At 35.9% G+C, this 69,398-nt stretch overlaps 3 protein-coding genes across 23 annotated transcripts in view; 2 read left to right on the forward strand and 1 right to left on the reverse strand.

Moving 5' to 3' along the window:
* The window catches only part of LOC125650963 (mannosylglucosyl-3-phosphoglycerate phosphatase-like), a 47,850-nt gene extending 39,292 nt beyond the window's left edge, over positions 1–8,558 (forward strand). For 8 of the 17 annotated variants that reach the window (XM_056153384.1, XM_056153389.1, XM_056153397.1 and 5 more), the window contains one exon: positions 1,016–1,471. In XM_056153384.1, the coding sequence (XP_056009359.1) occupies positions 1,016–1,346 (331 nt within the window). In that variant the 3' untranslated portion in view covers positions 1,347–1,471. The other 9 variants (XR_008799824.1, XR_008799823.1, XM_048879563.2 and 6 more) reach the window with 9 other exon arrangements.
* Positions 8,559–23,713: 15,155 nt separating this feature from the next.
* LOC125650868 (acidic phospholipase A2 Cc1-PLA2-like) lies at positions 23,714–47,881 on the forward strand. 5 transcript variants are annotated; one of them, XM_056153450.1, is made up of 7 exons: positions 23,739–23,935; positions 24,045–24,316; positions 32,127–32,265; positions 37,165–37,232; positions 38,969–39,110; positions 41,043–41,155; positions 47,705–47,881. In XM_056153450.1, the coding sequence occupies exons 4-7, from the start codon at positions 37,178–37,180 to the stop codon at positions 47,851–47,853; spliced, it is 459 nt and encodes a 152-aa protein (XP_056009425.1). In that variant the 5' UTR covers positions 23,739–23,935; positions 24,045–24,316; positions 32,127–32,265; positions 37,165–37,177; the 3' UTR covers positions 47,854–47,881. The 5 variants fall into 5 exon arrangements, with proteins under 5 accessions (XP_048735402.1, XP_048735383.1, XP_056009425.1 ...); XM_056153444.1 differs by lacking the exon at positions 23,739–23,935 and adding an exon at positions 32,608–32,702 and having other exon boundaries at positions 24,178–24,316; XM_048879445.2 differs by lacking the exon at positions 24,045–24,316 and having other exon boundaries at positions 23,714–23,862.
* Positions 47,882–50,780: 2,899 nt separating this feature from the next.
* LOC125664904 (acetylcholine receptor subunit alpha-like) lies at positions 50,781–52,635 on the reverse strand. The gene has a single exon (XM_048897702.2). The coding sequence runs from the start codon at positions 52,436–52,438 to the stop codon at positions 51,203–51,205; it is 1,236 nt and encodes a 411-aa protein (XP_048753659.2). The 5' UTR covers positions 52,439–52,635; the 3' UTR covers positions 50,781–51,202.
* Between the last annotated feature and the right edge of the window lie 16,763 nt (positions 52,636–69,398).

Genomic DNA, 69,398 nt, shown 5'->3' on the forward strand with positions numbered 1-69,398 from the left:
ATAAGACATTTACTTTATTTGAAAATTTAAGATTTTCAGTTCATTTATTTCAAAACAAAATGTGATAGGAGGGGGCTTATGAATTTTAATTATGCATGAGTTGTTATATTAAAATAAAAAGCAGTAAGCACAAAATGTTTGACATGTATGGTTTATGAATGTATATGTACATTAATGTCTAGTTGCATGTACATCATCAGAGCTTAAGGCTAAATTGAGTTTTTCTGATCAAACTTCATTGTCTGTCATCATTGTTGTTGTCAACATCAGAAAATTTTTGATACATGTTTCTCTTTCATAAGAACCATGTTGATACAATTTGTCAAACTGATATGCATCCTTGTGTAAGATAATATTTGTGAATTCTTTGGTTTGTTCATACCTTAACATGACCCCTTTTGCAACATTTGATGGGGTGGAGTGGGGTGGGGGTGGGATGAAGTTTTACATGGGAAAATGAGACTATCAGTGAGTGATGTGACATATGGCTCTCTCGTATATTTTTATGTTGCAAGTTTTTTGCATGATTTTGCAGCTTGAGATCCTGTTTTTGTTACTGATATACATTTCTCCTACTGGTGAAATTAGAGGAAACTTTCTGTCCCCTCCATCTGTTCGTCTGTCTCTGTGTTAATCTACCCCACTTTGTGTTTTGCACTCTTTTGTTATGCTTCATGATTTGAATATTTTGATATGTGTTGCATTTTGCTGAACAGCTATATAACCAACATTTACAAGAATCAAACTCTTATAAAGAAAATTCATTTTCGGCACTTTTCCCCATCATGACTTGAAATACTGACATAAAACTTGTTTGTCTCAGTGGACCCACTTTATTGCAGTTCAGGCCTTAAATTTTCAAGTTGATTTAGTAATTGGTTACTTGTATTGCTTAGCAATCCATACTCTCAAAATGTTTATGTAAGCATCAATGTTCCCTATGTGTTTTGTTTCTGCATGCATTATGTACTAACAAGTGGTTTTGTTTTTGTTTGGACCACTAACCGGAAAACAGGAAGAGAAGACTCGTGCAGACCTTTATTTCTAACCTTAGAAAAAAGAGCATGGCCCGCAAACTGGATGAAGCAGCTAGTATGAACAAACTTGAGCGGCGTCTTAGTCATCAACAGAGTGTTCAGATTCAAGAGGTGGAACAGTGCCACCTAGCGCCTACCCTTGAGGGGCGGATATTTCAACTGGATGATCAGGTGAAGCCCGCATGTGAGAGAATTTCACATACTGAAGGGGATTTTAAGGGATTATGGAATAAAATGGGATTCATTTTTGGATTCTCACTTGTTTCATTAGGTCTTGTATGGTTTATAAAAAAGAAATTAAATAAATAGCAATATTGAACAAAGAATGTTTGGTAAAAATATACTGTATGTATGTAGACTAGGTTGTAACAATTTTTTACAATTACATTTTCACTTTTATCATTAGGTCTTGTATTGTTTATATAAAAAGAAAATATATGTATAGCAATATTGAATAAATAATATTTGATAAAAATAGATCGTTTGTATATAGACTAGGTTGTAACAATTTTTTACAAATACATTTTCACTTTTATCATTAGGTCTGGTATTGTTTATAAAAAGAGAGATTAGATGAATAGCAATATTGAATAAATAATATTTGGTAAAAATATATCGTTTGTATATAGACTAGGTTGTAACAATTTTTTACAAATACATTTTCGCTTTTATCATTAGGTCTTGTATAGTTTATATAAAAAGAATTAGATAAATAGAAATATTGAACAAATGAAATTTTGGAAAAATATATTGTATGTATGTACACTAGGTTGTAACAATTTTTTTTACAAAAAATACCAAATACAGCTGTATGTTCAGATATTTTGCTTTCAAAGTGTATATTGCAGGTCAAGTATGTTATAGAAATATTAGGTGAGTTGAGTGTACCTTTATATGTGTGATGGTTAATGGAGCACAGCTTTAAAACAAGTAAATGTAGCATGTCTCACAGTGGTATAATATAGTAGTATAGTAATTAACTCCTAATTTCTTGATGTCGTCGTTTTAATCTAACACCATTACACAAATTTAAATGCTGGTACTCAATTGATATTAACTGCACAGAACTTTAATTTGAACTCAGTCAATCTTATAGAAAATTAGCACCAACCTTGAACTATTGGTAAAAAAAAAACTTTCATGAAATTGTCAGGATGCTTGAAAAGGGGCATAAGATTTAAGTGTAAAAGGATCGAATTTCATATCGATATAATTAATTTTATATTGATATAATAAATCTCACCTGGCTAACTAACAAGCACTCTAATCCAGCTTTCTTTGTGATGCTTCATAGATGGTAGATACAAAGAATATATGTTATCTATATGATTCAGGATCACACTTGTTTCTTGTTTTATTTTATAAGTGACTGATTTTCATTTGAATTGACAAAGGAGAATATAACTATACCTTGTACAATACTTGTATGTGTATTTTGAAAACAAGACTTAATGAGTGTATTAGTAAAAGCAAGATATGCAAATATTCTGGGATGTTACAAATATGATGGTCTAGGGATGTTACAAATATGATGGTCTTTAAAGATTTATCACCCCTTAAAAATTAAAAATTGCATATTGGTATTACTGTGAATTATGCATGTTTTTAAAAAGGTACAGACTACAGGTTTTTAACTTTTAGTAGAAAAAAATTTAAATGCTGATATTAACATTAATGTTTCCATTAATCCTTTCCTTTTTAATCAGCTGAAGAAAATTCAGCATGACAGGCAAAAGTCATGTCCTTTTTCAATACAATATTTACATCCTAAATGAATTTGAAACTCTCACAATCTTGCTTTCCACAAGTCAAGATTATGGTAGACATAATTTATTTATGGGCACTATTTCTTACTGATAACAAAATACCATGTACTATGGTTGTGTGGTAATTTGCTTGAGGTTAAACTATACTTTGACTGACTATAGATGCAAATTAATGCAGCTTGCCTTATTTTGGATATGTGGGTGCTTACTTCAAGCAAAATTCCTGATTCATTTGAATTGTCATTTTTAGCTCACTTTAGATAAAAATTTAGCGTTTTCCTGATCAAAGTGGCCATTTTCTGTAAACTTTTCAACTTCTTCTCAGGGACAAGACTTGCCATAAAACACCTTTGAATAAAAGGAATTCAAGTTTGTTCAAGTGAAGGGCCATACCCCACTAGTATATTCTCAAGAGCCACGTGGCTACAATTGTAGTGCAGATTCAAATTTCTTCAAATAATGATTCATGTGGCCAGGATGGATTGAATATCATGATGTGCCAAATTAACATAAACTCAAATAATTGAAGATATCATTATTTGAAGATATCATTAAATCAAATATTGCATGCAATAATTCAGTTGATGCTCGCATCAAATCATTTATTACTCACATCAATTCAATTGATGGGCACATCAGTTCAATATTGAATTGTTGCACACATCAATATGGTGGAATTATTGCTCACAAAGATTAAATTAGAGCCCTATATAAATGATTTGATGATCTGGACCTGGTTGTATCAACAACACATTAAATTTAATATCACATTAAATATTGATACAACTGGGGCCTGTTTAATTCGAATGAAGGTATCTTTAATCATTTTACAATGCTTTTGTAAACAGAACTGATGTGCCCATCAATTCTTTTAAAGAGAGCAACAATTCAATTAAAGATATCATTAATTCAGTTGTGGATAAGTTGAACTGAAGATATCTCTAATTAAATGATCTCTCTTTAAAAAAAATATTGCACTCATCAGTTGAATTAATGAAATCATTAGTTTAATTGAAGACAGCAATTATTGTGCACATTAATTGAATTGATGTGGGCATCAATACGCCGGTTTCGAGATACGTCCGAGTTATTTCCCTTTGGAGAACTCTCGTACATAGTAAGGTGCGAAAGAATTTGTTTACACGCGGGAGTGGGACAGATATTCATCACAGCGTAAGTGAATGTACTTAGTAAGTTTCTCATACGCTGTTTGGTCACCCGAATTCGACTGATACACAAACTAAGTAAGTGATAAGTATTTAGGGAGTAATTAAATACATAGAATTCTTATCCTATCACTTTATTTCGCTGGTCATAAGTACCATGTCCAAGATATGTCTTGCAAATAGGACATTGTTTGTATTTTTCCACTTCGGTAAAACATTTCTTTCGATAGTATTTAGTATTTCCGACATTTACATATTTAAAGAGAAGCCGCTTTTAATACATTTCATCGTCTTCCTCGTTGGCTGTATATCCACTCTGTCCCACTTAGGCATTCAAAGTTCCACTAAATGCACCTCCTATACAGAAGAGTTCGTATCTCGAAACTGGCGTATTGAATTATTGCTCTCTTCAGCACACATCAATTCAATATACATGTAAGTTGATATAAGCCAATTGTTGACATAATTGATTCGTTTGAAGAGAGCAACAATTCAGTTATTATACACAATTCAGCAGAATGATATCAATGTTATCAACAATTCAGTTATTGCACACAATTCAGCAGAATGATATCAATGCTATCAACAGTTCAGTTAATGCACACAATGGTTCAGAATTGAAGATATCATTAATTATTTGAAAAGATCTTTAAATGATTTGTTGTGTTCACAAATGAATTGATGATATCTTCAGTTATTTGGATTTAAGTTAATTTGGCACTCCTTAGAATACACATCTTGAAATATCTTCTCAAGAATATCAAGGTACACTTTGTCAATTTAACAATTAGGCTACAATTTGACTAAATACTATTTACATTGTTTAATATATACTGTAGATTAAATTTTGTTTCAAACCATGCCCCCTCCACTCTACAAAGTTATCAAGACAATACAATTTGGCAAAATATACTGATGTAGTTCTAGGTACATGAAGTACAAGTGTGTAGTTTTAATGAATAATGACCCCTGGACTAGAATAGGCCTACAGTAGAGAGAATCCAAAGATCATCAGTAGAAATCTTTTAGAGTCTTCCCAATAGCTCTACAGTTTGTCAAAATGATATTCAAGTATTCTAAGACATGTAGTACAATGTATATGAAGTTGACCATTGCATGTCTTGGCTTCATGTTGGACCACTATTAGTGTACCAAACTTGTTGGTATGGGTCATCTCTGATGAGCAAAGGGACTCAGATGAGCACTGTGACCTATAGACTTCTCATTTGAAAATCCATACTTAACATTTGTTATGTATTTAAATAAACAAGTGTCTAAAGGCTATAAGATATTTTGTGGTAGAAAGATGGAAGTCAGCATCACAAGAAGTTATAAATGACTATGTTTAGAATTTCAACAAAGTGACTGTATAGTTTGCAGTTAGCTGCAGCTCGGGGAGGGGGGCATACAAGAGGGTGGATCTATAGCTCTCTGGTATGTCCCAAGTTTGGTTTTTTATAGAGACCTACAGTTATGCCGCTAGTACTAGACTAAGTATATAATTCATGCTTACTTCAAAGTCACAATGAGAAGAGACTGTAGGTGTCAAGATATATCTATCAGTATAAAATGTGGAGTCTAAATAAAATGTTTGGAGACTTGATTTGATATTCAGATGGACTAACAGTAACATACCCCTGGGTAGTACATATGTATTGTCAATGACATTCAATAACCATCAGATGTATGTTGTAATCCTGTCACATACATGTATATCCTCAATATTCCTTGCTTTCATTAGATTAGGATAACATTCTTAGCTATACCTTATAAAGAGATGTTTCATAAGTGATTTACATTATACAGGTACATATGATGTATAAGAAATATTTACACTCTGGACATTTTCTCACTGTGTTTTAGAAATGTGTACAGATTGATTGACCAGTACATCGAGATTCAAGGTTGTTAAGGTAGCTCACTACATCCAGACTTGTACATTTTATGATGCTATGTTACAAGATGGAAATTCAAATGTTTTGTGAAATTACTTGTATCGATCGATTTGCTTGTATATCTGTGTAGTTCAGTGGATAAGGTATTGTGTCATTGACACACAACTCCTAAGTTATCTGTGTAGTTCAGGGATAAGGTATTGTGTTATTGACACATAACTCCCAAGTTATCTATGTATTTCAGTGGATAAGGTATTGTGTTATTGACACACAACTCCTAAGTTCTCTATGTAGTTCAGTGGATAAGGTATTGTGTTATTGACACACAACTCCTAAGTTCTCTGTGTAGTCCAGTGGAAAAGGTATTGTGTTATTGACACACAACTCCTAAGTTATCTGTGTAGTTCAGTGGATAAGGTATTGTGTTATTGACACACAACTCCTAAGTTATCTGTGTAGTTCAGTGGATAAGGTATTGTGTTATTGACACACAACTCCTAAGTTCTCTATGTAGTTCAGTGGATAAGGTATTGTGTTATTGACACACAACTCCTAAGTTCTCTATGTAGTTCAGTGGATAAGGTATTGTGTTATTGACACACAACTCCTAAGTTCTCTATGTAGTTCAGTGGATAAGGTATTGTGTTATTGACACACAACTCCTAAGTTCTCTATGTAGTTCAGTGGATAAGGTATTGTGTTATTGACACACAACTTCTAAGTTCTCTATGTAGTTCAGTGGATAAGGTATTGTGTTATTGACACACAACTCCCAAGTTATCTGTGTAGTTCAGTGGATAAGGTATTGTGTTATTGACACACAACTCCCAAGTTCAAATCTACTAGTGTCTTTTGTGTTATTCATTGAAATGAATTGAAAATCATGGGTTTTTTGCTTTCTAAAATTGCATATTTTTCGTCTTTTTGACACATGTACTATTTACATATCATATCTTCCATGATTAAATCATTTCATGCTGATTTGTTAAATTATTTCAAGATGTAGTGAGTCACCTTAAATGACTATTGATGTGCAGAACTATCAAATGTAACAAAATATCATAGAAGAATGGCGTACTATGTGACAGCATGTACATGTAGAATTTTGTGCCAAAAATAATGATTTATTAAACAGGAAAATACAATACAATCAACCAATCAAAATGACAAGTTAAATGGCTGCTTACTTTATTAAAGTTTAAGGTCATATGCAAACATCTCTGATACATTGCTAGTAATACTAAGTTTGTGTCTACTAAACTAGTATCACTTCCTCAGATCTTTTGAAACTTAATATTAAAAATCCATTATTCTTTTCAGGCACAAATAGAGCAGGAGGAGGATGAGATCATTATAACCAACATTCCATTGTAAGCAGCTTGTAGCTGATTGGTAATGGTGTAACGTCAGGGTTCATTTATTCTATTTATTTGTTTATTTATTCTATGTTGATAGTTTCTGTGATTTTAGGATAATTTTATTGTTAAAGGCATTGTTTGAAAGTACTGTTACAAGTATGTGTGCTGATAATATAATTGCATGTTATTGTATTTTGCATTATTGTTGGTATGATGGTACATGTAGAATTCACAGGTTTTCTTAAGGTCTACATATTAGCCATATATATCAAAATTTTAATGTCTTTTTGTTAAAATTTAATTCAAACTTTTTTTCCATACTTTTGTTAAAAGTCTATTTTTTCAATTGAACAGAATAGTGTATTGGTTGATTTTACATTATGACCTCTTGTTGATTTAGTGGTTGAAATCAATTATAAACTTTCAAACCTCCTCTGTTGCATTTAGCAATGTATGATAAGAAACTGTTTTTGTCCTTTCTGTCATTCTGTCTGAAACTTTAACCTTGCTAATAACTTTTCAACAGCAAGTGCTAGAGCTTTGATATTTCACATGAGTATTCCTTGTGACAGGACCTTTCCATGGGTACCAACATTTTTGACACCTTGACCTTGAAGTTTGACATACTTTTTGAAAACTTTAACCTTGCTAATAACTTTTGAACAGTAAGTGCTATAGCTTTGATATTTCACATGAGTATTTCTTGTGACAAGACCTTTTCATGGGTACTAAACCTTTTGACCTTGACATTTGACCTACTTTTAAAAAATTTGACATTGGTCATAACTTCTAAATGGTAAATATTTGAGCTTTCATATTGCACATGAGTATTTCTTATGACATGATCTTTCTACTGGTACCAAGATATTTGTTCTTGCGACCTTGGCCATCTTTGGAATTGACCATTATTAGGGGCATTTGTGTTTCACAAACACTTCTTGTTTTTCCGATATTATCATTTACTGTTATCATGTACCAGAAACGATGAGATTTCCTAACAGTAATTATTACCAATCAGTGATGTACAAGGTGGCTGGAACCATCCATCTTGTATTAATTTCTTACATCCGATGAATATTTGTAATACTTCTACATTTGAGGTGTTATTATTATTGTACTTATGATTACTCCTGTCATATGCTTGATAAAACAGCTATTCCTTTAAAATCAAATTATCTGTTCTTGAAATTTTTAATCGAGGAGTTTATTTTCTGACTTTTGAAACAGGAAGTCAGTATACATACAAATTACAGATATACGAGACTTCTGTGTTTCTGCAGTTTTCCATTTTATCTGATGTCTGTTATTAATTTCTAATAAATCTTTTCAAAGTTTTTTATTAGCCTTAAAGATTTGAGTGGGGTTTTTTTTTTTTGGGGGGGGGGTATTTCAGGAAAAACTTTGTCTTTTACATACTGATATACAGAGTGTAAAGTATGTTACTAGACGCGTGTATTTTTGCCGTTAATTATGATTAATAAACCATTTTTGAGTCGGCCCGGGATAGCGAGAATCTCTTGTTATCACCGGCACTGCACTTTTGATTTTGAGTACAAACTTTCGTTGATACATACGCGAGATAATGCAAATAGTTCTTAATCTTTGGTCATTGAAATTTTGGCAAAATATGGGAAATATTGTGCATATCAAAGTGGCTGGTTTAAACAAAGCATTGGTTATTGTGTTCTTGCATTTAATAGTAGTGTTACCTAATTGCAATGATATTTTCTTTATTATTTGGTTTCAAGACAACGTGAACCCGCATGAATTTGTTCAATCTCAACCCAGAGTTATCTTTCCTTACACTCACATTAGCAGTGTTATTCCGGTCCATGGAATTACCGTAAACACCAGTTAATTCCCGAGAACACCAAAAAAGCACCGAAAACAGGTCGCTACAAGGATAAATTCTTAAAGCTGTATGACCCGATGTTCATGTATTATTTTTGTACATAATTACTTTAAAGCAGATTAATTACTTTATAAAGTTATTCACTTTCCCTGAATTACATGCTTGAAAACATCTGCATGTAAAAGAAAACAGTGTGAATATTATTTAGAAAGTAAATATAGTGGGTACATATATAATAGACGTCTATAAATAGACCCACACGCGTCAGGGGAATCCCAACACGATGTATTAACTCATACGCAACTGTCTAGTTTTAAGGCTGAAAGAGCGTAAAACAACGAATTACTAAGAGGTATTTGATATTTTTATTTCTATTAAACTTATGGTATGGTACTGTTATAACAAAATACACAGCTTTACACAGATTAGACCACCGATGATCTGAAAGTTTGAACTAGTCACGTGACTGTCACTTGAAATGGCAGTGACGCGGTTATTTGTAAACATCGATTTAAAATCAAATAATTTGGGTTAAAACAGGTGAAATAATTAATAATATGTCGTACAGCCTCATAACTACATACGTGCGATGATTTAATAGCGTTTTGACGAGATGGAAAAAAATATTGTAATTCGGACCATACAGCTTTAACTTTCAAGCTTTCATACTACACACTCTTCGATTATACGTGCCTGTAATCAATATTTAAGGATGTCAAATCCATCCCCAATTCTTTTTATTTCCAAATTTGTTTTCTTTACATGTAAAATTTTTCGGCTGTTAATGAAGAAAAGACTAATATTAATATAGAAACAAAAATGACTTAAACGATTTGCATTTTATTTGCTTCTATTCATATACGCTATCGATTATCAAAATTTTAATTAATTTCTGTATGAAATCATTTTTAATTTGGATGTATTGAATAATGAAAGCAACATCGAAAGAGAGAGAGAACATCGGTAATTATTGATTATAATATACATGTATGTATATGCAGATACGGGAAGTTTAAAAGGTTCAGAATAAATCTTGAAAGTACAATTTCTTTGTGATTAATTATCCATCCCCTTTCATTCTAATAATTCTTTTTATTTCCCAATTTGTTTTCTTTACATGTTAAATTTTTCGGCTGGTCCGGGTTAGGACTAATGAAGGAGTGCAACCTTCATCCTCTTTCTAAAACGATGTTACGTGCTTAGCTGTCTATCTCCCTCTCAGTTAAAAATAAAATAAATACAAGCTATACTATAACTTCATTGGAATTATTGGATAATTTTTCGATTTAACCTTTATAATATGTTTATGCAAGCGGACTATCTAGGCATTTTTTTTCCATCTTCGCTGGCCAAGAGAATTCGTCCACAAAGGCACCGTTGACCCAAAAACCAATGGCTAGCGGTGATGAGATGAATTTTACCCCCGTAAATATGTTATAAGTAACTGCATGACCAAAACCTAGTACGTTCAACTTTCATTCAGAAGACGGGCAAGTTTGTGAGTCACTGAATAAACGATAGACAATAAATAATATTGTTCATGACCTTTCTTTTATTTGGTAAACTTGTGCTGCACGTGCATTGAAACAATGTACCGACGAGTGGTGGGAATAACCGGTGTTTGTATACAGGATGTCAAGAATTTGGGCGGGCGTTTCATAAAAAGGTGTAAACGTCTGCAGGGAAGTCTGATAAGTAATGTATTTGATCAAATTAGATATGGTTTGCTTTTGATTTATATTTCACATTATGTGGGTATTTGCAGACGAATAGTGGAATCTTATCATGTTTGTGAAATAAAGTGAGAAATTGAATATTGCATCGTTATTCTTACTTTTATTACAAGACACAGAAATACAGAATTGATATGTACAAAGAAGTTGCTATAAATTAATGATCTTATATGTGATGAAAATTATCCATAAATTATATATAAGTAATAACCAATTTAAAAAAAACCCAAAAAAACTCCCAGAGCTTCAATTTGAATTAACCGCCGGGAACAACATTCTGAGTGGCTTACATGGACGCGAATGGCGCCGATAAATGCAGTCTGAAATACAGATACAAAATTAGCCATAGCTCATTCAGTTCTTCAATATGAATGACACTTCGGATATATGTATTTACAGGCATGAACTGTCATATTAGAGGTGTTTTTTGATAATACATTGGTGTTTTTGGTACTTTTTTGGTGGTGTTTTCGGGAATTACCTGGTGTTTACGGTGTTTCCGGCAATTCCACGAACCCGTGTTATTCCACATGTAAATCCATTATTCTAACAGAATTCTGACGAAAACATATCTGAAATGAATTAACGAATTCTATATTTGCTTTGTTTGAATAAGTAAACAACGAATGAGTTCACATTTACATACGAACGAGGTACATTTTTGCGGGAATACTTCATGTAGACAGAATGAGGTAAGAAGAGATCAAGATATTTGAAGCACAGGCACCTGAATTTCTATCAATAAAGCCAAAGATTGAAATCCTACCCCTCTACATACAAATACACATTATTGCGTGTTTTTATACATAGAGGGGGTAGGATTTTTCAATCTTTGGCTTTATTGATAGAAATTCAGGTGCCTGTGTTTGCAGACTTCAAGAGAATAATTTGTATTGATACCTGCTACAAATTGGCTTTTGTCTTTTGCAGTAGGCTTGTGATATTTGACACAAGTACCGATAAATGATCATCTCGTGTAGATGTGTTGGGTAACATGGATAGTGACCTAAGCATGTAAGGCAGCATATGACACATACATAAAGAACATGATCAGCCCAGATGCAACATCGAACCATAAACGATTCTGGAGTTTTATTAAGGGCATGGAATCTGATACCACAGGAGTAGCACCTCTGAAGGATTCTACTGGAATGACCCACTCCGACAGTAGCAGGAAGGCCAACATCCTCAACGAACAGTTTTCCTCGGTCTTGAACAAAGACGAACGAACAGATACCATCCCAGACAAAGGTCACAGCCCATATATGAGGACATGCCGTTCATAACAATTGGACTCGAAGGTGTGAGGAAGTTGCTCTCTAACCTCCAGATCCACAAGACAACTGGTCCCGATGGAGTTGCCTGTAGGTTACTGAAAGAGTTTTCTGATGAGATTGCTTCAATGTTTCAGGTACTCTTCCAGGCATCTCTAAACCAAGCACCTATCCCAGTAGAGTGGAAGACAGCAAATGGGGTACCTATTACAAAAAGGGGAGAAGAATAAAGCGGAAAATTATCGTCCTGTCAGTTTAACATCTGTGACATGCAAGATTCTGGAGCATAATATATGCAGTAACATCATGCGACACTTGGAAGGTAACAACATACTCCATGATGCCCAGCATGGTTTTCGTAAGAGGCATTATTGTGAGAGTCAGATAATACTTACCATCCAGGACTTGGCTTATAACATCGACTCCAAAGGACAAGCTGACGTCATCTTACTAGACTTTTCAAATGCCTTCGACAAAGTTCCTCACAAGCGTCTTCTGTATAAGTTAGACCACTATGGGATTAGACACAGTCATCTGCAATGGATCAAAGAATTCCTTGTAGGCCGGACCTGGACAAGTGTTACTGGAGGGCGTTACATCATCTACAGCCCCAGTACAATCAGGAGCCCCCCCAGGATAGTGTGCTTGGACAATTGCTGTTCCTGTTGTTTATTAATGACCTAGCAGATTGTGTCTCATTATTTGCAGATGACTCTACAGGAATATCAGAAAGGAGGAGGACGCCATCAAGCTTCAAGACCTAGAAGCTCTACAGCAATGGGGTGGTAATTCGTTAATGGCAGAGTTCTTGAAAAGTGTCGGTAATGTCGGATTATCCGATAAAAGTAGTAAATGTCCGACACGAGTTACTTAATTGTCGGTCCTGATGGCCGATATAAGATCGGGATCGAAGTCCGTTTTTTACCGGGAAAAATGGCGGCCATGTAGCTCATAAATTTTCAAACCAATGCTAAATCTGGCAACACATTGAAACGTAAAGGTGAGGAATCAGTTGTGAGGAACTACGAGGAGAAGAGAAACCGATTGTATCTCCGCCTGGCAATCTGGGAGACAATGGCATTTGTTTGCAGCGTTTTTACCAACTGCTTGATGACACAATCTGCTCTAAGTCGAAACTGACGAAAAGACCAACTACACTCGTGCTTAAGTGAGAGAAAAAGTAGTTACAACGATTGCAGAGGAAGATGAGAAAGAAGTTGAGAGGAATATACAGGATAGAGAGAAAAATGGAGGATGAGAGAGAAGTGGAGGGTGAGAGAGAAATAGAGCAAGAAAGTCACTCGGATAGTGAAAGTGAGGAAGATTCATTCAGAGTATAAGGAAGATGAGAAAGGGTATGAAAAGATGATTTATAAACTTATAGCTGAGATGGAGATTGAATACAATTACACATGTAGTTGATTTTAAATAAAATATATGAAAACCTCAAAAGCAATGCATTTTTATCTGGACTGACAAAATTTTGTTTGGGCTGACACTATTTCTAACAGTGTCAGACCAAATGCCTGACACTTCAAAAGAAATTTCAAGAACTCTGTAATGGAGTTCCACCCCTAGAAATGTCAAGTACTGCATGTCACCAACAAAAGGAAGTGTGCAGAATACCCCTACAACATCCATGGACACACCCTTGAAGTGGTTGATTCTGCCAAGTACCTTGGGGTTAATATCCACAAGAGCTTGAAATGGACTCAGCACATCAACCAGATCACCAAGAAAGCAAACGCAACATCAGCTTTTTTGCGGCGTAACATACATCAATGCCCACGTGAGACCAAAGCCCTATGCTGTAAGACATTAGTTCGTTCCTTGCTGGAATATGCAAGTGTTATCTGGGACCCGCATACGGCAGAAAACATCAACAAGATAGAGATGGTATAGAGGAGAGCTGCTAGAATGGTAATGAATGATTTTAGGACAAGCAGCAGTTTCTCTAATATTATCCAACTCAACTGGCCCTTATTACAGGAGCGCAGAGCCCAGGCTAGGTACCGGATTGTGTATCAGCTGACTGACATACCACCTACACTCCATTTCTCCAAGAGGGAACAACATCACCTTCCTTTTGCCGTATGCTAGGACTACAGTTTACCAGAAATCGTATTTTCCAGATGGGATTAGGATTTGGAACTCTTTACCATCTGAGGCTGTCAATACAACATCCTTAGACAGCTTCAAGTGCCAAATCCAGTCCATCAGTATCCGACCATAGACAACCTGGATTTTTAACTTTTAAGTGCACTTGTAAATTTTTATTTTAATCACATAAGACGTCCTTGAACCACACGGTACGAAAATACATGTTAAGTGGTGAAGTACCACACAGGAAGAAGAAGAATGGTCGTATTCCTAACTGTAGCACCACAGGCACTTGTTTCATACATGAGTCCCCACCCCTTAATAATACCACTAAGAGGGGGGACTCATGTATGAAACATTAGTGCCTGTGTGATGCACAGTCTACACCCACCCACGCCCTCCTTTTCCCTCTCTCTCTTACTCTCAGTCATTGACTCGATGAATAATTTCTGTTGTAAATGTATCATAAATTGATAACATAAAGTATATCAATAAGTTTTGTTTTACAAATTAATGTGCAAATTAGTGATTGAATTCTGATTGTGTAATTTATAATACATACATATAGAGGGGGAAAATTACAATTAAATATTAAAATTGCATTTTCAGGGGTCATTTTAAAAACAATTGAATTACGAGAAAGTAGCAGTTGTGGACAGGTCAATGCCATCAAAACTCTAGAATACAGGGCTTCCTCAAGATCTAAAAATGCCTGTAAGTACTGGCTGTTTCTGTTATCAAAACACCTCTTTGGGGTAGTTCCAGACCACAGTCACTCCACCCGAGATCTATTGTTCACGTAGATCGCTACACAATGATCTGAAGTACCGGTAACCCATTAGAGGGTCACGTCCGTTTCGTTTGGAATATTAATGAGTACTATCAGCCAATCAGATTGCGCCATACAGATAATGATGTCCTAGTTAATTCGTAAAAGAGTCACAGTAATCTCTTTCCCAAGAAGTTTATTCCATAAGAATTTATTCGATTCACACAAACAACAAAACGCACGAGATATATATACATGTACAACCAAATTTGGTAAATTGTCAATTACGATTCATATACATGTAATAGTGATGGGTACCATTTGAATAGTTGTCTTTTAGCTCTAAAGATTCTTTAATGAAAGGTGATCAATTCCATAACTCCTATAAGCAATACAAAGTAGAGAGTAGGGCTAACACGGACCCAGGATATACCAGAGGTGGGATGAGGTGCCTAGGAGGAGTAGGCATCTCCAGTCGACCGGTCACACCCGCCGTGAGCCCTATATCTTGATTAGGTAAATTGATATATCCGTAGTCAGAATTATTGTGCCAAGAACGGCCTAACAATCGGTATGAAACACACCAGACAGAATTTGACCCAATGATAGGTTGTATTGGCAAACTAGATTGTTATAACGACCATAGGATTTGCGAAATGCTGACTTTAAACGAGACTGATGAAACCCCTGCACCATCAACTTGTTTGACCCAAGTCGTTAAAACAAGTAGCGGCAATTCCATCGCCAAACGCTCGGCATCAGGAGTGAAAGTCACGGGTCCTCGGAGATGACCTTAAAAACGGATGTCCCATGTCAGTCACAATAGGTAGGCACGCTAAAGAACCCTCACTGCTCGATGACCGTAAGCGGTGAGCAAAGGCCTAGATTTGAAGCCCTTCACCGATTTTAGTGACGTCTCCATATGAGTGAAAAATTCTCGAATGAGACGTTAAACAAGATACAAGCAATCAATCAATCAACTTCTTTGTCAGTGGCCTGCCTCGATTTAAAAACTGATCATACGCAGAACAAGCTCTTGCGTATCGAATCAGATGAGAGATATAATTACCATATGCAGGTGATAATGGAGTATTGCTACATAAATATGGGAAGTTGACGGAGAAGCTGAAATCCCGTTTATCATAAAGTTGAGTTGTTAGTTTGCCGTTAATATCTATTTTCAATAAAATATCTAAGTATGAAGCAGAAGTGGACGACTCTGTGGTGTCTTATTTCGAATTCATAGGGGATATATCGAATCGACATATGAATGAAAAATAGCATACTTGTTAATATAGATAAAACGTCGTCGATATATCTAAATATCAAGTTGAAGGCCACAGCACGTAGAAGTCTTAATAAATTCTGCTTCATATGAATATAAAAACAGGTCAGCTAACAAAAGAGCACAATTCGTGCCCATGGGAATTCCAACAGACTGTTGGAAGACCTGATCACCAAAGACCATGAAGATATTGTCAATGAGGAACTAGCATATTTTTTATTTCAACTTCATAGTACTTGTGCGTGGAATCAGTGTGGTGTTTAACAAAGTAAAGTTTTTGGATGACGGATCACTAGATATGAATATTTCCGTTTTTATTGAAAAAGCAACTGTCTATGGTGTCAAAAATTCTAGTCTTGAATTCATCGTGAAGAATGGTCGTGTAAAGTGTTGAAAAGTCATACGTTTTTATGTTGATTTGAGAAACTTTTTCAATTTCAAATTAACTAAAGGTTCTTTAGAATTTTTTTTAGAATCAACGTTTGATTTACACCACTTCTGGCATATGTAGTCGCACAGTAAATTTGAAGTTTCTCCTTCACAGCTGTTAATATTTTCGTGGGGAGCAAAGATAGGAGGCTTGGTAGCAGTGTATCTTTGTAAGGGTTTTTATGAAGGTCAGGAATCCAGTATAGGTACGTTAACTTATATTCATCCGACTCATTGACTGGGATATTACATGTGTTTAAAATTGAAGCATGGTTTTGAAGAATTTCATCTTTTGAAAGGGCTGTTGGCGTATAAGTACGATTCTTCAATGTGGAATTAATGCCAAGTTCGTTACAGTTGTAATAATGAGCCTTACAAACAAAGACAATGTTGTTACAAGCTTTGTCAGCCGGAACCAAAACATTCCCCATGTAACCTATCTACTTCTTTTATCACTTCTGGTTTACTAAACACAGAAAGATAGATGGTATACACCTTTGTTTTGATGTGTCTAATTTGGGATTTTAGTATTCCTCTCACACTTTTAATCCATTCTGACAATGTACCAAGTTCTTCATATTTAGTCCATCGTCTGGCATAATTTTCGACCGAATTCATAAAAGAGATGAAGTTCATTCTAATTAAAATTAGATCCTATGATCCGCTCATCTACTATCGCTACACATAGGTGTCGCGGTAGATGAGCGGATCGTAGGATCTAATTTTAAGTAGATTGAGATTAAGTTCTGTCGTCAATTGAAAGACCGAGGTTTTCTGTATTTAGGACCTTTTAGAATATTGTAAGTGATTTGAGGTCCTCATTTTCAACTATATCAACATCACCAGTAATGACATTTCCCGCTGGACTACAGTTGAAAGAAGATTGATTGAATATTGTTTTACGTCCCTCTCGAGAATATTTCACTCATATGGAGACGTCACCACTGCCGGTGAAGGGCTGCAAAATGTATGCCTATGCTCGGCGCTTATGGCCATTGAGCAGGGAGGGATCTTTATCGTGCCACACCTGCTGCGACACGGGACCTCGGTTTTTGCGGTCTCATCCGAAGGACCGCCCCATTTAGTCGCCTCTTACGACAAGCAAGGGGGTACTGATGACCTATTCTATCCCGGATCCCCACGTGATTTGAAAGAAGACGAAGAACAAGAACACGTAGGTGGATTAAGTATAAGATGGTCTATATCTAGTCACTGCAAAATTTGTTTATAATTTAAAGAATTGGATGCAATAGTAGAGGTATATTTGTTTGTAAATTTGAGCTTAAGGAACTGGCGGAATGATTTGAAAGGAATATCATCCATGACCCGTGGTGGTTTAAAGAACCTGTGATTGGCAACATCCATAATCATAGAGTTCAGTCTATATTCAGGTTTTGAAAAATCCAAGTATAGATTAGCTTTGGCTTCTTCAAATAACGTATTTTTAAACTCTCAATGAAACAGAGTAAAGTTTTGTGCGAATGTGATGTCGACCTAATTGTCTGTTGACGTAAGGTAAATGTGAATCAAACGTGACATCATTTATACTTGGTCTTCTATATGAACGATGTCCATGACTGCGTATCCGTCTTTGAGTATTTGGAAAGAGTTCCATCATATTCACGTTATTTCTTTGTGGACTAGTCAAATTCCCTACATCATATACATTATCATTGCATCCATATGAAAGTGCAGTACCAAGAGTCTTTTGTACCGACCTAAAACATTTCTGGCACACACCTGCATCGGCACTTTCAACGATGTCGAGGTTTAAAGCGCTGCTCTTTCGTCGGTCAATTTGAATTTGATATCCAAGAATATTTTTTTTATTGTTTCCTCTCCATCGGGATTTTTAACAGGCTGAATAAAACAAAAACCGCAGAGAATGAGATGTAATTTACATAGCATGTTTTGACAGACGAGCAGCCTCCGATCACGGGCACAGGACCCTCCCCCCCTCCCCCCTGGAATTTGCAAAGATTAAAAAAATTACAATATAACGATTTATAAGAAAAATGAGTTGACTGTTATTATATTATAAATATTTCTGAATTAACTTTCTTAGTATTGTAATGTCATTATGAGGTTAGAATCAAATCACAAATGTTATTCGAGTTTCTAAACGAATCTAAACAGGAACGATTTGTTTAATATCCTATTACGAGTGATTGACGTCATAATCTTGTCATTATGCTACTGCATCGTCATAAAGTCATCGGCTTTAGTATACAGACTAGTATTCGTTTATCATTCTAAGTAAATATTAATAGAATTCTCTCGCAGTAATCCGATTATCATTTCCTTCCAATTTTAACACTTGCTTAGTAATAGATGCAAAAGATATCATGGATGAAAGGGATTTTGATCTTTTACATGCCTCTTTACTGAAAGCAGCAGCAAAAGACTGGCAAACCTTGCAGCTCAATGTATCTTTAAGATACGAAAGTTGCAAGAAAGACTACACGTATGATCTGAATGTAATGAGGTCCGATATATTGCCCAGAGATGGTAATCTGGACAAAATTGCCGAGGCGCTTTATCCAGAAGATGGCCCAGTAGATATTTGTCCTGTGAATGTACGGGGATGGCAATTGCTTCTATAGGGCCCTCTCTAAAGCCATTTTTTGGTCATGAAGAGAGACATATCGAACTTCGTGTCATGACCGTATTAGAACTTGTAAAAAATTCGAGAAAGTATGCGTCACAGGCAACTTACGACAAGATGTGTTCTCATCCCACAAGTGTACAATATGTTGTGGAGACGTCAGTATCGGACAGATCACTTGTACCGGGGAATTTTCTCAAGTCGATTCAGAATGAAACTCTAAATTCAATCAAATCAGGGGAATATTGTTCTTTGATTCATTTTTTCGCAGCGGCAAATGCCCTGAATCATCCAATATTATAGGGTTATTGAACTTATATTGGTGAATATTGGCACGAGTTGGCTGTGAAAATGCACGAGCTTGCGAGTGCATTTTGACAGCCAACGAGTGCCAATATGCACCTATATAAGTTCAATAACCCTTTTATTATATAGCTAAAGTATTTCGTTGTTAAATTATATCCCTTTTCACTCAAACTACTCCAAAATAGACGAAAATTCATCAATATTGGCAGTGTGCAATAACAGCATGCATTTCTTAACTGTTCGATATTTAACCCGTCATTAATGCATGAAGCAAACTGATTTTGTAAATGGGGACATCATAATTTATGTACAGTAAAACATAATGCTTAAGTAAATATCAAATACCGGCTCTGTCAGATTCGGAGGATTTTGGTTTGTTTACGTCGTTAAGGTAACGTCAATATTGAACGCTCATACTCGGAATGTTTCGGGCGCATACAATTCACGCAATGCAAAGTTAGCGTTCAATAAATTCTCAGGATATTGAACGCTAACATTCTCTAGATTTTACGCAGATTTTATATTAGACTAGTTATAAGCTATATAATAAATAGCATTTATCCAACAATACAAAATGTTGCTGTAAACAGACATTTTCTTCATCAAGAAATAAAGCCATCTTCAGATGAAAAGGTACGTCATGTGGTCACACACTGAAAATAGTAACCCAAACAATTGGTCACCAAATCATTTTGTGGTTTGTTTCCCAGTTTTACCTACTGAATCCAATGAAATGAAGGAGCCTGCCCATAAAAAGTCAAATAGATGATATCCCGGAAATCACCATGGACTCACAAAATGAAAAGACGGATATTAAATCTGATGACAATGAATTTATTAAGACAACAGAACATGATAAAGATCAATCTGATTAAAACCAGATCCTGAGATCCGCTCACTTAGATCGCTACACTAGGATCTGACGTAACTCCATATAGGGTCACGTCCGCATGACCTTTCGCTTGGAATATTCATGAGAACTATCAGCCAATCAGATTGCGCCATACAGACAATGATGGCTATTTAGGCGGTTCCTGGCAATTCGTAAACAAATTGCTGTAATCTCTCTCCCACGAAGTTTATTCCACACTGTAAAGTTGTATATTCTCGCATAACGAATTTTAAACTTTCGCAATAATGCCTAATCTATTCCGTTCATTCAAACAACAAAACGTACGATATGAAATATACCCAAATTAAATTAATTGTGAATTCAGATTTATGTATGAATAGGGACGGGTACGAATTGAATAGTTTTCAAGATGGTTTACTTAAATAACGCGAGGAATATAACGCCAGTCGACGTAAACGGTGCATTGTGACGTCGCATCTAGCTGCGATATGTTTTCTTTCAAACCAAACAATCGCAGCCATTTTCCTTGAATTGTGAACTCCATCGGGATTTTTTAGCGTTTGAATGAAAGAAAACCCGCAGAGAATAGAGACGTTGTTTAAATCGCATGTTTTAACAGGTGTGCAGTCGCCTGTCAAACGCGCAGCCATTTTTTTTTTTTTTTTTTTTTTTTTTGCATCTCTAACGTAAATAATGACGCAAAGGTTCATGGGAGAAAAATTATCGTTGGTATAAATCGACAAGGTCAATTTGATTGGCTTAACGAAAGGTCATGCGGACGTGACCACGATTCGGATTTTTTTGATCTTGGTAAAATTGTAACAGGTGCAATAAAGTTGAACACAATGTCCTCAGCTGAAAAAATAAATTATATTCAGAATCAACCCTTGCCAGACGATGTCGCCAAGTTAAAAACAGGTCGTGTTCAAACAACGAATACGGGTGAACTCAAAAAGACTTTATCGTTTCAATCTTCTTGGATGAATCGGTTTTCATGGTTGACCTTCAGCAAACTGTTAAATGGCGGTCTGTGTAAGTTTTGTGTCATGTTCCCTCAGTCAGATGTCCAACATCAAAATACATTTGTTACGCAACCTTTTACTGTGTATAAGAACATCTGCCCTTTTAAAGCATCAAAATTCAGAACACCACAAGAGTGCCAAATCTGTTTATCACACAACCAAGATGACGTCCGAAGTGCCATCTTCGTCTCTTCCATATAAACTCAATCAGCAAGATCAGGCACAGTATCAGCACAACATAAAGTTGCTTGAGAAAATAGTAGATGCGATCATTTTTTGTGGGAAACAAAATATTCCTCTCCGAGGACACAGAGATGATACCACAAGTAAAGGTAATTTCCTTGCAATATTACAGCTGTTGGCAAAGCATGATGAGCAGCTCTGGTCTCATCTACAAAAAGCAAAAAAGAATGCCTTATATACCAGCAAAACCATTTAGAATAAGGTTATCCAACTCATTGGAAATCAAATCACAGGTAAAATTTTGAAGGGTTTACAAGGGAGGGTTTTTTATTCCATCATAGCCGATGAGGTAACTGACAAGTATGCTAACAAAGAAGTTTTAGTCTTGTGTCTCAGATTTCTAGATACTAGAGAACACCCTGCCATCATTAAGGAGGAATTTCTTAACTTTGCAAATATAGGCTGAACTACTGGGGAAGCAATTGCTGATAAACTTATTGAAATCCTCCGCTTGCTTGCACAATTTCGATTGAGAACATGCGAGGGCAAGCATACGATGGTGCAGCAGCAATGGCATCGGAAAAACGGGGGTGTCAGGGACGAATCAAGTCTCTAAACCAATTAGCTTTGTACACACACTGTAGGAGTCATGTATTGAATCTGAGCATCGCTTCAGCTTGCAAATTACCCCTTGTGAGGAATATGATAGATGTCCTTAATTCAGTGTTTATTTTCTTTGACAGTTCCCCTAAACGACAAGTGTTTCTTGAGTATTATAGAAAATGATGGGTCTGTATATTTTTCCAGAAAGAAACTAGTTGGACTCTGTAAGACTAGGTGGGTTAAGCGTCATATCTGCTTTGATGTGTTCTACACTATGTACAAGTTCACCATCAAATGTCTGCAGCACATTCTCAATCAAAACCTTGATGAAAGTACCAGTGAAAACTGGTCTTGGGATAGACAAACTAAATTGACCACACAGGGGCTTAATTTTGGCTTCGATGACGTCCTTCTCTGTATTGATAACATTTGTGTTTGTAAGGTATGTCCTATATACAATAAAGCCTTTGACTCTCAAACTTCAGAAAAGAGATATTGACATTTTTACTGCAAGTAAGTTAATTGAGGAACACGTGGATAGGATCAAAGAAATTCGTAGAACGGTAGATACCGAATTGGAGTCTTGCTTTGAAGATGCAAAACAAATTGCAGACGACCTTGATATAGTGATTTAAAAAAAACCCAAGGGTTTGCTCCAAGCAGCAACACAGAGAAAATGTCTCCACAAGGAATCCAAGAGATTATTATAGATCTGTCGTGGCCATTTCATTTCTGGACTTTTCCCTCAGTGAATTAAATACGAGGTTTCAGAAAGAAGATCTGGCGGCATATTCGATATACTCTTTGTTGCCTGTCAATGTGACAAATATTTCACACGAGGAATTGTCCAAGCTTGCCTCAGAACTAATATTTTGGGGGAGCGACCTGCCTTGTCTTTCTGTAAAGGACTTGGAGAAAGAACTCAGAGATTGGAGACGTTATTGTGTTAACATGAGCAAAGAAACTTCAGACAAGCTCTGCAATCTGCTCAATCTTTTCAACTTTGTAGATGGGGACGTTTTTCCGAACGTGAAAATTCTTCTTCACATTGGATGTGTTTTACCTATCACAACATGTGAGGCCGAAATATCCTTTTCTGGACTAAGACGCATCAAGAGTTATATCCGCAGTACTATGCAAGAGGACAGATTGACTGGATTTGCACTAATGCATCTTCACCATTCATTAGAAATTGACCAAAAGGAAATTGTACAATCATTTATCAAGCAAGGAAAACGAAGATTATTTCAGTCAAGTCTCTTTCGCTAAATAACACTTCCTACCAGAAAACATCAATACACGACAAAAAGGTCGCCCGCGTGGTGCAGTGGTCGTATAGAGCGTTTCCTTCGAGAGGTGGAAAATAAAGGGTTGAACATTATATCACGGGTTCGATTTTGTGAAAAGGTTCGAACCCCCACTCCCCCCCCCCCTGGAAAAAATTTCTGGATCCGCGCCTGAAATATATTCATGAACTATATAGAGCCTCTCTCTGGATCTGAATGGCTACCAAAACCAAAAGATTCGTGAACGGAAAGCAAACCCATTGATTTTACTTAAAAGTTTCACCACTGGAGTAAAACCGACCACAGTAGTTGATTGCGGAGAAAAACTATGTCATTTGAGGTAGGGTAGGTACTACCGAACTCAGTAACCGTGGCTAGCAACGATGTTTACAATTATGAGGAGAAAAACAAAGGTAATCTCTATATATGGTATCGGTAACATTATTAAATTCAATTTGTGACCTTAACTATTGGCATTTTCAACCAGTAATCTACATATATCTTTACCTCCTTAATCTTTAGCAAACATGAGGCAAAAATGTAGAGTAGACTATACCATGTGTCCCGTGGGAATCCGGGTTAGAATAGATCCTCAGTACCCCTTGCTTGTAGGAAGAGGCGACTAAATGGGGCGGTCCTTCAGATGAGACTGCAAAAACCGAGGCCCGTGTCACAGCAGGTGTGGCACGATAAAGATTCGTTCCTGCCCAAACTTGTTTGACTCAAAGGCCAGTGGCGGATTTAGGGGGGCGCAGCCGGCGCCCCCCCCCCTCCTTAAAATTTTCAAATTTAAGGTAAATCGTGGTATCTTGTTTAGAAAAATGTACTAACCGATAAAAGAAGCAATAATTTCATCCACTCCCGGAGAAATAAATATCAAAATCTTTTGTTTTCTTGAAATACTGTATTGGGAGAACTTAATTTTTTCTAAAAACCCTTAAAATTTGCGTCATTTTTATTAATTTCACCTTATAAAAAATGATAGAAAATAGTACAAATGACTAAATAGGAGATATATTTCAAGCTCTATAAAACCTGTAAAATCCAGGAGCTTCCGGGGGCTTCGGCCCCTGGGCCCCCACCAGGGCTTCGCCCTGGACCCACTGGGGGCCTCAAGGCGGCCCCCAGACCCCCTGCCTCATAAAGTGGCGCCCCCCGTAACCACAATTTCTGGATCCGCCCCTGAACGCCATAAACACTGAGCATAGGAATAAATTTTGCAGCCCTTCACCGGCAATGGTGATGTCTTTTGAATATTAGTGGGATGTTAAACAATATACAATTCATCAATCAGCTACACCTACAGTGTTCAATTACTGACTATTACCTTTTCAACATGAAATCAGTAGGTATTAGCTGTTATCTCTAGCAAGTATAACCAATATCTGACATTGCGCAGTTATATTCTTAAAGCTCAGTGGTAGAGCGTTCGCTTCGTAATCGGGAGGTCGCGAGTTCAAGCCCCACTCGTGCCATGGCCACGTCAAACCTAAGACGCTAAAATAAGTAGTGATTGCTCCTTTTCCAAACACTCGGCATTAAAGGTGAGAATCATGGGTCTTTCGGACATGACCTTGAAAACGGAGTTGTGTTGCGAAAGGAGCTGGCACGATAAAGAACTCTCACTGCAAGCGCTCAGCATAGGCCTAAATTTGTGGTACTTCAACTGCAACTGCATCTTCGCTAGCCAAGGATTTACGATCCGCTCCGCTTCTCTTGTAGAGAAAAATACTAAATAACTATCTTTGTACGTGTAAAATCCTAAATTAGAATCATTCTTCAATCAGAAAATCATATTATCACGATTTAAACAGGTACTTTTAATATCATACATTTTGTCACACACCGGCAACACTTTACTGAATATTCGTTTTTTACACCGGTGGTAAGATTTATCTGTTTTAGAAAAGAGCAGTGTAAGTAGGATCAACTTTACAGAAGTCATATCCAAGTCAAGTTTACTCAAAATTACTATAGTATACAAACAATGATACTTTTATTCATGGCTCACAGTATATCGACAAACAATTCTTATATATATATTTGTGTGTAAATATTTTCAAGATGAATAAAGAAACTCTTTTAACAGTTATCATGGAACTGTAATTACATGTCATTTATTGTATTCGAATTTCTAGGGAGAACGCTTGCGTAATTTTCACATTCGAGTTTTGTGCGACTCTGATTGATAGTATTCTTTACAAGTTCAACTTTACTGGGGTTTTGCTTCCAAATGAAAGGTGAAGATAACGAGCAGTGATCAATCTCATAACTCCTATAAAAAATACAAAATAGAGAGTTGGGCAAACATGGACCCCTGGATATACCAGGTGCCTAGGAGGAGCAAGCATCCCCTGTCGACCGGTCACACCCTCCGTGAGTCCTATATCTTGACCTGATTTAATTAGATTGTCGTTTGCTCACAAACATAGATGACGTAATGAGGCATCGACGGAGACAATCGGATCACGCGCTCGTCCTTTTCCGTAACCGGTAATTTGCTGAGTAGTTACGATTGCGACGGGGAGTTTGGACTCTGCCGAAGTTTGCCGAATACGTAATGCTTAGTAACGCTGACGTAATAGCCTATAAAATCTCACGTTACACCGAGTACAAATAACGTTATTTTCAACTGCATGGGCGGATCTAGAGATGAGGGAGCGAATGATTAAAGGTAAATTATGTGCATTTTGAACAACTAATTTTTTACTTGGTATCGTGGTCTGACCTTTTTTTCCAATTTTGCTCAATTTAAATAGAAGAATTAAAATATTTTAAACGACCAATTCTCTACATCATAGTGTATCATGACCCAGGTTCTACCAAGAGGTTAGTCTGAAATACCTGACGTTTTCCTGGCTTTTTTATGATTTTGATATTTACCGAATTCCATGAGTGCAAGCACGCCTTTGTCATGCGCAGATAAAACCTATAATGTACTAATAGCAATTTCTTATCAAAAACTTGACTAAACGCATCGTCGGTTATCCACGGGTGCTTCTAATCGATTCTCTCCATCATCATTAAGGGAGCGTGTGTGTACTCTAAACCGTGGTTTGCAACAATGCACTAAACGAGACATTACCCTTTTAATCTTTCTTTCTGATGTCATAATCAATGACGAAAACCAATGAAATTTCATATTACCCCGAGCGCAAAATAGTCGCACTTTCCCCAGACTCTCGCTCTCAAGACTTTGCACGTATCCCACTCTCCTCAGTGTTGACAACCTGATCCTCCATCAGCGAAACAACAGTGACCACTGTGCATGAAACGTCTTGGAATTCGTCGACAAGAGTTGGTATGAGAGAATAAACAATTGTCTTCCCGTATCCTGTTGGTAATACGGCCAGTACGTCTTTGTTGTATACAACGATGTCTTTTAGTATCGACAGCTGAAGAGTTTTCAGTTGAAAATTCAAGTTTCGCCTTTGTAAACATACGTTCACAGCTTCTCCAAACTTCTGTTCCTCCATTTTCTTCGGTAAGCCTCGATTTGAAATCACAAAAATTAAATAGCAATCGTATCAGACTCTCGCTCGTGCAAAGTCTCGAAAGCGAGAGTATGGGCAAATCGAGAGTATGGGCAAAGCGAGACTAAATTTAAAATTGAGCTACGCCATGATGATGAGGTAGATAATTATCCTATAAACCCGAGAGGAAGTTAGTTAACTTTAACTGACAGTTAACTTGCCATTAACTTGAACATTTTTATAGCATTAACTTGAAGTTCAATGTCAGTTAAACTTTAAAACTAACTTTTGTCCAACGAGATCCGTCCTCTTGTATATTTATATTCATATATTCCTTTGAACGTTAAGACATCCCCATACAGTATCGGTCCCAAACCCCATCCTATTCTTAAAGGGACGATTTTGATAAACGATTGTTCTTGCGTATGGATGCATAGGTTCCCTCACAAAGTTTTGGCAAAGAAAAAAAGGAGAGAGATTATTGCAACACGTTAGCAGTGATCTATGAAAACTAAAAATTGAGTTAAAGCTGTATGACCCGATGTTCATGTATTATTTTTGTACATAATTACTTTAAAGCAGATTAATTACTTTATAAAGTTATTAACTTTCCCATAATTACATGTTTCAAAACATCTGCACGTAAAAGAAAACAGTGAGAATATTATTTAGAAAGTAAATATAGTGTGGTACATCTATAAATCATCCGGAAAACCTCGGGCCTTTCACCCCAAACAGGGTGTTTTCGGTGAAAGGCCGGAGGTGTTCCAGATGACGCATACGAAGGGCCGTGAGAGCGGAGCTCTCCCTATAGGTAATACGTATATACATATTTAAAAGGAAAGTATAGAAAACTAATGAAAAATTAAACTATACCTATGGAACTTGAAAAATTTGGTCCCAATGGCGTCGATTCGAATACTAGCGCGTGGACATGTATTTCTCCATTTTGAATCTCGTGTACCCAAGTTAACGTCATTCTGAGATGTTAGATGGAATCCGTAAAAGCATATAATTCCAATGTTATTTAATACAATTGTTTTGATTGGACAAAAATAAAGCTGAACAAGAGTTTATATAGCTATGACGTCACAGCCTACTGCACTACGTTACGCGGTGAAGTATGAAGCGCGAACTCGAGGACTTACGTACTAAGGCTAGAGTTTATACATCAATAAATCCGAAAACGCGATGTATTCATACACGCCTGAAAACAAATAACATAATGCGGGGAAACTATTCAAATTCTTGCAATTGTTAATAAAGTGAATCAATTGGAATTATAAGAATCAAACACTTTTATTCAGTTTGCGAGTAAAATGTCTGGAGTTTACACATCGATAAATTCTTCAAAAAGAATGTTTAATCCTATAGTAAATCTTATTTTTTTAATCATATAATCACTCCTCGATTTAAAACGCGATTGTACAATGCAACGTCTCCCTATCAAAGGTATTTGTTAAACACCGACGCTGAATATGACGTCACAATGCACTGTTTACATCAGTTGCATAGCGTTTCCCGCATTCAATAAATAGGCAGATCAAAAATGTCTAAAGTTAGAATACTTTGATTGAGCTCTCGCCTCTGTCCTCACACGTTAGGTGCTAATATTTCGGGATAGTTTTTGTCCTGTTATGGATCTAGATACTAATGCCAACATTGTTTACTTCGCTCAAACACGGTCAAATAATTTTGGTTAAACAGGTGGAATAATGTATGATATGTCATACAGCCTCATAATTACATACGTGCGATTTTACAAGACGGGGAAAAAAATGTTGTAATTTGGACCATACAGCTTTAAAGATATATGTACCGTATTAAACAGTATTTTTTAATGTTAAAAACCAGACCAAAATTTTGTCAGTATGATAAACTATGAAAAATAATACAATTAATCTGACAATTTTGGCAAATTATACTCAATGTAAGGGGAAAACGATGCTTTTCTAATGCATATTTATGAAGGGATGGCGTTTAAGGTGGAAGTACGCGAGAAAAATAGTTTGGAAGATATGTGTTCATATATTATGATCGGTGATATGACATTTTTAAAAACGGTTTCTATGCGAGATTTGTGAATTCCATTAAAATAGATAAACTCTGAAGTTAAATATTTTATCAAAAATACGTCCGAAATACCCAAGGAATTGAACATTTAAAAATTCAAGAAGGAGGTACCGGAAGTCCTGTCCACAAGCACCTGTGGGCAGCACCCGTGACGTAGAACTGACTTTCATCCATATCTATACTCTTATTGCTTATTTGCCATTTAAATACCTGTAGGATTTTCCAGTACTAAGGGCAAACCTAGCTAATGCATTTTATGTAGTCTAAACGTAATTTTTGAAATCGTGAAAATTAAATTGTCCTATTTTTTTATCTGAGTATCAGTTGCAATGTACATGTATAGGCCTACATACGGTTACATGCTACAGATCTATGGAGCGCCAAATTAACATAAACTCAAATAATTGAAGATATCTTCAATTATTTGAAGATATCATCAATTCAATTATTGATCTCTTTAATTGAATTAATGCGCGCATTAAATCATTATTGCTCTCATCAAATGAATTAATGCGCACTTCAATTCAATTATTGCTCTCATCAATTGAATTAATGAGAACAATAATTGATTATTGCTCTCTTCAATTCAATTGATGCGCGCATTGATCAATTGAATTAATGAGAGCAATAATAGATTTGATGCTCGCATTAATTCAATTATTGCTCTCTTCAATTCAATTGATGAGAGCATAAATTTCGTAGAAATATTGCTCGCAATAATTAATTTAGAGCTCGTTATAAATAATTTGATGATCTCTTTAATTCAATTGAAGATATCTTTAATTATTTACAATGCTTTTGTATGAGGAATTAATGCGCGCATCATTTCTTTCATCGTCGGAAACCCACGGTTGATTACGCTTCGTTCCTCTCTCCGTCACCCGTGGGTCCATTCATTCCTACTCGCTCGTTCTCATGAATAATTAATGAGGCAATTTGATTGGGCGCTCATCGTATACCCTGGGTGAATTTGTCTAATCAACAAGACGCTTTCAGCCCAGTTTCGGTGTGATAGCAAAGTTAAGTTGATGCTACCTTTAAAAACAAAAGAGTTCCGTTACTATAACGATTACTTTGATTGGACGGTATTTTTGAATATTTATTCATGAGAACGAGCGAGTAGGAATGAATGGACCCACGGGTGATGGAGAGAGGAACGAAACGTAATCAACCGTGGGTTTCCGACGATGCATTTCTTTTAAAGAGAGCAACAATTCAATAAAGAGATCATCAATTCAATTGTGGATATGTTGAATTGAAGATATCTTTAATTATATAGTTGCTCTCTCTAAAAGAATTATTGCTCTCTTTAAATGAAATAAAGATATCATTAATTCAATTGAAGAGAGCAATAATTGAATTAATGCGCGCATTAAATCAATCATTGCTCTCATCAAATTAAGTAATGCGCGCATCAATTCAATTATTGCTCTCATCAATTGATTTAATGCGCGCATTATATCAATTATTGCTCTCTTCAATTGAATTGTAGCGCGCATCAATTCAATTGTTGATATAATTAATTCATTTGAAGAGATCATTAATTCAATTAAAGCGCGCATCAATTCAGCTGAAGAATTAATGCTATCATCAATTCAATTAAAGCTCGAAATAATTCAGAATTGAAGATATCATTAATTTTTTGAAGAGATCTTTAATTGAATTGTTGCACGCATCAAATGAATTGATGATATCTTCAAATAATTGAAGATATCTTCAATTATTTAAGTGTATATTAATTTGGCGCTCCATACAGATTTCCAGTTAATTTTACCCAAGTTTACTCAACCCAAGCTAACTCGATGTGACTGTATCGGATGCATAGTGATTCGGAAGATTTCTACCACGGTTAATTGCAAAGATCAAAGGAATGCCGATATACCTTCATATGTAACAACTGATTATGAGAAAATTGATGTACATATCTCACTTGCACTTCGTGTTTTGCTAGTACAACAAACTGATAATTCAATTTTATAACCATGAAAATTAATCAGTATTTGTTACAAAACTTATAATGTAATATAAATAAATCGTCTGCATTCGCAGATCGATACACATGTAAACAAACATGGCGATCCAGAGACAAGCTAACCCTCTTGAACCACGTGCGTGTAATTTTCTTATACTGTATATTCAAAGCAGTTGATATATATTCCGTCAACATCAAACTGAATACCTTTTTCGTGAGCAAAAACATGAAGATCTAGTCCGTTTCGGAAAATGTCGTGACGTAACGAAGTGACCTAATTCGTAGATGTATAGGTAAACGATCGGCTGTATAATTTCTGAGCCGTAGCATAATAGAAATAAAGTTCCGCCACTGCAGCCGTATTCAAGAATACATAAAATAAATGTCTTGTATATTTTTAGAAGATGTTCAAGACTTAAAGTAATTCCACCCGCCTGTGGTGTCGTAAGATATTACAAAATCAATGATTTATTTAGATTTATGCATGATATTACCATAAATTTTGTTGAAGTCTTTTTGAATTCTTATTGTAAAAAATCTTGTTAAACATCAAATATTTCAAAAGTCTAAGTTATATATAGATAATCAATAATATGTTTCAAGATATTGAATCCAAGGGCAATAACTCTGTTTTCATTGAATCCTTTATCAAGTTCATTATGCGATAGATTTTCCTTATTTTTTACAAAAATTTTAAATAGTTTTGTAAAGAATCAGTTTCATAAAATTATCATGAATACTATTATATCATTGTAACCAGTTTTTGTAAAATTTTAACGATACTGTTGAAGAAAAATTGCAATTTTCTGACGTCGATATATGATTTTGTTTTTGTATCTCGCGCATCTTTTAAGTGTGATGACCTATAAGTTTTGTTTATAATTTATTAGTTTTAACTCTGATAAATTGAAATATATACACATTTTAAACTTTTATCAGATGATAATGCGAGTATGGAGTTACCTCGAAGTATATCTTATAGTCTCCTTGATGCTCCAATATGTTTAAGATCCGATTTACATACATTACATGTTGTCGATGTGTGAGGACCAACCAGCAATATTATGTAGACCATTCATTTTACAGGAACTTCCGCCATGTAACCAACATGACATTAAGTTGTGATCAACATACCCTGAGGATGTATTCACACTTATCTAGCCGCGTATTCTAAGGGTTATATACACAAGGATATAACAGGATTGCTATATAATTAAAGATAAAGGTAAGTCAAACAATTTTCATTTAAAAATTTCTTTCTTTTTATTCATGACAAGAAATTTCAACCGAAATAACAGTTATTAAAAATCGTTGACCGCAATTAAGAGATGAGCGACGACTACTATTAGTCAGAATGTAATGTAACTTTCTATTGAAGCCAAAGAGTTTACACGTTATTCAGACCGAACGGGATTTCTTGGGATGGTCAAGGTTTTTGTTATTCAGCTAAAAACACTCAAATTAACATATTCTGACCCTATACCGGCTTGTTTGGTCAGGGGTTTTTTAAATTTTTATTTTTGATTTTATGTATTTATTTGTTTTTGCACACCAAAACTTTCCACAGCCTTGACGAAAAAATGCGCAATGGCAAAAATGACAAATTTCCACCCCTTGCGCTTGACCCCTAAGGAAGGACATCATAACACATTGGAATGAATCGTAAGAGGAAGTTGTATTCTATCGCTTGTTAAAATTTCAAAGTTCTGCACCTACTCTATCCACAGGCACCTGAAGTATGGATAGAATATAGAACGTATTTCATTTTTCTAATCAAGGGCTCTCAAGGGGCAGCATGAAAATATATACAAATACTGTATTTATAATTTATGCATATATAAAGTAAAGAAGGATGTGATATTACCCCCACCCACCCCCCTTTATGCCCCCCTTTGAAAAAGAGGGGGCATATTGTTTTGCAACTGTCGGTCTGTCGGTCGGTCTGTAGACCACATGTTGTCCGCTCAATATCTTAAGAACCATTCACTTGATGATAATGATATTTCATATGTGAGTTGGTTATGAGTGGAAGATGACCCCTATTGTTTTTCAGGTCAAAAGGTCAAAGGTCAAGGTTCAATCTACTCTGGACATAGGAATATAATGTCCGCTCAATATCTCGAGAACCCTTTGCTTGAAAGACATAAAACTTGGCACACTGGTACATCCTAAGGAGTAGATGACCCCTATTGATTTTGAGGTCATATGGTCAAAGGTCAAGGGTCAAACTGGGCATAGGAATATACTGACCATTCAATGTCTAGAGAACCCTTTGCTTGACAGACATCAAACTTGGTACACCAGTACATCTTCAGAAGAAAATGACCCCTATTGATTTTGAGGTCACATGGTCAAAGGTCAAGGGTCAAACTGGACATAGGAATATACTGTCCGTTCAATATATTGAGAACCCTTTTCTTGACAGACATCAAACTTGTTACACTGGTACGTCTTTAGGAGAAGATGACCCCTATTGATTTTGAGGTCACATGGTCAAAGGTCAAGGGTCACACTAGACATAGGAATATATTGTCTGTTCAATATATTGAGAACCCTTTTCTTGACAGACATCAAACTTGTTACACTGGTACGTCTTTAGGAGAAGTTGACCCCTATTGATTTTGAGGTCACATGGTCAAAGGTCAAGGGTCAAACTGGACATAGGAATATACTATCCGTTCAATATCTTGAGAACCCTTTGCTTGACAGACATCAAACTTGGTACACTAGTACGTCTTCAGGAGAAGATGACCCCTATTGATTTTGAGGTAACATGGTCAGAGATCAAGGGTCAAACTGGACATAGGAATATAATGTCTGCTCAATATCTTGAGAACCCTTTTCTTGACAGACATCAAACTTAGTACACTGGTAGATCTGCAGGAGAAAATGACTCTTATTGATTTTGAGGTCACATGGTCAAAGGTCAAGGGTCAAACTAGACGTGGGAATATACTGTCTGCTCAGTATCTTGAGAACCCTCTTCTTGACAGACATCGGAATATACTGTCTGCTCAGTATCTTGAGAACCCTCTTCTTGACAGACATAAAATTTGGTACACTGATACGTCTTCAGGAACAGATGACCCCTAATGATTTTGAGGTCACATGAGCAAAGGTCAAGGGTCAAACTGGACATAGAAATATACTGTCCATTCAATATCTTGAGAACCCTTTGCTTGACAGACATCAAACTTGGTACACTGGTACATCTTCAAGAGAGGATGATCCCTATTGATTTTGAGGTCACATGTTTAAAGGTCAAGGGTCAACCTGGACATAGGAATATACTGTCTGCTCAATATCTTCAGAACCCTTTGCTTGACAGACATCAAACTTTAAATAGTACACTGGTGTATATTCAGGAGAAGATGACTCCTATTGATTTTGAGGTCACATGGTCAAAGGTCAAGCGTCAAACTGGACATAGTAATATGCTGTCCACTCAATATCTTGATAACCCTTTTACTTGACAGACATCAAACTTAGTACATTGGTACATCTTCAGGAGAGGATGACCCATATTGATTTTGAGGTCAAAAGTCAATAGTTGAACTGGACATAGTAATATATTGTCTCCTATATTTTAAGAATTATTTGCTTGATTGACACATACCAAACTTGGTACACTGGTACAGCATAAGGAGTAGATGACCCCTATTGAATTTTAGGTCACATGGTCAATTCACTCTTGACATAGGAAGATATTGTTTGCTCAATATTTTGAATTGATGATAATACTATCAATTAAATGAGGTGTGTGTATAACCCTTTTCAATTTTGCACCATGGGGGGCATATGTGTTTTACAAACATCTCTTGTTTGTGTGTGTGTCTATCTCATCTCTCATTCGATTCATGTAATCATTTCATGCTTTTTGAAGCTTTAAAGATGGGCCTTCTACCGGTATAATAAGATACAGTGTTTTACATAAATCGAAAGAGGGATGAGTAAGTAATGTAGCTTCCCCGGAAGATACACATGGTTGGCTCTTTAAAGTATCATGCAAATTCAATAAAATATGAAGCAGAAATTGAAAACGCCTCTCTCATTAAAAAAAATAAATGAAAATCTCAATTCGGTAATTCACGTTCTTGTCTGCTTTAAGGTTCTAAGCGACGTTTTTCAATGATATAAAATATTTCGTGACAAATCGGATACAATTCATTTGTATCCTATCTTGTTTCTATGGGGAAAAAAAAGAACTTCAGGCATATCACTAAGTCTGATTTAGAGTTAGCATATAGTTACTGGTTGTAGGAAATAAGAATGTAAATCAAACTCATTATTATATTATAAAAGGTTGTATTCATGGACATTACTAAGTTATTGTAGCAAAGAAAAGGAGAACGATCATTGGATCAATCGGAAATCGAACCCAGGACCCTTGCATTACTACATGTAGTTATGTGATCAAACAAACGAGTTAACCAGGCCAATATACAAATAAAAGTACAATAATATTACTGCAATATAAGATTTAAACCTATTTGGGAAATCATACAAGAACTCTTCATTTTGAGGAGATGCAGCACTTTTTAAGTGGTGGGAACATTGGTTGCGAACCAATTTCAGAGCAAATGATGGATTTACCTATACCTCATAGGGGCTAAACTCAAAATGATGGAAATTCCAAAAATTAAAAAGCACTTTAGTTTTGGCAATAGACGAGAAAATGTTATTCTCTGTCAGTTACGGAATAAAGCTAGTAATTTGAATGCTCATTTATTGAAAAATTATTTGACTGATGATCCACGCTGTTTGCATTGTGGCTATGAATTTGAAGGAAATGTGCATTATTTCCTTGAATGTTCAAAATATAATCATCAAAGAGATATTCTTCTGCAGCAATTTCATGACATTAGTGTTCCTTTTCAATTGAACTATATTCTATATGATAGTTCTGAGTATTCATATAACTTGAATTGCAAAATTATTTCTTATGTTCATAACTACATTTAATCTTCTAAGCGCTGTTGACAAGTTAATTTTTGCGCTTTCTTTTATTTATTTTTTTTAGTTTTTTGTTGTTTTTTTTTTTTTTTTTTTTTTTTTTTTTTTTTTTACAAATGATTTATTTTCTTTTTTCTTCTAACGGGCTGGATTGATCTATTTTAGTATTGATCTTTATTATATGTATATATGTATGTGTGTGACTGTAGGTGGAGGGTTATATAAGTATGTGTGTATGTGTAGAACATGTTGATCTATAAAAATAAATTCATAGCAAAATTCAACAAAACTCTTATTAACTATTTTCATGTAAACCTCATTACAATATTGTTAAATCTTCAAAAAATCCTTTTTATCAATCATACCTTTGTACTTGACCTTTGTATTTGGGAGAGGGCCTACATAGGCTCTGCCTGTTGCCCAATCCTGTTGAGTTTCTCAATAAAATGTGTTTAAAGTAAATAGAGGCTAAGCTCGTTTGGGCCCGAACTCTATGATACCATAAATATATTATGTATTCATGGTATCACAGAGTTCGGACCCAAACGGGCTTAGTCCCTGTGCTATACCTCAAAACAAGTTATCAAAGAACAATTTACACAATGACAACTTAAAATTTCCACGCATTTCTCACAGGCGCTCGACGTTTTAGATATCTATAATAAAACAAATCGTCTTCCTATCAGCAATATAATATTCTGTTTATAGGAAGACGATTTTACACGTATAAACCAATATATAACATTTACATTGAACGAATGATACAAATACACAGGTACAGGGATATAATTTTGACCTCGTTGGCTTTTCATATTCATTCGGCAAGCATAAGATGTGAAAGTCACGAGTCTTTCGAATATGACCTTAAAACGGAGGTTCCTTGTCACTGTAAGCGTTGTCACGACAAAGAACCAGCACAAAAAAAACTTTTACTGCTACGGCCACACGCATCATCATGCATGTATAGGTCAAAATTTGTGGCACTTCACCTAACCCTGGTAACATCTCTACATGAGTGAAATATTCTCGAAAGGATGTAAAACAACTTCATTACAAAGGAAAAGTAATCTAAATTCTCGCCTATTTGGCTCTCGTGAGATTTTGAGTGATCAAAAGTTTACCCAGAAGCCGGAATGGATATTATGAACTAAGTTCCCTTTTTTATTGACAGAATATGATATGAGATGAAACGTAGGCGAATTTTGATCGTCCTCTTGACATTGATTGTATCCACTGCAGGTAAGTATTCATTTTCTATTCAGCTTTCATATTTGTAGCCTAATATTGTTCATATGGATTTCAAAAATACGTCATCTTTAAAAATATATTTTTAAAGAACCTTTTTAATAGAAGTGAAAGAAAGATTGCGTCTCTACATTGGAGAGCGTGCACTTTATATCAAATGAACTAAAAGTGACATCGTCTCAAGCCACGGAGTTCTCGCTCCCTCAGAGATGATTGTACGATTTGCTCACGGTTTGCGACAATGTAAAGAACAACTATATATTATTTTATTCCATCTATCTAGATAGCTTGTAATGTTTTATGTAATTCTTACTTAACCTTTTCTAGTCATTAGTTTATGTTCACCTTGTTCAAATTAATTATTTGGTGCCTTTATCCCCCCGTCATTTATTTTCAATGAATGACATTAGTTCAACTTAACTATAGTGTTATGTATCTTTCTACATTTATACAAGCTCGAACTTAGCTTTAAGTGTGTTAAAGGCATAATAGTTGTTTCATTATGGATTCATTGACCAACATTGGCCCGATCTACAAATGGAATTCTCCAACGTCAGGCCTCGGCCTCCAACCTTCTAAACCTTGACTCAAATTTCAGCCTTAAACTCGAGATTTCTGACTCATCTGGGATTCTGCTAGAATGGTGTGTCGCCAACCTTATTCTGAGAAACCTCATATAGCCCATGCAATTCACTACAAAAGTTTCGATTTGTATCATACGCATTGACCTTGGTTTTATGTATGAAACTCAACTAAATTATAATAGTTTATGTCAGAATCCATTCACTAAACCTTATACCTTACTGTTTAATCAATAGAATAAACATTAAAGGACTGAACTCTGAAAAGTATGCCGGTGTAGAGCGTCGCAGTTCATACCCTTATATATCTTCAACATCGAAGTACATGTATTTACATTCTAATTTCATTTCTGTCGAATTTCCCAGCCGTCAACATAGACATACTATTTTTATCTGTATTCATATGCTCATTATTTATAACTCCAAAATATGCCAGCTACTACTGAAATACTAATAAGGCGCGGGTCTAATGTGGTGTGCTGGTGTAAACATAATGACATCCCCTGGTGTCCTCAGGAGAAAATATTTAAGAAATAGATTTAATTTTTGAAAATACATGAGGGTATGAACTGCGACACTTCATGCCGGCATACTAGTACTACTCTATGAAAAGTATGCCGGTGTAGAGCGTTGCGGTTCATACCCTCATATATTTTCAACATTGAAAGACCGTCGCGGTGGTCTAGAGGTAGAGTTCGCCCCGCATGTGGAAGTTCGGGGTTCGAATCCCGGCCGCAACAGACCTAAGTCATTAAAACAGGTAGTGACAGTTCCATCGTCAAACGCTCGAAATCAGGTCATAGGCGCCTGGGTCAAGGATATTGCACTGTAACCTATATGTAAACAATGGAGGAAATTCGAACCACGAATAAATATTTCTCTTCAATCTATGCACAGGCGCTAAGCCCGTTTTGGGTCCGAACTCTGTGATAACATAAATGTAGATTTATATTTATTCTATATCTATGGTATCACAAAAGTTCGGGCCCAAAACGGGCTTAGCCCCTGTGAATCTATGGTGTCTCTTTAAACATTTTTTATGTTTCAGGAAGCTTAACTACATGTACATGTATCATTACCACAGAACACTAATTTATCCACGTTTTAAAAATGTCTTAACCCACTGATTCATATTATAATCTTCTACAGGTGCTGGACGACGGAAGCGAGACTTGAACCAGTTCAGTAGGATGATCTACATGACCACTGGTCGGGATCCATTTGACTTTAGTGAATATGGAAACTGGTGCGGTCTGGGAGGAAACGGAAGTGTGGTGGACGCAATTGATGAGTAAGATTCAGCTGTAATAGTTAATCGCTGTCAACAGACAAGTTGATACAACACATTCAATTAATTGTCTGAACAATTTCAAGTTAATTGAAGGTACATATGGAATCCAATTGTAAATCTTTAAGAGTTTTGTGAATTGATGCACAGCTATTTCACAGTTTATAACTAATCAAGATATATCTTTATATGGAATCCAATTGCTGCCAATGGTACGATGGTAAGGCAAAGGTATGAAAAGAGCAATGGTTAACATAAATATGATAGTTTATTTATCTTACTGGACTTGATTGATTGATCGATTGTGTATTGTTTAACGTCCCACTCGCGATTTTTTCACTCACATGGAGACGTTACCATTGCTGGTGAAGGGTTTCAAAATTTAGGCCTGTGCTTGTCGTTTACGGTCTTTGAGCAGGGAGGGATCTTTATCGTGCCACACCTACTGTGACACAGGGCCTCGGTTTTTGAGGTCTCATCCGAAGGACCGCCCCATTTAGTCGCCTCTTACGACAAGCAAGGGGTACTGGGGACTTATTCTAAACCGGATCCCTACGGGATAACTGGACTTGAAATTTCTTCTTAAGGTAGCTCATTACACTAAATTTTTAATTAATGGCTCGTTTAAACACCTCTTATGAAGTATGATTTCAACATTGAAAAAGTGATTCAAGGTCTCAAGTATTTTATATGAATTGTTTTGTGATTGTGTGATGAGCGGACATTATCTTAGGTCAATAGGAGTAACCTACTCCTTATCTAGAACCAGTCAACCAAGTTTGATGTCTTTCATGCAAAGGGAGCAGACAACATCTTACGATATCAAGTTTGACCCTTGCCCTCAAAATCAAAAGGGGTCATCTATTTCTTATGAGAAGTCAGTGTACTAATTTTCATGTCTGTCAAGCAAATGATTCTCAAGATATTGAGCGGATAATATTTTATTATATCCAGTTTGACTGTTGACCTGAAAAGCAAAAGGTGTCATCTACTATAGGGCAACCACTGTACATTATGTCCTTGTGATCTCAAAATCGATAGGGGGCCATTTACTCTACTCCTTAGACAGAACCAGTGTAGGAGTTCAATGTCAGTCAAGCAAAGCGTTCTCAAGATATTGAGCGGACATTGTCTATGTCCAGTTTGACCCTTGACCTGAAAAGCAATAGGAGTCATCTACTATAGGGGCAACCACTGTACCAAGTTTGGTAACTGTCAAGCGAAGGACTCTTTAGATATTGAGGGGGGGGGGGGCATACATATAAATACACATTTAAGAAATAAATGTCTAGGTTGTATTGTATTATGAAGAATACAAAAACAATGGATGCATGGGTTGATAATACAAATTACCGGGTAGCCCCATGCTTCTATTCACTGATTACATGAATACTTATACAAATATTTTCATTGTTTCATACCCCCAGAATACAAACAACCTATTCAGGTATTTCTCAGCTTGTGGTAAATATAGACATTCACAGACGTTAAGTTTTTTTATATCAAGAATGTGCTTTAGATGTCCTAAAGGTCATATTATAGCAATGTCATCATCACATCAGGTTAGAAAAAGTGAAACATCGCCCTTCAACAAGAAGTGACTGCTGATGGTGTACACTTTTGATTGTATGTGGAGACGTTCTCCTTCCTTTTTGTATATCACCTCATGAATTACTTCAATAATATCGCATAATGCCTGTATGCACGCTAGATGTTACCAATTTGTTTTAAACAATATCCCCTGCTTTTGTACATTTAACTAATCTCAAATATTTGAAAATCACTATTATCAGAAGAGATTTGGATGAGTAAATTATTGGCAGGTGCGAATACCTTCTTTTTTCAAATGGTAGTACAGATACACTGTATAAGCCAAAGTGCACTTAGTCAGAGACTTTTAAAGGTGACACTGCGATGTTGATTTATTTCATATAGATGCTGTTTCCATCATGATAACTGCTATGACGGGATTATCGCTAACCCTCTGTGTGAGAGTGTGTACATTATGAAATACAACTCTGGAATCAGCAATCGGACAATCGAATGTTGTAAGTGCCGCTCCTTGTAATAATATATGAATGGGATTACTCAAGTTTGATAAGCTAATGAATACAAACAATGTAGAAATGTTAAAATCATTGTCAAATCTTATTAAGAAAAATTTCAACCTGTCTGCTCTTCCTGAACTCGTTTACAACTGATTGTCTGTTTACGTTTTTTCTTTATATACTTGTCTATTTTGACTCTTATGCTACGTTCCCACTTTCACGATTCGCGGCACGATTGAAATTGTGGTCTTAATCGTGGAATAATCGTGGTGATCGTATCAAATCTTCCCAAATCTTGGCGTCAGTCACAATCGCATTGATCGTAGAAAATGTTTTGACTGTCAAAATTTTTTCAACGATCAACACGATCAAATTCCAGTCGTTATAATCGCATCAGATCGTAACAAGCGCAACATATCGCATTTTATCGTGCTCCCAAATCGTTATGTTCTCGGTAAATCTTTGTTGCGATGTCCCACGATCTGTCACTATGGTTATAATATAAGCATACAGTAGTGCTGCAAATACCACGTTGTCATCAGCCTCAACTTTCGCCATTTTCAGGGTTTTATTGTTCACTTTCTAGATGTTAAAAAAATGAAGTAAATGGTCAATGGGGCTGTATATATATGTGTATACAACGTGGAAAATATTGATTAATTTTCATTGATATATACCCGTACCTCAAACAGTGTTCATCTTCGATCCTGATCGTGAAAGACATCGCAATCACAATCGTATCCTATCGCAACATAGCGCATCGGTTCGTGATTAACGCATCGTACGTATACGAACGTATCTGCATGTACAAGATCGTCCCAAAACGGGAACCCGGATATTGATGATCGTATGAGATCGAGGTCCAATCGTGAACTAGATCGGGACAATCTTATCAGAACATATGTGATCGTTATCTGAACGGTGCTCAGATCGTGTCACCTGAAATTTATCTATCGTGACCTCTCCGTATCAAAGCGCAACAATTCGCATGAGAACGTATTAAGGAGATACTCGACATCGTCATAATGGCTGACTTCCTTTTAAACATGGATGAAAATACAAATATCAGTAATATTTGTCTATTCATTTCAAATTCTACTGCCTAGTCGAGTAGCCCAGTAGGTTAGCACACCGTCTGCTGAACTGTAGATCGCATGTTAGAGTCCAGCAGAGGTTTTTAAAAAATTTCAGATTGCTTTCTACTAAAAATGCATTTTTTGACTAAATAAAATAATTTTGAAGGTTTTCAATTTCAAAATATTGTTGTACATATCTTCCACTTTTCATCCATCAAATTTCTTTGGTGTAACATACATCCTTAACTCGCATCACCTCGTATCAAAACCTGAAATTCCAGAAAACTTCCGCGATCTGTTACGAATGGTCAATCGTGGCGTTCGTTACGGATCGCACGACAATGGGAACCAGGCATTAAGACCCTGTCACATTGTCACAATTTAGAGCTACGATTACCCACGGATTCAAAAATCGCAGCAATCCGGGGTTCATCTGGAGGTAGTCGTAGGATATCTTCCTAATCTCTGTATCGTAGGATATCTTCCTAATCTCTGTATCGCCAAACGCGGTGATCATTTTGTGGCATGTTCAAAACAATCGTGGCCAAAGTACGATTTGTAAATATTTCATCGCACAACACTAGAACTGCACTCGTGCACATATTCGTTGTAAATCTTCGACATTCGTGTGACTATCACGGAACTTCGTTGTATTCGAATGTCCTACGAGTTACATGTACCTCGAATGTCCTAGGAATTACTGCAAGTGTTCTTCAAATCAATAGCAATGTTAACGATTTTCCATCATATACCGGTATCATACGAAAAAGTGCAATTGATGCCGAATGCAGTACGAGTACTGTGCGATTGAATTGAGAGATAGTACGAGAAAGGCATGCACGAGCTGACTATTAAAGAGGTTATATGATGATAACCTAGTCAAAATCAAAATGGCACAAAAGATTATTACAACACAGAAAATAGACAGTCTCATAGGTAACATCAATACAGACATGAAAAAATCTTTAATCATACACATAGTCATTATATCATTTTGCCATTGAACCGCCCCTATGGTTAAATTGTGACTTCAGGTATAGCCTCTCTCTTTTAGCTGATTTAGTTGCTCGATTGCATCCAACAATATTGTTTCAGATCTGTAAGGTTAGCATAATGTCTATATATTCATGTCCTCCTGATAAAAATGAATTGGAATTCACTATCTAGTCAACTTATGAAAACAGCAACATGCTAGCACAATAAAGGAAATCGTCTTTGGTTCTTGGTGCAAGGGACTTAAAAGACATTTCCATCTGTTGGCGAGTATTCCAAAAGCTTGTTTTACAAATTACAACAACCCTTCTTGTTCTACTGAGTCTGTAGTTGAAAATACACTCCTCATTGGTTTAGTTCCTTCTTGAGTACGATTTTATTCTGATAGGGAAGTGCCCATACTGATGAAAGACGTTACATGATATATGTTATATTAACACTCTGTGACTCTTTTGGACCCAACCTAGAGTCAGAACCATGGAGTTGCGAAATTCACAATTTTGGTACATCTCTATCTGCTTTTTCTAAATATGCATTTAGTTTTTATACAATATCACCAAAATTGAAGGATAAAGATAATAATCACTATGATCATTTTGGCCTCTCCGTGGTACCAAAACTCTTACCCCTGAGATTATGAAATTCACAATTTTGGTAAACGGTTACCTGCTCCCTCAAAATGTCTATTTAGTTTCAATTTAGTATCAATAGCATTAAAGATGTTATCTAAATGTTTTACACATAAACACTTTATACTAAGTTTGGTCCCACCGTATTGGCTGAAATTTTGCAAACGCGGCGTAAACCCCCAAGCAGAACCTTTACCCCGGGGATCATGAAATTTACAATTTGGTAGAGGCCTTCCTCTCTACAGGTCATGACTATGCATTTCATTTTTCTTACACGTGCGGTTGTAGAGAAGAAGATTTTTGAAAATTAGCTAAGTTTTGGCAGATTTTACCCCGTCCCAAAGGCCCCCGGAGTGCCAATCTCTACCCAGAGTTATCGTTCCCGCTACGCTCCACTAATACCTCTGTCAATGTCTAAAAAAGTAGTCCAGAAATCAGAGACACGTGACCTTTGTCACCAATCTCTACCCAGAGTTATCGTTCCCGCTACGCTCCACTAATGATGCTTTTACCATACCCCACAGGAAGGTTTACAAGCAGATCACCTTTTATGTTTCTCTATGTGGGTCAAAGCTGCAATTTGTTTTTCTTTGAGAACCAAACCCTGTTGATATTTGTCGGCGATTATTTTTAATTTTTCCGCGTCCTCCATATTTGTTGACTTTAGTAATGCAATATTCCGCCGAGATATAATCCCTTGTAAAATACGGTGAAACAAATATATCTTTTTTAAATTTTCACATATAAATTATTTTGTAAGTTTTAAAGCTTAAAAATAAAACTGATAATTGATTTATTCATGATTCATTATGTAAATGTGAGTTTTGCCAAGAATCTTGGCATTTAGACGTTGACAGAGGTGTTGTAGCGCAGCGTAATACGCCCTCTGGTGAGAGATTGCCGGAGTGCAGGGTCTCTTAAATTTAAAATCTATGTACCCCTTGCTCCAAAGATGCTTCATACCAATTTGAATTGAATTAGAATGGTTCGGTAATTATCAAGAAGAAGTTAAAAAAAATAATTGTTAACATACGACCAACACAAACCAATAGCAAATGAGTCACTCAGGTGACCTACACCTGAGTGACTCATTTAATAAAGTGAACCAATATGCCTCCCACAGTTTCTAAACTGTGAGAGGAGTTATAAGGACAAACCATGTCCTTTATCTAATATAATATTTCCTCAAAATGGACAAAGTTCAACAACTTGTAATTTTTTTAAAGAGACACTACAGCTCATTTTGTGCAAAAATCATGAAATGACAATTTCTCCCAGCGCTTCTCAAATTTTGTTGCGTAGTTGAATGTATGAACTTTGCGAAAACAACACTTATCTTAATTAAAAATTATCGTTTTAACATAAAAATTAATACTCTTTGATGGCCTATGCAAAAATTATAGAATCTCTTCCTTTTGGTCTTCAGACGCATGCGCATAGACGGTAAACAGTGCAGCATGTCGTCCAGTGAGACAAAGTGTAGTGGATAGATCCAACATTTTGACAAATTGTATTAGAAAAGAGGTAAACATAGAATGAGATAAAACTCATACGTTAGGATCAGTATCAAAATTGAAGAAAATCGAAATCCTTGCCACATGCACATTTTCTATACTCATGCAAATACTCTATAAAATAAGAAGCTCCTAAAAGGAGCAATGATGTTCTACACAATGAACCACAGGCACTGGACGTTTTGAATATCTATAATAAAAACATTGTCTTCCTATAAACAAGCTATTCACAAAGTATATCACGCCGCCATCTTTTTTTTTTTACCAGCTGCAACGCTTGCGATTTTCGGCATAAAGCTCGATATATTATGATAATAAGACCCCTACCGTTTAGGAGCAACTCTGTCAAGGTCTTCCCTCTCGCATCGTGAACTGAAAATAAAGTCCATTTATCGGCTATAATCAACCGTTAAACATCGTCTACAGCTTCTCAAATGCGAAAAATGCAAATGAGAATGTCCATCCTGATGTACCCTCTGACGCTTGTGTGTAGGAAAATGGGGTGGCTCTGAATGCAGGGTAGTGTGCAGCCCTGTAAACATTAAAATTTGGGCACAATTGTGTGGTTTTGGGATAGGTTGGCACGGGAAGTTTAGTAAATCTAACGCTATGCCAGAACAACATTGGAAATCCCCATGACCCCACCCATCCCCTTTTTTTTGCTTCGACTCCAATCCACCACGTTTTGTCACCCATTGTGACAACACTGAAAATTCACAGACATTTGGCTGTATAAATGTCACTGTGAACGTTTGAGAGTATGCCCACGTGTACGCGTGTGTGGTTGTTAATTCGGTATTGTGAACTTTTCTTATTACGCATGCCATTTACTTTCAATTAATTTTGATAACAACGGATGCATGAATAAGTGAAGTTATCATGTTTAACGTTGAAAAAAATAAAAGTATATACGAATAGAATAGTGTTCAAGACCCATTACCTCGCTATCTAACATATTTACTGTTAATTATGATATTTACTATTTTTAATTTTATCGACCAATGAAAAAAGGGCTATCCCGCCTTATGTCAACTTCCTGAGAAACAGTAGACGATGTTTGACGGTTGATTATAGCCGATAAATGGGCTTTATTTTCAGTTCACCATAACGATGCGAGAGAGGCAAGACATTGACAGAGTTGCTTCTGAAGGCAATTTTTTTTAATTATAGATATTTAAAACGTCGGGTGCCTGTGACAATGAACTTATAGCCTCCTCTGCTTTCCTTTTGCAATATTGTCTGGTATAATCACTTGCGAATTTTAGTGAAAAGTCCATGTTCTGTTTTATTGTAAAAATGTTTTGAACACTTTGCTTCAATTGCTATACCGTGGTATTCAAGGGCCAAATCTTTATCAAAAAGAAGAAAAATATGCAGTCGTTCTTAGTTCAGACAAAACAGGTCTTCGTTCGGACGAATTGAGCTTTTTTTTTTTCGGACCATGCTTTATATGGTAACTGTATCTACTTGTACATTTGTCTTTCTTCGGACAAAACGGTTCTTTAAATATTCAAACGAAGAAGTTTTGTAAAAAGAAACAACATTGAATAAAAACAAAGGTTCTTCATTCTGACAAACCAATTCGTCCAAATGAAATCATAAACGTTCAAACAATTGAGTGGGTATGATTTTGCAATTAGTAAAGTTAATTGAAACGGAAACTAATTCGCCCGAACGAAGTATTGATTCTTACATACGAAGGTTCATTCGTCTGAATAAAATACTAATTCGCCTGAACAAAGAAGTAATTCGCCCGTACGAAGTACTGATTCTTGCGAAGATTTATTTTTTTTTTACTTAAAGGTAACTCCACCCTCATATTACTGATCAATATTGATGGTTCAAAGTAGAAAATCTGTCAGACATACATAAACAGAAATACAAGTAAACATAAGAAAATCGCACATTTTCATAATACAGCATAATAAAAATACTTATAAACTAGTTAATATAACAAAATTTTGATTTCAACAGCTTCAAAACAAACCTGCTACTTTATATATATATATATGTATATATATATATATATATATATATATATATATATATATATATATATATATATATATATATATAAATTCATTGAATAATAGACATACAATATGGAAAAATACCAGAATAGCAGCTGTTGCCCTCGACAGCATTCAAAAATATTTATTGAAAATATAAACTTTTTCAGTATCAAATAGTTTTACCAAATTATTGTTCATACCCAATGAATAGAATTCCTCTAAAATATATATTGCTATCATGCACAAGATTATGTTGAAAAATCCTATGACATCACATGGGGGTGGAGCTACCTTAATTTACAGCGATATATTTTTGTATTTACAGACGACGAAAGTCCTTGTGAAAAAGCGCTGTGCAACTGTGACAGAACAGCGTCTTTCTGTTTCCAGAGCAACCGAGCAGCTTACAATGCGTCACACAAAGGAGTGTTTGCGAAGCTCATGTCAAAAGTAACACAAACATTTTACAATTAACATTAAACTGTGTTTAAAACCTAATAAATGAGGTGTTTTAATTCATTTATATCACATTTGATTTAGGGCATAGTTAGCTTCATAGTGCTATTGCTATCTGCACTTTTGAAAAATCATTCTGATCTTACCGAATTTTTTTCCATAAAAGATATTTATACAATGTATTTCATTGGACGGTTTAACAACCGTTTTTGAATACCGGTAAACGATGAAGACGTGGAAATTACTTCCATTGATTATTTTGCAATTATACAGCATTTTAAAACTACTTTTAAACTGTCAATCTAATGATTCGTGGGTTGTGAGAGGTACGTGGGAAAAGATTTGAAAATTACAATAAATCTGATTGGGTGTACTTTAGAAATAGAACCAGCGATTACACAAAACTTAAGTGAAAACAAGGAGTGATTTGTTTAAATTTCTAGCGCTTACATGTAATAGGGGTAGTCAGAGCTGGCCAACATGTCTGTTAAAGTCCTCTATTAATAGGTCAGAAAATACTTTAATGTGAACAAATGGGGTTTGATAGTTTGACCTGAATTCAATATTTGAATTTGTTGGAATCAAAACTACAAGTATTTACGGGGCAGAATACAATATTTACAAACAAAGATAGCGTGGGGGAAAATATCAACGAAAACTTACATAATGAACGATTTAGGGGATTTGCCAGATTTAGGGATAACACAGAATAACTGATTATTTTCCTCAAAACTTCGAGATACACAAATGAAGACGTCACCATCGCCGATGAAGGGCTTACGACCTTTGAGCAGGAAGGGATCTTTATCGTGCCACACCTGCTTTGACCTCGGTTTTTGTGGTCTCATCCGAAGGACCGCCCCATTTAGACGCCTCCCCACGGAATGAAAGTAGATGTGAAAAATACAATCATCATTTATGTACCATGAATTTTGTTCATCCTCGGAAGAGGGTTCAGTTGTATATATATTTACCTTTGCCTTTGATACAAATTGCAATGATAGCCATCTTCTCACGAACGCGTTGCAGTTGTAGTTGTAAACAGTGCGCGTATAAATATTGGGATTCGGGTCGTAGGAATCCAAAGATGGAACAGATTAGAGAGTATCCACAGGGTAGTAAGGTGGTGATGATGTTGTATTAATACAGTTCGTCTATAACAGTTTGGAATTCTGACAGAAATGTTCTTGAATAACTTCAATTCACAATGCATATGCATTAAAAATCGTTCAGAACCAGGCACGTACCACGAGTCTGGGGTGAGTGGGTTTATGACAAGGATATTTGTCTTTTAATTTTATATGTATATTTTCCTTTTCTGGCCGCTTGCCCCCCCCCCCCCCCCCCCCCCCCCCCCCCCCCAGTTTTATGACAGAAGTAATATGAAAGTGAAATGTAAGATTGCACCGAAGAATTACGGGAAGCATCGTCTCCTGCAACAGCCCTAATCGATTCAGCAATTAGGGAATACATGGTCTTCTTGAAGGTTTCAATCAATCCCACAAAAAAGCGATACGCAATGTAACATTTCGAATTTCAATGATTTGGTAAATAATTCTGTGGATGTTTAAAATCCCTTGTTCCTGAGAGAAAGAGAGATCGACTATAACATTCTCCAATAACTATGTCTTGATCCAGGACTTGTATCCTGAATACATTTCAATGTACCTACTTGTAAAATATCAACATTTTCACATATCACGGTACATGTAGATCATCATGTACTATTTCATCTTGTTATTTTTATGACCCCCTTTGAAAAAGAGGGGGCATATTGTTTTGCAACTGTCGGTCGGTCGGTCTGTAGACCACATGTTGTCCGCTCAATATCGTGAGAACCATTCACTTGATGATAATGATATTTCATATGTGGGTTGGTTATGAGTGGAATATGACCCCTATTGTTTTTCAGGTCAAAAGGTCAAGGGTCAATCTACTCTGGACATAGGAATATAATGTCCGCTCAATATCTCGAGAACCCTTTGCTTGAAAGACATCAAACTTGGCACACTTGTACATCCTAAGGAGTAGATGACCCCTATTGATTTTGAGGTCATATGGTCAAAGGTCAAACTGGGCATAGGAATATACTGACCATTCAATGTCTAGAGAACCCTTTGCTTGACAGACATCAAACTTGGTACACCAATATATATTCAGAAGAATATGACCCTTATTGATTTTGAGGTCACATGGTAAAAGGTCAAGGGTCAAACTGGACATAGGAATATACTGTCCGTTCAATATCTTGAGAACCCTTTGCTTGGCAGACATCAAACTTGGTACACTAGTACGTCTTCAGGAGAAGATGACCCCTATTGATTTTTAGGTCAAAGATCAAGGGTCAAACTGGACACAGGAATATAATGTCTGCTCAATATCTTGAGAACCCTTTTCTTGACAGACATCAAACTTAGTACACTGGTAGATCTGCAGGAGAAAATGACTCTTATTGATTTTGAGGTCACATGGTCAAAGGTCAAGGGTCAAACTAGACGTGGGAATATACTGTCTGCTCAGTATCTTGAGAACCCTCTTCTTGAAAGACATCAAACTTGGTACACTGATACGTCTTCAGGAGAAGATGACCCCTAATGGTTTTGAGGTCACATGAGCAAGGGTCAAACTGGATATAGGAATATACTGTCCGTTCAATATCTTGAGAACCCTTTGCTTGACAGACATCAAACTTAGTACACTGGTACATCTTCAGGAGAAGATGATCCGTATTGATTTTGAGGTCACATGAATAAAGGTCACGTACCAAACTTGGTACACTGGTACAGCATAAGGAGTAGATGACCCCTATTGAATTTTAGGTCACAAAGTCAATTCACTCTTGACATAGGAAGATATTGTCTACTCAATATTTTGAATTGATGATAATACTATCAATTAAATGAGGTGTGTGTATAACCCTTTTCAATTTTGCACCATGGGGGGCATATGTGTTTACAAACATCTCTTGTTTATTATTTCATTTTTATACAAAATAAAGTCTACATCAGTCACCTGTGGGACGGCGACATTAATGATGTGGGGAAAAGATGGGACGATGCAAAGAATGAAAAAGAAGGAAACTGCACGAACACAAGTGCTAAAAACAGCACGTGTACAGACTTACGAGAACTTACACCTACCCAAAAGCAGACGTAGATTAAAGCCAAGATTTATACTAGACTAAATCTCCGCCTTTTTTTGAAACGCAAGTTGGTCCGATTTTCAGATTTAATCCATGATTTAGTCCGGACTGAACGTGCGACTGGTCGTACGAGTACGCCTTTTTTGAGAAACGGGTCCCAGATAACGAAAGTAAGATAATTGTTGTGTAAAAACAATACCCCCAAATGCATAAGATATACATTGTTTATGAAGAGTACGTGCCAACATACAGGAAGAAAATGGCGCCAATGGTGACAACACTGGCCAGACTGCTTATGAAGCAGATTCTGTCCAAACACGATGCTATTTTCGTCCACGTTACGGAGGAAATCTCAGGTTGTTCTTTCGAGTTCTTTGTAATTTCGAGATCGTTCTCAGAATTAGAATTTTCTATGCTTCTGGAACGTTTTTTGCAGGAAAGGCAAGACAAAAAGTTGTAAAATCTCTTATACGTTGCTGATATTTCTTCCTCTTCGTTTCGATGATGCACACGAAGAATGAAGATTGTCTCCACACAAATTAGAGATGATATCACCAAATAAGTAGCGAGAACATACCCTATTGCTGGCATAGGCTTGGATACTTGCGGTAGATTGTCCGACACTATGGTTAGGAATACCGCCAGCGCCAGGAGACAGGTTATAGAGTATCCCACGCGTTCGCCACTGTCTGCCGGTAAAATAAAGACCAGGGTGTTTAACAACAACATCACGAATATCGGGATAAAAAGATTAACAACGAAGAATAGCGGCCGTCTCTCCAGTTTTAGGCTAAACACTACGACTGAATTTGATGCTAGAGTTTCAAACTTGGTTTCAGTGGAGGTCAAAATCCAGGCTCCATTTTCAGTGAAGTAAGTTAAATCGACAATGGCTTTTCTTGGATACATTAAAATTTCATTTGTGCTATAGCCCCAGGTCATGATTTTCATGTTGCAGGATTGCTTGTCGAAAGGAAAATATCTAGAGTCAAAGTCACACGTTGTTTGATACCTATCACCAATGTCCCAGTATGCACTGCCGTCAGCGTAGTATGTGATTTTTGACCCTTTGGAACCTAGAATACCCACATTTGTCACCATAGGATTAAGAAAAGTCATCGATGGCTTCCAAACAAGAGATTCATCAATTTTAACCGAAGAAGTCCCTCCATAGGAACCCGGATTCCATCGTATAACTTCGTCATTCCACGCAATGTTAAAACTCCCGACAGTGACCAGCTCACCGGTGACTTCGTCTACGTTGGCGATTGTGAGCAGAAAGAAGTCGATGGTGACGTTCATGGCGGTGCTCTGATCAGTAACGGGTCTAGCATCCGTATTATAGCCTGTCAGAACCGTGGAATGAACATTTTTGTATTCCGTCAAAGTTCCGCCATCGGCTGATCGCAGATGTGATGTTGAAATGATCAGAAACACAAATTTTGCGATTTCGACTATCATCTTAGCACTCGTCTAAATTCTTTTAAACCATTTCCATCAAATGGACTCTTCTACAAAGCAGGATTTATGATTTTCTCTAAAACAAAGATATGATCAGTCATTGTCCGATCTGTTTTCCTTGACAGACAATGACGAACAATGTTTTTAGTGTTTGCTTTTCATGACTGATTCGCCTTGTTAACTCTGAAAAGGGTAAGGCAAAAATAATTAATAGACATTTAAACGAAGTACCTCTGAAATTGTTTATATATACAGCATTACATGTATGTGCAAGAATAATTTCAAGATAATCTATCACTAGACACAGTATTGGAAACTCTGTTACATTACGTAGACACGATAGAGTAATTATAAGCTTTATCCGGATATATACATTCAACGCTGTGCATTTCTAAATTCTGTCATATATGTGAACCAAAGTCATGTTTTAAGGTAACTCCATACTCGCAGTTTTATCTGCTACAAGTTTAAAAAGTGTATTTATTTCCATTTATTAGAGTCAAAACTGATACATTATCAAATATAATATATAGGTTATGGCACTTTTTAAGATGTGAGACATACATAAACAGAATCATGTTTATCACCGTCAGAAAATTGCAATTTTCCTTAACCAGTGTTATCAAAATTTCATAAAAATTGGTTGTGACGATAAAATAGCATTCATAACAATTTCATGAAAAACTTTCTACACAAAAATATAGAAAATGTCTGTAAAAAATAAAGGAAATATATCGCATAATAGACTTGATAAAGAAATCAATAAAGACAGAGTTATTGCCCCTGGATTCAATATTTTGCATAAATCTAAATAAATCATTGATTTTGCAAAATATGATGACATCACAGGAGGGTGGAATTACGTTGAGCGCTTGACTTCCTTTTAAATCATGGATGAAAATATAGATATCAGGTAAACGGAGAGCGACCGACCGTGGGTTTCCGACGATGTGTGAAGAGTGGATTTTAAGTTAAAATCTACCTATGACGTCATTCTTTTGTTTGAACACTCCATTATTTTTCAGGAATGGAGTGTTCGGAAAGTAGGTCAACCTTTATACAAGTAGATATAAATGCATGCAACAAAAGAATGAAAAACGTAAGATATGATTAAAATGCACAAAGTTTAGTAGCAAGGGGCCCAGCAAAGGTGGATTTTAAGTGGGTCAATGTACTCGTATCACTCCATTCCTTAAAAGCAAACATTAACCCTTACGTATTGTATCGTGATGTTGTGTAAGGTTATTGTCCACAACACAAAACAATCAAAGTACTCAAAGTACTTGGAAGCGCTAGGCTTGGTCTGATTGATGTATTCCGCCACACTCAACAATTTTTCAGTTCTCTGGTGACGCCCAGTTTTTATTGGTGGAAAGAGAGAACCCAGATACAATGTACCTGTGAAGAGACCACCGACCTTCCGAAAGTAAACTGGGAAAGTTTTTCACTTACCGGCGCCGGCGGGATTCAAACCCGCGCCGACAGAGGTGAGAGACCGTGTGATTTTGAGCGCGATGCTCTAACCACTCGGCCACGGAGGCCCCTAAGGCATGGTCTGAAAGTAAATGCATGTATAAGTTGATTAATTTGAAAATAATCAGTTATAATATATATATATATATATATATATATATATATATATATATATATATATAATATTATGCACATATTTGGATCTAAAGAATACAATCTACAGATTACGGCAGTCAATGGCAAAAAAACCTCTATTTTTATACAATGTATTTGCAGCAGTTAGCATGATTTGCTTCCATTTTGTATAAGAAATATTTTCAAAGCTTGTACCTTGAACACAACCGATTAAAGATAAAAATTGCCATTCATGATCTATTCAAACAAAGCATACTCTACACTGAGTATTTGTAGAATATTTTCAAGCATAGTTTCTCTGTCTTCCAAAAGGTTAAAACAGTTTAGCATAAGATGCATATTAAGATTATGCGTATTCCTATTACATAATGGACACAGTCTGATTAAAATCAGACCCCATACTCATTATCATATCGTTGGGATAATGAGTATGGGGTCTGATTTTAAGCAGACTGATAATGGACACAATTTACGAACAATTTTCATTGAAGACACTTGTACTAAAAAGTTAATCAATAATCTATTAGGCCTCAGCTTTGTGTGTAGTTTCCTGAAAAAGTACATTTCACGGAAAGAGAAGCAAGCCATTGTCTATTGTACGATCTCTCTCTCTCTCTCTCTCTCTCTCACACACACACACACACACACACACGTTCATTTTAGCTTACAAATTCCCACAAACAGCTTTTTACATGTACCGTCCCATCATATATCTTCTAACGCCTAATTAATCAAATGTACAAATTCTTCTTTAAAAACCCTTTACTTTTCATTCAAAGCTGACATGATTTCATAAATACGTACATATATCTCATCTTATCCGCTGTATTTCTTTCAGATAAACTATTTTACTCTAACCGTTTATACCCAAATGTGATTGTCACACCCGATCGAGTGATTTTTTAGCTGACCTCGACCACTGCACATCCCTGAAAGGAATAAGAAATAAATAAAATAACGTTATAAAACATTGATGGGTGTGACAGGTCGACAGGGGATGCTTACTCATCATAGGCACCTGATCCCAACTCTTGTCTGTCCAGGGTTCCGTGTTTACCCAACTCTGTTTTGTATTCCTTTTAAGAGATCGATCAATATTCGTTATGTTCACCTATGCATTGTTAAAAAAAACCCAACTACATATCGAATATAGGGGCGGATCCAAGAATTCTTTAAATGGGGTTATATTTTCAATTTTGGTTTTCAAATGGGGGTCCCACCCTCAAAAAGCGTTATTTTTACCTTTTTAGTGTAATTTTCTGACAGGGGGTGTGTGTGTGTGTGTGTGTCTCGCCCCCTTTCAAATCTGAATCTTTGACTAGAATATTAGTGAAACATTCTGAAAGTTTAGATAATTAAGACACAAGTATGAAAAAAAAGTGTTACAGGTCGGTATTACCGAAATGTTATACTAAAACTCTCAAGAAATATGACCATAAACGACGCCCTGTGTCAGGATTTAGTCATGTTCATCTACTTCATGATACTTCATGTTCCATCACATACACCTGAGCTTGTGAAGCAATTTTTGAAGTCGTCGAAGGTTACCGTCTTGCCACATCCACCATACTCTCCAGATCTAGCCCCATGCGACTTTCTTATCTGGTCGTCGTTACAAGTCCCGACAAGCCCTTGATTCAGCCATCAGTCAGTGCCTCAGAGGTCTACCTAAATCAGCGTACCGTGACGCATTTCAGAAATGGATTCAGAAATTGAAATTATGTATTTCAAATCGCGGAGAATACCTTGAAGAGATGTAATGTTCATTTAACTATTTGACAATACACATTACATATCGAATATCCCTCGTACGTCCATTTGCTGTAATTCTGAACTCATGATACACAAAAAGAACCACCACACTACGCCTATCTCACACATAAATCACTGTTACTGCAGTAACAAGTTTGTTTATCCTACGTGAAATATTTCATGAACGAATTAGCTATGACTCTGCGACTCTTCTGGTGGCAGAGGACAGTTTTTTTGGTTTTTCAACATGTGGGAAGGGGGTATACATCTAAGTCAGGTTATGACAGGTTAATGAAAAATCATACAACCCTGTTTTCTCAATATTTGTATTTCATATTAGTGTAGTTATTAAATTAGGGCCCTAAATTAAATGTCATCCATACATGCAGGTGTTGCTGCACAAAACATGCCCTGAGCAGGTGCCCCCTTCTTGCTCTGATTTTCTGTCATTTGGGCTAAATCCGCACCACCCCCATACCACCACAGTACCAAGCGAGGGGATATAGACGCTGTGCACAATCAAGAACCCTGTCTGACCTTCTTGAAAATCTACCTGTTATATGGGGCCATCCACCTTCCCTCTGAGCTACCTACCTTTTCCTGGACCCTCTAGGTTTTAGTCTGAATTTCTTCAGCTGCTGACCACGTGTCTTAGTTTCGCATTTGCACCCATCTATATACTAGGCATCATGGTGACACCTACATGTTGCATATCATTTTTTTCACTAAGCACTCAGCTACACTTGAAATGTATCCTAAAATTATTCTACACATTTTTACACATGTAATATCACTTCAAATATGGGGTATCTCCATTTTTTAAGAAACTTGACCGGGCCTATAGTGCGAAACTGTCCCCTGCTACCTCTGTTTTGAGAGGTAAATTTGCGAGAAATACATTGAGCAGGTGTTTTGGTGTGTTCACGACTGTACGTGCGAATATGGGCGCAAGGAGGTATGTGTATTATTTACATGTGAAATTGTTAACTACTAGTATTTGTAAATTTGATATGAACCGTTTTTGATACAAATTAAGGCAAACGTTTGCGAGATTATATGTGCGTGACTGTATGCATTGCGTAAACACAACAGATGAATAAACTTCGTAATATTCCCTAGTTTGAGCTCCACCTATTTTTTAAATACTGGAACACATCAGAATACTACCCGTCATAATCACAAATGCCCATTTCTGTCATTGAAACTTACGAACATGTATCCATATATTATATCAAAGTCATGAACAAAGCTGCTTCCTGGAAAAAAATGCTGCTTTTCATTTAACCGAATAGATTATATTTTAAAAAATCCATGGACCAATTTTACGTGCTTTTCATGGTTCATAAATTTTGAATCCACAAAGGACTACACAAAACTATGAAATTTACTTATTAAGATTTATATTTCTCAGATTCATTAACTTTCCTTGGTATAAACTTATGCCAATTTATTATAGGATTAAACGTTCTTTTTGAAGAATTTATCGATGTGTAAACTCCGGACATTTTGCTCACAAACTGAATAAAAGTGCGAAGCACTTTTATGTTAAGTTTGTGAGTAAAATGTCCGGAGTTTACACATCGATAAATTCTTCAAAAAGAACGTTTGATTCTTATAATTCCAATTCATTCACTTTACTAACAATTCCAAAAATTTGAATAGTTTCCCCGCACTATGTTATTTGTTTTCAGGTGTGTATGAATACATCGCGTTTTCGGATTTATTGATGTGTAAACTTTTGTTCAGCTTTATTTTCGTCCAATCAAAACAATTGTAATGAATAACATTGAGAAGGTCACGTGACGTCGCTCAGGTTGGACGTGTTCAACAAAGCCTCGTCGATCTGATCAAAATTGTGCATTGCAGTTGGATTTAGACATCTTATTTCGAGATATTCATTTCCTACAAGACTGTAAGTGTGCTGTTTCACCCTGTAGGGTTTTTTTTTGTGTGTGTGTTTGATTTGACACTTTATGTGCATTCGCTCCTTGTATTTGTAGACATGAAAACAGTTCAGTCCCTGGTCACGTATAGTGAGTACGGTCAACTTTACCGTACATAGCGAGCGTTTTGATGTGTTCAACAAAGTAGACGTTGCTATTTTGTCTTCTGTTTTAAAAAAACCTCTCCAACATGACAACCAACAATGAAATGATAAAACCTGTGTACTTTCGTAATTCTGACATTACAAACGATGGAAAACCGGTATCTGACTATGAGTTGCTACAATCCATACTTCGGTGTACTGACGAAATAAAATGTTTACAAAAGGATAGAGGACTTTGGAGAATCTACATCAACACACAAGTCAGTAGAAACAAGCTTTTATCTGAGGGTTTTGAATTCCGCAGTCTTTGTGTCAATGTCTATGATACCAATCCTTTCTCCTCTGGCGCCAAGACTCCATCTGATGAAGTAATTCGCATCACTGTGAAAGGCGTACCATTATCAGTAGATGATCAGGAGATTATCAAAATGTTAGAACAACATAAAGTCAACCTGACAAGCCCTATAAAATATGAAAACATCAGGCATCCTGTCACCAGAAAAATGACTAGCGTTATGAACGGAAACAGGTTTGTATATGCAAAACCTTTCAAAGACGGCACATACCTACCTAGACAGAACACATGTGCAGGTATTAGATGCCAGATATACCACAGAGGACAACCCTCAAACAAACGAGAGCCTAAGTGCACCAATTGCTGGGGAAAGCATTGGCTGTTTCAATGTTCCGAAAACAGAAGGTGTAAAATATGCCTGCAAGAAGACCATGAGCCAGGTTATCAACTATGCAGCGAATACGTGGATGACCAAGAGGAAGTGGTTTCATTCTCAGGAGCAAATAATCCTCTTTCTAACTTCTACCCTTGTTCAATATATGTCTTCGGCATTGCGCATTCATCTTCTGAACATGCATTTCAATACGTCAAAGCGCTGCGCTGTGGCGACATTGAAAACGCTCAACTCATACGTGATTCCCCAACAGCTCTGAATGCCAAAAAATAGGAAAAGGTATCCAAACAAATGATGATTTCCACGAAAAACAAATCGAAATACTGGAAGAAATTGTAAATGCAAAATATGATCAAGTTGATGATTTTCGATCCATCCTAGAAAGTTATGATACAGACACAATTTTTGCAGAGAGCACATATGATGAATTCTGGGGTACTGGACTTGACAGAGAAGGAACTGATCACACCAACCATCTAAAGTGGCCAGGAAAAAACCAGATGGGCAACATTTTTATAAATATCAACAAAGCAAAAAAACAATCGCATCACTCTCGATCTCAATCGGTTACCAGAACCCCCCAGTCAACGACACAGATGAACATCACAAAAATGTTAACCAGTGTCCATAATCCAGAAAAGAAAACAAACAATAAAAAACCTCAAAGCCAGGCTTCTCGCTCTCCTCCGACTCATCGGACATCACGTAATTCTGCAAGAAATGCCAGACAAAATTGCGATTCAAGACAGCAAAGTCGCGATGGACAAAGCAGACAAAGCCGACGAGACCTCCACTCCAACGACAAAGGGTAAAGTGTACATTACAGGTATAATTATCCCAGATAATTTTGAACCGGATCGTCTAAAGGACTATGTTTTGTATTTACGGAATGATCATTATTTTTTTCTTGTCTTCATGTGAAAAATTTGAATATTTTTTACAGTATATAACAATGAAAGATTCAAGAAATTCTATTATAATGCATGAACTTATTTGATATCATATCAGTAAATGTCCGAGGTATAAACTCGGACGAAGAAAGAATAAAACTTTATGATTGGTTAAGAGACACTAAAGTTGATATTGCATTTCTACAAGAAACCCATTACATAGAAAAAAATGAAACGAAATATAATGCAAGATGGTTTGGAAAATCTTATCACTGTTTCAGCGAATCACAATTTAGTAAAGGAGTATCTATACTATTTAAAAAAGATTTGAATATTGATATACTAGAAAAACATATAACGATAGACGGAAGAAGATTATATTTAAAGGTGAAAATAGATGATGATATTTTTTCTTTGTTAAACATTTATGCACCAAACAACCCCAAAGAGAGATGTATTTTTTTCTCAAAATTGCATAATTTCCTGGATAAGAAAATATCAGAAGAGAGTGTTATAATATGTGGAGATTTCAATTGTAAAATAGAGAATACACAGGATCCAAGTTCTAGAAAACTAAACAAAATACTAACCTCATTAGATATGTTTGATTCATGGAACAGTAAGCACCCGGACTTAAACGGCTATACATGGTGCAATTCAAACGACATTCCTTGTAGCAGAATAGATTATGTGTTTATAAGTAAAAATTTCATATATGATTTAGAAAACATTATCATACGTAAAATTCCAGGTAATGTAGCTAAAAAGAGAATATCGGATCACAGAGTACTAAAACTACTATTTAAAACAAATCATAACGAAAGAGGAATAGGATACTGGAAATTGAATAACTCTCATCTAAAAGATTTAGAATATAAAATGGGAATTAAAAACCTGATTACTGAAATAAAAAATGGTGACTCAGAACCACAAGATAAATGGGAATTATTCAAATTAAAAGCTCGGGACTTTTCTATTCAATTTGCTAAACAAAAAGGAAAAAATGTAAATGAAAGAATTAGAAATTTAGAAAAAGAAATAAATGATATTGAGGAATCAGACTATCAAAATATTGATATGAATAGAAAAAGAAATATCGAGGCAGAGTTGGACAGTCTATATAACAAGAAATGCCAAGGTGCTTTTATACGATCAAGATCCAAATGGATAACTGAAGGTGAGAAATGTACGAGTTATTTCTTATCTTTAGAAAAAAGTAGACAAAAACAAAGTGTTATAAAAGATTTAAAAATTGATAACAAAGATATTTCAAAAACTAGCGACATAATGTATGCCATGTGCAATTTCTATGAAAACTTATATTCTTCCCAAAACATATCGGATGACGAAATTGATGACTACTTACAATCTGTTGAACTAGAAAATGAAATGAGTGATAATGACATACAATTATGTGAAGAATTTCCATCACTTGAAGAATGCACAGAAGCTGTTAATAATTTAAAACTAAATAAATCTCCTGGTTTAGATGGCTTAACAAATGAATTTTACCAGTGCTTCTGGAAGTATATCAAAGATTTATTCTATGACACACTAAAACATATCTACAAAAATAATCAACTAAGCTATGCACAGAGATTAGCTGTAATTTCTCTAATCTTTAAAAAAGGAGATACAAAAGATTTGAAAAACTATAGACCAATAAGTTTAACAAACACTGATTATAAAATTATAGCATTTATATTTGCAAAAAGACTTCAAAAGGTGTTAGATAATCTGATAAATAAAAACCAGTCCGCATATATCAAAGGTCGATATATTGGAGAGAATGCTAGACTAATTCTAGACATTTTAGAATACTGCGAAGAATCAGCTGATGAAGGAATTTTGCTATTTGTAGATTTTGAAAAAGCTTTTGACTCTGTCGAATGGAATTTCATGTTCAAAACATTAACAAAATTCAAATTTAAAGAAAATTTTCTAAAATGGATTAAAATATTGTATACAAACCCAATATTTAGGTTAAAAAATAATGGTTGGATATCTAAAACCTGCAACATGAAACGAGGGATACGACAGGGATGTCCAATTTCTGCGATATTATACCTATTTGTAGCTGAAATCCTGGTTCTGAAACTAAAACAGAATAAACAAATATTTGGAATAAAAACCTCTCACTTTGGTGAGGAAATAAAACATGCTCACCATGCAGATGATCTCACTTTATTTTTAAAAAATATTAATTCAATGAAAGAAGCTTTGAAAGAATTGAAAATATTCTGTAAAAATGCAGGATCTAAAGTGAATATTAATAAAACAGAATGCATATTAACTGGTACTTTAAAAGACACAACAAATGAAATGTTTGGTATAAAAGTAAACACTGAGTCTTTAAAATGTTTAGGAATATACTTAGGAAATAATAAGAAAGAATGTTACCGCAAAAACTGGATAGATAAATGTGAAAACATGGAAAAACTCTTTGAAACATGGAAAAAAAGAAAATTAACAATCTTTGGAAAGAACGAAATCATAAATACTTTAGGTACTAGCAAATTTATTTACATAGCATCTGTATTACCAATTCCAGGAACTGATATTTTAAAACGAATAAACAAAAGCATTTTTAACTTTCTTTGGAGTAAAAAAGACAGAATAAAAAGAAAAACCATAATAGGTCCAGTAAATGAAGGAGGAATAGGTGTTATTGATATAATCCTTAAATTTCAAGCACTTAAAGCTGCATGGGTATCAAGACTTATCAAAAATGATAATCAAAATACTATTAAAAAGCATATAGAAAACATACTCAGAAGTCAAAATACAGATATTGAATATGTCATTAAAATGAATTCTATAGATATTAGAGATTTTAATACATTTGGCAATCTGCCAATGTTTTACAAAGAAGTATTCATATACTTTAATAAATGCAAAAATTAAAACCGTTAAGTACAATGAACATATCAGAAATACTCCAAGAGCCCATATGGTATAACAGATATTTTACGTACATGGGAAGACCGATATTCTTCACGAATTGGGTGAAAAGCGGGATAAAATACGTGAAAGACCTATTTATAGAGAATGAATTCAAAACAATCAATGATATAAAAAGTACATTAAGTTGTAAAGCTAACTATATATGTGAATATAAGGTTGTTAAATCAGTCTTCAAAAATCTAATTGAAAAACTAAAAAATCAGGCAAAGTTTGTTAACATAAAAAATAAAAGAACATTCTTATTTCATAAAAACGAGTATCATATTTTAGAAAATATAAAATGTAAAATCTTTTATGAAATTTTATTAAAAAGTAAATTTATATATCCCCTGTATCAAAAAAAATTCCAAACTGAATATGAAATAAACCAAGAAGATTGGAAACAGATATATATTCAAAAAATCAAATTTTCATTAGACAAAAATATTGCAGAATTTAATTATAAACTATTAAATAATACACTTTGCTGCAAGCAAATGCTGAGCAAGTGGAAGAAAGAGCAAAATGGAAATTGTTTTTTATGTGATATGACTGAAAATATTGAACACCTGATTTTCAAATGTAAAAATGTACAAAACATTTGGAAAATTGTAAGTCTCACCACAAAAGTTAACATCAGATGGAAAGATATATTGATTGGATTTCATCATGAAAATAACAGAAAGGTACAATTGTTAAACAATATCATATCTTTTGTTGCTCTCAAAATATATAAATATAAGATGTTCTGTAGACTAGAAAATGTGGATGAACAGGAATACAATATTCAGAACCATATCAAACAAAAAGTTTTATTTTGGTATAAAATTTTGAAATACTGTAAATGTAATCTAAATATGGATGTGATAGAAAAACTAGGTAATGTTTTGTGACATGTATGTATATGTGTGTATGTATATGTGTGTGTATATGTGTGTATGTATATGTGTACATACTGTCATCACATTGTATATTTTTATAATACACACTATGAACTTATTCATAGTAACAAGGTTTATTTTTTTGTGTGATTGAAATCAATATTATAAATGTATTTAATAAACCGCTACTTCCGGGAGTAACCTGTCTCCCAGCTAGGCTGCCTAAGGGTCATCTATGGACTCTTTAAGTTGGCGTGTGTGGACCTTTAAGGCAGCATGAGCGGTATATTAACTCTTCAGTTTATTTATATAACATTATTTTTATGAATCAAATCTTAAATCATTTCATCTATAGTGATGTTCTTTTTTCTTTAAAAAAAATGTATAATATTTTGTTTTGTTTGTCCAAACAAATATCATAATTGATACACATAATAATTTTTTAAATATACATTATAATACGCTAGACAGATAAATATACTTAAGCTTGTACATTATAAAATAGAATTTATAGAATGTGCCCTGCGTGGCACAGTAGGAAATGTCTTGTTAAATTTTGAGGGAGCTTAGCCAGGGCCCCATCCCTGACAGCTGCCCTATAGTGCACTTTATTATTACTATCATTATTGTTATAGAATAGGTTCTGGGAAATAAAATATATATATATTTTAAAAAAAAAGTAATGAATAACATTGGAATTATTAAATAATATCATTACATGTTTTTCATAATGGTGGGAATCTTTATGCAGTGTAGATAAACTTTTAGTTTCCTAACGTTATTATTCTTTCTAGCACAATACCATTTAAAAGTCACTAAGGATGTCGTAATTGAGAATAATCCTACGATCCTAAGTCAACTTTGATTTACATGGATAAGTTTAACTTTTATCTTACGATCATCCCAAAATTTTCTTAGGAACGTTCTAAGGATGATTCTTAGGAAATGAGAGTTTTAAAGGTAAAACCCCTGTTTAAAAGATTTCTATACTTACCTGCCCGAATAATTTTTAGAACGAGTTATCTTCCCTTAACCCACTCTTCAATACCCAACATCAGTTCATGGGAGGGTAAATATAAAATACACCCCTTAAGTGGGGAGGTGGTTAGGGAATATGCAGGTAAGTATAGATATCTTATAAACAGGGGTTTTACCTTAAAAAACCCTCAGTTTATTTCAGTATCTATACTTACCTGCATCGAACATTTTGCAACAAACAGAATTTATAACCATAGGAGGAGGGATTAGAGTAAATTAAAAAATCTTCTCACCCTTACTGTTTCTTTTTCTTTGCCCACTTCATTGTCTTCAAAATAGAAGACCTGGCAAAGTTTTCCTCTCCCCAAGATACATCTTTCAAATAAAATGAGGTGAATGTATTCTCAGAGGCCCAATGAGCTGCTTGAAGAATCTCTTTCACTGAGGCTCCGTTAAACAGGGTCCAAGATGATGCCAAGCGTCTGGTATCGTAAGCTCTAACTTCCTTCAAGTTCAGTTCAGGTGAATTTTCATAGGCATGCTTAATGAGAGAAATAATCCATCTAGAAATAGAGCCATTAGCTACAGGCCTATGTAAATTCTTGCATCATTTTGATTTCTAAAATCCTTTGTACTCTTTCTGTACATCTTTAGACATCTGCATGGACAGGGACACAGCAACAGATTATCTGGCTCTGTTGCGAACCCGTCAAATCTAGGAATGAATATGGGATTCCATAATTTACCAAATCGCTGAGTCTTGGCTAAAAACAGTATATTAGGAAGAAGTCGAATTCCTGGAGTTTCTTCTCTAAAATTTGATTCCTTGACTGACAAAGCATGTATTTCACTCACGCGAGCTGCAGATTTTGAAGCCACCTGAAATACATTTTTCCAACTCGTATATTTGATATTTATGGACTAAATGGGCTCTAAAGGGTGTTTAGTCAGAACCCATAACACATTTCGCAAATCCCAATTAGGTAACAATGGCTTAACTGAAGGATTAGAATTGAAAATCCCTTTAATCAAGTCAGTCAAGTTTTCAGAACTAACTGTACTCTTGCTCCCGCCCCTGTGAACTGTGGCAATAGATGCCCTATAACCAGAGATGGTGGATGCTCAGCATCCTTTTGTCTCGTGCAAATATATCAGAAAAATTGCTATGTCCTCTATAGGGGCAGACTGTGGACTGACACATTGTTCACTACACAAGCTTCTGTATATCCGAAGTCTAGCCTCATAGACTCTTTTGGTTGATGCTCTTCTGCTCTTATCCATGTAGCTTTGAGCTTTTGAAGAAAATTTTCTCTTAGTCGGCTTATGCTGGATATATTCCAAGCTACTAGCTAGTCTGAGACTTCCTGGGTCTGGATGAACAGCTTGACCTCTTTTCTCACTCTCTATCCAGATTTCCGTGCGCTCCTCGCATTACACCTCTGTCAACGGCTTTTTACAGAAATCTTGTAAAAGTTTCTATTATCCAACATTTATGTTTCGAACTAAATGTTTAGTCATATTATATGTTTTTGGTGCAATTAAATTGATGTTTACTGTAAATTGTTTAAAATCGCCATTTTCTGATCATTAATTTGGAACTACTTCGTAATATCCGCAGTCTAGAAACCGAGAATGATTGCATATCGTAATGGCAGCTTGCACTATATGCTTCCTAGGAGGCTGAGAAAGTTCTAGATTGATATAAGGGCTGCCGGGGTAATAATGTACATTGGTTATTGTAAAGCGCTTTGAGCAGCATACGCTGGAAAAGGCGCTATATAAAACCAACCATTATTATTATTAATATGTGTATGAATGTAGGATATACACGTGGAGGAGATTCAAATGTAAACATGGAATCAAAAGTAAGAAAGTCTGTAAAAATACGATAAAACTTGTCAAATAAGAGTCAAACAGCTATGGTAAATTTGTACTTATTAAAGTGCCAGTGGGCTATGAAAAGAGTCTGATGTATCACCTGTTGCCAGAACTTTTAAAGGGAAAGGAAACCGAGAATGATTGTTTATATCATGTGATTATATTGTCACGTGATTCCAAGCGTTGACAGAGGTGTATGTGAAGCTTGTGTATTGTGCCCTCTGGTGAGAGAATGCTCTTTTCTGGTTAACATCCTTGACATTACTGAAATTTTTCTTGGATGGTCTATGCGGAGTTCAAAGAGCAATGGATACAATGATTGGCGTGGTGCATGTAGAGCTATCAATATCATTGAGCAGGACTCCTGAGTTACTTTCTTGAGAACTAAATGGAGCAGAACTGGAGGGGAAATGCATATGCATACATCCCTGTCCATCTTACACTCAGTGCATCTGTTGCAAAGGCTCCCTCCATTCGAAATAGGGAGCAATATATCTGCAGCTTCCTGTTCTCCCAGGTTGCAAAGAGATATATATTCGGGGGATCGAAAACCTGAAAAATGCATTTCACTATATCTTGATTCAGGCTCCACTCTGAGAGTCGAATGTTTGATCGACCCCTGGACAGATCGTCTGCAAGAATGTTCCTCTTTCCTGGAATGTGGGCTGCACTGAGTACAATACTGTGACTCCTTGCCCATTGAAAAATCTCCCATGTCAACAGACAAAGTAGCATCGATCTGGTGCCGCCTTCCTTGTTGATGTTGTCTCAACTGTTGAATTGTCGCATCTGAGAAGGACTCGTTTGCCTCTGACTTGGGGTAAAAACTGCACTAGGGCCAATTGCACAGCCTTCATTTCTAGCCAGTTTATGTGATGGCTCTGTTGAGAAATACTCCATTAGCACACCATCCCATTTCTGAAGCATCTGTCCAAAGTATCTCTGGCTCTTCCTGGTAAAGAAGAACTCCTTTGAATATATTCATCCTGTTGGTCCACCATTCTAAATGAATGACGAATGTCTGATCGATAGGATTCATTGCCAACAAACTGTATCTGTGTAGTTGCCATAAAGACGGGAAATAAAATTGGACAGTCCGCATATGCAAGCGGGCCAATGGAATTAAATATATGCATGCTGTCATTAATCCCAGGAGCCTGAGAAATATGTGAGCTTGTATTTGTGTTGCACTCTGTATCTGGGCAATATCTTTTGAAAGATTCTGAAACCTTTCTTCTGAAGGGAATACTGCTCCTTCTGTCAGATTGAATTAAGCCCCACAAGTAATCTACCTTAATTGGGACTTTTGCCAATTCACCAACAAGCCCAAACTGTGAAGCAGTTAGCTGTGTCAGCATGTGACGGTGTTGGCTCTTGATTAGCCAGTCGTCCAGGTACATGAATATGTGAATATGACGTGACCTCAGAAACTGGCCTATTACTGTCATTATTTTGGTGAAAACGCTTGGAGCTACTGCCAGTCCAAATGGCATTACTCTGAACTGATAATGCTTTCCTTGAAAGCAAAACCGTAGGTACTGTATGTTGTTGACAGATTGGTACATGGAAGTATGCATCTTTTAAGTCTAGAATCATCACCCAGTCTCCTTTCTTTACAGCCTGTTTGATTGTTCTGAAAGTCTCCATCTTGAAGTGTGGAACATTTAAGTTTACATTTAGATTTCTCCAATTCAAAATTGGACGAAGCCCTCCGCCCTCCTTTGGAACTAAAAAGAACGTGCTGTAGAAACCAAGGCCTTCCTGGCTTTTTGATACTGATTCTATTGCTCATTTTTTAAATAAATCTCTTTATTTTTTCGGATATACATATATTTTTCTGTAATGAACTCGCCGGCCTGGAAGTAAAGTTCTTCCTGTACTATTTTCACAACCCATTGATCGGAAGTTATCTTCCATTTCTCTACGAATTCCGACAGTCTGCCTCCGACTGGCGGAATATATGTTTCTATTAGGCCTACTGTTTTTCGGACGAAACCCCGATTTAGGGTTTTCCGGCTTTTTAAAACTTTTTTCTGTATCGAAAGGAAGAACTATCCTTTGACTTATCCTGTCTATCATAACCTTCAAAATTCCTCTTCTTAGGAATCGAGTATGCTGTCTTATCTGAAGCTTTTGACCCTCTAGAGTCATCAACTTTCCTTTTCAAGTCTTTACGCTTCAAATCCTTGAGATGCTGAGTTTCCTTCGCATCTCGCAGGTTCTCTGCACTGTTATGCAAACCCTAAAAAAACCCTCCCCCAACCAAACAATTTAGGACCAATTGCAGACTGGCGTAGCAATTTATTCTCAGTTGCTTTATTTTTAAAAGCCATGTCTTTCAGATAGACTTCTAGCAGTAACAGAGTTAAGCATAACTCTGGAAGTCACATCGGCCATAGAGTGAAACAGCTGTGATAATTTAAAACTTGGATAGCCTCTTGTCTGTCTTCATCAAAAACCGCTGTCTAGAAAAATTGTTATCAATGAACCATAGGAAATCTGTCTCAGTAACAGTCTCGAACCCATGTCCAATTTTATAAACTCACTGTAGATTCAAATGCCTTTTTGTTAAACTTATAAGGCATTGCACCTTTCTGGCTTCTAAGTTCAGATGAACACATGATGCCTTCTTCTATGTTTTCATCTAACTGTGGTGAGGAACAACTTTTTAAAGTGGTCCTCATTCACCAAGTACTTCTGATCATCAGATGATCGAAAACATCTAATTCTACCCCTATCTTGCCATTCTTTGTCAACCTCCTCTAGCGCGTGTACAATCGAGCCCTCTAAAGGAAGACTGAACTGTCTTGCCTCTTTTGGAGTTAGTAAATGTTCGGCAACATATGACTTGTACTCTGAGTCTCCGTTATTTTCCTTCAGAGGAATATTGAGATCTGATGCAACTCTGGAAACAAAAGCTTTTCAATCAACCTTTGATATACCTGGGTTGGAAAAAGTTAACTGACCAGCGTTTGAGCGGCAGTCTGATTCGTCATAGTCACGTGATGATTCAGTTATGCACAATACATCGCTCTCATCTTCAGTTGAATCTGAAACGTTTCTAGAGAGAGGTAGAAATTTGCTATATCCCTTGCGTTTAATACTTGACACATCTTGGTCCAATTCTTTAGGTGCCTCAGCCGGACCTTGCTTAGCGTTAGATAGCAATTCGGCAACTCTCCTGTCTACAATATCCTGATTATTTCCCATTATCAATGGTGGGAACATGAAATTCATATGCCCTTGCGGCGCTTGTCCTCCCATAATGAATGGAAGAAAATTGGCCATACCCAC

Source organism: Ostrea edulis, chromosome 1 (genome assembly GCF_947568905.1).
Source record: "Ostrea edulis chromosome 1, xbOstEdul1.1, whole genome shotgun sequence".
NCBI classification, from domain to species: domain Eukaryota; kingdom Metazoa; phylum Mollusca; class Bivalvia; order Ostreida; family Ostreidae; genus Ostrea; species Ostrea edulis.

Bases quoted from the DNA above. Each gene is read 5' to 3' on its own strand.
- LOC125650868 (XM_048879445.2), top strand. From the start codon at position 37,178: ATGAAACGTAGGCGAATTTTGATCGTCCTCTTGACATTGATTGTATCC. The intron at 37,233-38,968 runs GTAAGTATTCAT...AATCTTCTACAG, and splicing joins ATTGATTGTATCCACTGCAG to GTGCTGGACGACGGAAGCGA. The intron at 41,156-47,704 runs GTAAGTGCCGCT...TTGTATTTACAG, and splicing joins CAATCGGACAATCGAATGTT to ACGACGAAAGTCCTTGTGAA.
- LOC125664904 (XM_048897702.2), bottom strand. From the start codon at position 52,438: ATGATAGTCGAAATCGCAAAATTTGTGTTTCTGATCATTTCAACATCA.